This window comes from Hemiscyllium ocellatum, chromosome 18, assembly GCF_020745735.1.
Source record: "Hemiscyllium ocellatum isolate sHemOce1 chromosome 18, sHemOce1.pat.X.cur, whole genome shotgun sequence".
Lineage (NCBI taxonomy): Eukaryota > Metazoa > Chordata > Chondrichthyes > Orectolobiformes > Hemiscylliidae > Hemiscyllium > Hemiscyllium ocellatum.
In genome coordinates, this window is record NC_083418.1 from 79507956 (window position 1) to 79580044 (window position 72089).

The 72089-nt window shown below is 44.0% G+C and overlaps 1 long non-coding RNA gene across 1 annotated transcript; it reads left to right on the forward strand.

Moving 5' to 3' along the window:
* The first annotated feature begins 2400 nt into the window (after positions 1–2400).
* LOC132824281 (uncharacterized) lies at positions 2401–29813 on the forward strand. Its single transcript, XR_009645653.1, has 3 exons — positions 2401–2521; positions 28240–28348; positions 29543–29813. It is a non-coding gene; the product is annotated as an uncharacterized LOC132824281 (long non-coding RNA).
* Positions 29814–72089: the final 42276 nt, after the last annotated feature.

Below are 72089 nucleotides of genomic sequence, written 5' to 3' on the forward strand. Positions count from 1 at the left end.
ACGTACCTTCCCAGCAGCCCCCTGGTCTCTGCTGTCTTCACTCTCGCTGCTGCAAAATGAAACAACCTCTCCCAAAGGGTTGTGAATCTGTGGCATTCCCCACCCTAAAGTGTGGTGGATACTGGGACAGTGAGTACGTTTAAGGAGGAGTGAGGCGGATTCTTAGTTGGTATTGGGTTGAAAGGATATGAGTAGAAGGCAGGAAAATGGGAGTGAGGATCATATCAGCCATGAGCCAATGGCAGAGCAGGCTTGATGGACCGAATGGCCTAATTCTGCTCCTATATCTTACGGCCTTATGAAAGAAAATCAAAGCCATTTTAATCTCGGTCATTCCTGATTGAATTTGTTGCAGTAATGCAGACTTCATGACCATCAGCAGGATATATCGATCTACGTTATTGTCCATTTAAATCTCACTAAGGTTCGGGGGGTCCACAACACTTTGATTGATAAAGAGTTTCTTTCACAAAATTTGAGGCAATTTTCAATTTCAGCAGGAAAATGCAAAGACAATTTATAAATTCTGTTCACTTTGACATGACTGGACCTGAAGGGATTACCTTGATGATCATCCAAAGTGTACATTAACTTTAATAACTGCTGATCCATTGCATTGCTTTTGGAAATAATGGAAAGGACAGACTTCATCAGGAGCATCGAGCTGTAACGTCGAAGCTCCTCCGTAATTTATCAACATGCCTAAACGTCGTCTGAGATAAATATTCGCATTCATGCGTGATACTCCTTGAAACCAAAATATGTTAAGGGTAATTTTAACCTGACCTAGACACCCGGATACCCATACTTCTCACACATCACCACCAGCATAGGGTGGATACCGAACAATGATGGGTCAAAACCCAGGAAGGAGATAGAATGTCATGCGTGATGTCATGGTGCAACGAGAACAATGTCAGCAAAACTAACGGACTGATCATTGACTTCTGGAAGAAAGGAGGAGATCACACTCCCACCAACATCACGGAGAGGAGGTGGAGAGTGTCAAGTTCCCCAGAGTGATGATAACTGATCAACCTGTCCTGGACTTGCCCATATCGATGTGATGGTGAAGAAGGTTCAACAACCCCACGTCCTCCTCAGGAGGCTCAGGAAAGTTGGCTTGTGCAGAAGGACTCTCAACAACGTCTACAGATACAGCACTGAGAGCATACTGTCTGGATGGATACTGAGAGCGTACTGTCCCGGTGGATACTGAGAGCGTACTGTCCCGGTGGATACTGAGAGCGTACTGTCCCGGTGGATACTGAGAGCAGACTGTCTGAGTGGACACTGAGAGCATACTGTCCCGGTGGATACTGAGAGCATACTGTCCAGGTGGACACTGAGAGCGTACTATCTGAGTGGATACTGAGAGCAGACTGTCTGAGTGGACACTGAGAGCATACTGTCCTGGTGGATACTGAGAGCGTACTGTCCCGGTGGATACTGAGAGCGTACTGTCCTGGTGGATACTGAGAGCGTACTGTCCGGGTGGACACTGAGAGCGTACTATCTGAGTGGATACTGAGAGCAGACTGTCTGAGTGGACACTGAGAGCATACTGTCCAGGTGGACACTGAGAGCGTACTATCTGAGTGGATACTGAGAGCATACTGTCCAGATGGACACTGAGAGCATACTGTCCAGGTGGATACTGAGAGCATACTGTCCAGATGGATACTGAGAGCATACTGTCCAGGTGGATACTGAGAGCATACTGTCCAGATGGACACTGAGAGCATACTGTCCGGGTGGATACTGAGAGCATACTGTCCAGGTGGATACTGAGAGCGTACTGTCCGGATGGACACTGAGAGCATACTGTCCGGGTGGATAATGAGAGCGTACTGTCCAGGTCGATACTGAGAGCATACTGTCCGGGTGGATACTGAGAGCGTACTGTCCAGGTGGACACTGAGAGCGTACTGTCCAGGTGGATACTGAGAGCATAATGACCAGGTGGATACTGACAGCATACTGTCCGGGTGGATAATGAGAGCGTACTGTCCGGGTGGACACTGAGAGCATACTGTCCGTATGGATACTGAGAGCATACTGTCCGGGTGGATACAGAGATCATACTGTCCGGGTGGACACTGAGAGCATACTGTCCAGGTGGATACTGAGAGCATACTGTCCAGGTGGACACTGAGAGCATACTGTCCAGGTGGATACTGAGGGTGTACTGTCCAGGTGGATACTGAGAGCGTACTGTCCGGGTGGATACAGAGATCATACTGTCCGGGTGGATACTGAGAGCGTACTGTCCAGGTGGATACTGAGAGAATACTGACCGAGTAAATACTGAGGGCCTATTGTCCAGGTGGACACTGAGAGCATACTGTCCAGGTGGACGCTGAGAGCATACTGACCTAGTAAATACTGAGGAGAAAATGAGGTCTGCAGATGCTGGAGATCAGAGCTGAAAATGTGTTGTTGGAAAAGCGCAGCAGGTCAGGGAGCATCCTAGGAACAGGAAATTCGACGTTTCGGGCATAAGCCCTTCATCAGGAATGAGGTAAGTGTGTCCAGCAGGCTAAGGTAAAAGGTAGGGAGGAGGGACTTGGGGGAGGGGCGATGGGAATGCGATAGGTGGAAGGAGGTCAAGGTTAGGGTGATAGGCCGAAGTGGGGTGGGGGCGGAGAGGTCAGGAAGAAGATTGCAGGTTAGGTAGGCGGTGCTGAGTTCGAGGGAGTTGACTGAGACAAGGTGGGAGGGAGGGGAAATGAGGAAACTGGAGAAATCTGAGTTCATCCCTTGTGGCTGGAGGGTTCCCGGGCGGAAGATGAGGCGCTCTTCCTCCAACCATCGTGTTGTTATGGTCTGGCAATGGAGGAGTCCAAGGACCTGCATGTCCTCGGTGGAGTGGGAGGGGGAGTTAAAGTGTTGAGCCACGGGGTGGTTGGGTTGGTTGGTGCGGGTGTCCCAGAGGTGTTCCCTGAAATGTTCCGCAAATAGGCGGCCTGTCTCCCCAATATAGAGGAGGCCACATCGGGTGCAGCGGATGCAATAGATGATGTGTGTGGAGGTGCAGGTGAATTTGTGGCGGATATGGAAGGATCCCTTGGGGCCTTGGAGAGAAGTAAGGGAGGAGGTGTGGGCGCAAGTTTTGCATTTCTTGTGGTTGCAGGGGAAGGTGCTGGGAGTGGAGGTTGGGTTGGTGGGAGGTGTGGACCTGACGAGGGAGTCACGGAGGGAGTGGTCTTTTCGGAACGCTGATAGGAGAGGGGAGGGAAATATATCCCTAGTGGTGGGGTCCGTTTGGAGGTGGCGGAAATGACGGCAGATGATACGCTGAATATGGAGGTTGGTGGGGTGGTAGGTGAGAACCAGTGGGGTTCTGTCTTGGTGGTGGTTGGAGGAGCGGGGCTCAAGGGCGGAGGAGCGGGAAATGGAGGAGATGCGGTGGAGGGCATCGTCGATCACGTCTGGGGGGAATCTGCTGTCCTTGAAGAAGGAGGCCATCTGGGCTGTACGGTGTTGGAACTGGTCCTCCTGGGAGCAGATGCGGCGGAGACGAAGGAATTGGGAATATGGGATGATGTTTTTACAGGGGGCAGGGTGGGAGGAGGTGTAGTCTAGTAGTAAATACTGTGGGCATACTGTTCAGGTGGACACTGAGAGCATTCTGACCCAGTGGATACTGAGAGCATACTGTCCATTTGTACACTGAGGGCGTACTGTCCCGGTGGATACTGAGGGCGTACTGCCCGTGTGGATACTGAGAGCGTACTATCCGGGTCGATACTCAGAGCATACTGTCCGGGTATACACTGACAGTGTACTGTCCGGGTGGGCACTGAGAGCGTACTGTCCGGGTTGATACTGGGAGCGTACTGTCCAGATGGATACCGGAGCACCCGATGGAAACCCACACAGACACAGGGAGAATGTATCCAATCTCCGCACTGAGAGTTGCCTGAGGCGGGAATTGAACCCAGTTCTCTGGCGCTGTGAGGCAGCAGTGCTAACCACTGTGCCACTGTGCCACCCATAGAGATGCACATGGAAACATACCCTTTGGTCTAACTCGTCCATGCCAACGTTGATTCAACTGAAACTATTGCTTTGTGCTGGGTCAGTTTCTATAAAATTGCCTCTGTGCCATAATGCCATGCTTTTTCCAAAATGCTTCCCTGTGCTTCGATGGAAGGGATGGAGACACCAACAAAGGTTCCCTCTCCTGATTGCCATTCAGAGAGTTCCAATGCCTGTCCGTGAGGGTGGGTATTGGCCGAGGACAGGGTCAGAAAGCTGCTGGTGGATCATTGATTCCAGGACTGGAGTTATCCCGGATGTACAACGTGCAAAGGAAGGTGCTCCGAAATATGGTCAAATGAGAATTTGTTGACGTGCATTGGAACCGATTACAGGGTTTGGATCTGCTGTTGTTCTTGTTCATGTGGGAAGTGGGCCTGGTGGGAACTGGGTAGACCGACGTCAAGAAGCTTGTTAGTGCTAAGGAGTAGGTTTCTGAGATTCTTGCCTTCACACAGCTGCAATGTTTGGCCACAAAAATGGAAGCTCCCTCTTTAATTATATCATTCAAAGTCCTACAGAACTTCATGGTTACTTTCATAAAATGTGAAACAAATAAAATATGGGTTGGTTTTGTGTAATTCTTGATTTGAACACTGTAATTATCAGCATTGTTCAAAGAATGCAGATTACAGCTTAAACTCTGTTGAGGGTTGATGCTGCATTCTGAGTTAATGAGCAATAATTGGATTACAGTGTGATATAACCACTGGAACTGATCGCTTGCTGCAGCCCCTGACACGCAGAAACATCTCCTCAATGAATCAGAGGCCTTTCAGGAACTGGTAGTCTGTTGCCACCCAGGCTTCCAGCTGCCCACTTGGCAGTCGGGTCTGCATCCAGTCACTGCTTAAACGACTTGTTCCAGCTGGCACTTCCTTATCCAACTGCTACAGTCAGTGCTTTGTACCTCAAGACAGCTGCGAGTTGCACATGGGTGATAAATAGACTGTGTCTGTATCGAGTGGATTTATAAAGTAAGTCAGGACCCGATGAGGCAAAGTCATGGGATTTCCTGTTGGTATTAATAACTGGACCCAGTAGAATTAAAGATAATGAGAAGGTTCTTTCAAACAGAAGCACAATGAAACCCAAGACTTTAACAAGAGGAAAAGTGATTGTAAATGTTTAGGGTTGAAAACAATAACTTGCCACTAACAGAATCATAGCTATATTTGTGTTCTGTCTTAATAAGGTGTACCTCCATTTCAGGCCATATGTTTTGTATTGTGCAGTACAGAAAATCAAAAGGTGGCAGCTGTGCCTGATGTTATAGCAACTAATTTGATACCTTCACATTAAGGTACTTTGAGCTTATTTGCACTCTCTCAAATGTAGATCAAGATAGTTTACAAAGATAGGGCCAGATGTTTGTTGCATGGACTCTAGCCAGGGCAGACCATGGAGATGACCAGATTCAGCAGTTTGGTAGCAGAGTGAACAGCTGCATTTGAGAAACTTTGCAGTGTTAGATTCAGATTCGGCATGTTCGTCCATGAATTGTGCAGTTGTCTTGTTGTTGGGGGTAATGGGGCAGTACACAATCTCCAGAGTCACAGCAGTAACAGTTCAAGCCGTGAAGGTTAAAAGGACCCATGTGTCCACTTCTCCCTATTTCCTTTAACCCTGACATTAGGATCATGTTGGTCAGATGTCTGCAGATTGAATTAGCAATGCCTCAAAGGCTGAAACTGACAATCACGTTCTTTGTGAAGTAATTCCTTTGTTATTGCTTGCGCAGCAATATACAAAACTGCTTCAAATGTGGAAGAAAAAAATGTTCTCAAAGTATAAAGAGCAGATTTGATTGATTTAATCTTTCACCTTAGCCTCTGGCTTTAATCAATATTCTACCCCTACCATTTCAGCTTCAGTGTAGTTGGAATGAGTCTCTAGCCGTGCAAATCAAATATCCTGCATTCTAGTCAGTTGTAAATAAAGGTGTGGGGTGTCATGGTGACACAGTGGTTAGTACTGCACCCTCACAGCGCCAGGACCCAGGTTCGATTCCAGCCTCGGGTGACTGCATGGAGTTTGCACATTCTCTGTGTGTCTAAGTGGGGTTCCTCCCACAGTACAAAGACATGTCGGTTAGGGTGGATTGGCTATGCTAAATTACCCATAGTGTCAAGGGATGTATAGGCTAGGCAGGTTAAACTGTGGGGTTTGCAGGGATAGGATGGGGGGTGGGGGTGAAAATCTGGGTGGGATGCTCTGTGGAGAGTTGGTGTGGACTTGTTGGGCTGAATTGCCTGTTTCCACTCTGCAGGGGTTCTGTAAAAAAAAATGAAATGATCTCAAACACATGTATTGTAAGTATTTAAACTCTAAAGATTTGATGAGGTCTCGAGGCAGAGTTCAGCACAATCCTGGTGGGAGGACCTGATTAAAAAGGAACAAGAAATGGAATTTATGTGAGATTTCATCATTCATCACGTGTTTCAACAGAGGAGCAGTCAATAGGGAATCATCATGATTTAGTTAAGGTGGGATGTTTATTGTGGAAGTTTATTTTTATCTGCTACTGTTAGTGCATAAACTGAGTTAATCCCTTTAAGCACTTTATTTTGGCATATTTAATCTGAAATCTGTTACTCATAGTTTGATCCATTTACCAATTTAATTATATAGCTGTGCTTGATTAAGACAGAAATCACTGTGAGTTGGCATTTATTCAGGAAGCAGCAGAACTACATGGAATAAAAAGACTCTGACTTTGGTCACCCCTGGGGGTTGGAGGGACAGGCCTTTGACGGAATGATGAGATTGTTCAGCTTGTCCAATCCCTGAGGTGAATTTGCCTCCGCTGAGTTTTGTACCTGGTGTTTTCTCCCATCATGTAAGAAATTGTTTATGTGGTATTGAAGAATCCAACGGTCATTTATTATAATGAGTTATTATGTACAAGCTAATGTAGTCCCATTTGTCAGCACTTGATTCATATTCCTATAAACCTTTCCTATTCATCTACCCATCCAGATGCCTCTTAAACATTGTATTTGAACCAGCCTCTACCTTCCTCTGGTAGCTCGTTCCATACGTGCACTAACATTAAGCTATTGCATGATTACAGAACAGCATTTTTCCAACAGAGTGTCATGTTTCAAGTGATCCCTGATAAGATGAAGTATGAGTTCTTTCCATCCTCAGATCATATCTGAGTTGGGTTTCTGTGCTGTTTGGCTCTTTGACTCAATATAAATACAATGGTGACAAGAACAGGTCAGAGGCTGGGAATATTGCGGGAAGTAACTCATCTCCTGACTCCTTAAAGCCTGTCCACCATCTACAAGGCAAAAGTCAGGAGTGTGATGGAATACTCCCCACTTGCCCTGGATGGGTACAGCTCCAACTACACTCAAGAAGCTCATCACCATCCAGGACAAAACAGCCACTTGATTGGCACCACATCCACAAACACCCATTCCCTCCACCACCAACGCTCAGTAGCAGCAGTGTGTACTATCCATAAGATGCCCTGCAGAAATTCACCAAAGATCGTCAGACAGCACCTTCCAAACCCATGTCCATTTCCACATAGAAAGTCAAGGGCAACAGACACAATGAAACACCTTAAGGGCGGCACGGTGGCACAGTGGTTAGCACTGCTGCCTCACAGCGCCTGTAGACCCGGGTTCAATTCCCGACTCAGGCGACTGACTGTGTGGAGTTTGCACGTTCTCCCCGTGTCTGCGTGGGTTTCCTCCGGGTGCTCCGGTTTCCTCCCACAGTCCAAAGATGTGCGGGTCAGGTGAATTGGCCAAGCTAAATTGCCCGTAGTGTTAGGTAAGGGGTAAAATGTAGGGGTATGGGTGGGTTGCGCTTCGGCGGGTCGGTGTGGACTTGTTGGGCCGAAGGGCCTGTTTCCACACTGTAAGTCTAATCTAATCAAAACCACCCCTTGCAAGTTCCCCTCCAAGCCACTCACCAACTTGACTTGGAAATCTATCGCAGTTCCTTCCATATCTTTGGGTCATAATCCTAGAATTCCCTCCCTAAGGGCATTGTGGGTCAACCCACAGCAGATAGACTGCAGCGGTTCAAGAAGGCAGCTCACCCCCACCTTCCCAAGGGGTAACAAGGGACAGGCAATAATTGCACAGCCACCAATGCCCACATTCCACAAGTGAAAAAAGGAACTTATTCTTCAGACACATCAGTTCCTGGGCTAACAAATGATTATATTAAATCAGAGCTACATGCTTCCAATAAGGGATCATGTTTCATGTATTCCTGGGTAAAATAGTGTATGAGAGTTTTGTACCCTCAGGTCACATGTTATGTTGTGGTGCACACAACATGCCCATGTACCTTAACTGTACACTGACAGTGAGACGTAACACCAATACAGGTGTTCAAACCTGCCACTTGGTGAAACAGATTTGAAAGAGTATGTTAATATGCAAAGGAAACCAGCTGACTTGTACGATCCTATCAGATGTTACCACTGGACAAGTCAGGTCCCAGAACCAAACCTGGTTTGAGAGTGTTTTTTATTTAACACGGTGATCTTTTAATGAAATATAAGCATTCCAGGCTGCACATTTGGTTTTAACAATAGAACAGATGTTTATTACGCAAATGACAGTGAAATAAAATAAAACAAACCAAACTATCTACATATAACACAACCAAATTTCAAATGATTCGCAAAATAAATCTAATCTAATCTCCAAAACATCAATTTACAATTAATTCAAATACTGAGAACTGTTCCTTTCCTGTCAAATCTGTGGGTTTTAATTCACTGTTTTTTTCTCATTTCTGGTCCAATGAACTGTGAAGCTTTTTTCTTTGCTTCACACAACCGAAAGCTTAGATTTTCTCAGCTTTGAATAATTAACTTCAATCAGCCATTTTTGAGAAGATTTGTAGCTCAGGTTGGTGATAAGTATGTAAGTTAGCTCACTGAGTTGGAAGATTTGATTTCAGATGTTTCGTCACCATACCCGATAACATCATCAGTGAGAGTCTCGGGGAAGCACTGTTGGTTATGTCCCGATTCTCTATTTACAGGTTTTGGTTTTTAAGGTGTGTGATGTCATTTCTGATTTTTTTTCAAGGGAAGATCGATAGGATCTAAGTTGATGTGTTTATTGATGGAGATCTGGTTAGGAAGCCATGCCTCTAAGAATTCCCGTGTGTGTCTTTGTTTCGCCTGTCCTTGGATGTGTGTGGTGTCCCAGTAAAAGTCATTGCAAAATGGAACAAATTAGAGGAAACATACAACACTATTAACAAAGACAACAGACTCTCATTCCCAGACGTGACAGTTGACCGTACAGTTAACAGAGAGCTTCAAGCAAGCATCTACAAAAAACAACACACACGGACCAAATACTTAACTTCAGAAGCAATCATCCCAACACCCACAAACGGAACTGCACCAAGACATCATTTCAATGCGTTACATCATACTGCAGCACCCAAGAACTACAAAAAGCAGAAGAAAAATATCTATAAAAAGGTTTTCAATAAACACAATCTGCTGATTCCTCAGAAACAAACCCAAATAAGCATACACAACGCAACCAAAAGCTATAGCCACATTACCTTACATCAAAGGCACGTCAGAAATGACTTCCAGACTATTCAGGCCCTTGGCATCATGGTAGCCCACAAACCTATCAACATACTTAAACAGCAACTAATGAAACAAAAGGATCCATTAGATACAACCAGCAAAACTAACGTCATTTACACGATATCATACAAAAAAACACTTTATCGGACAAACTAACGGGAAATTTGCCACCAGGATATATGAACACCAACTGACCACCAAATGACATGGCCCACTATCCCTAGTTTCCATACAGACAAAGCAGGACACCACTTTGACTAGAGCAACACACAGATCCTAGGACAGGTGAAACAAAGACACGCAGGAGAATTCCTAGAGGCATGGCATGCTAACCAGAACTTCATCAATAAACACATTGATTTTGACCCTACCTACCTTCCCTTGAAAAAAAGAACCAGAAATGACATCACCCACCTTAAGAAACTAAGACCAAGAAACCAATGGAGAGGCGGGACACACCACTGATGCTTCACTGGAGTCTCTCACTGATGATGTTACCTAGTATGGTGACAAAATGTCTGAAAACAAATCTTCCAGCTCAGCAGGCTAACTTACAGACTTACTAACCTCAAGTTCGCAACAAACACTCCTGGATTGGAGTTTCCCCCTAAAAACCCCATTATTTAGGGGAAATTAATTAATCAGATCACCTCCAAATTCAATTCAAAAGTGTTTAAAAAATAGCAATTTTTGAGAAGATTTGTAGCTCAGGTTGAGGTTCTGGATGTAGGTTTGCTCACTGAGCTGGAAGGTTCATTTCCAGATGTTTCGTCACCCTAGTAGGTAACATCTTCAGTGGGCCTCTGGGCAAAGTACTGCTGATAATTCCTGCTTTCTATTTATATGTTTGGGTTTTTTTGGGTTGGTGATGTCATTTCCTTTGGTGATGTCATTGCCTGTTTGTTTTCTCAAGGGATGGATGAGCCAGTGCTTCCAAATAAACCTAAACTTACTAAAGTACAGCACAGAACAGGCCCTTTGGCCCACGATATTGTGCTGAGATTTAATCCTAATGTAAAATATAATAACTTAACCTACGCACCCCTCAACTCACTGCTATCCATCTGCACGTCCAGCAGTTGCTTAAATGTCCCCAATGACTCTGCTTCCACCTCCACAACTGGCAACGCATTCCATACGTTCACAATTCTCTGCATAAAGAACGTGACGTCTCCTTTTTACCTTCCTCCCAATATCTTCAAACTATGACTCCTTGTACCAGTCAATCCTGCCCTGGGGAAAAGTCTCTGGCTATTGACTCTATCTATTCCTCTCATTATTTTGTATACCTGTTGGACTATAACCTGGCGTTGTGTGATTTTTAACTTTGTACGCCCCAGTCCAACGCCGGCACATCCAAATCACAGTTAATTGTTAAACATCTTCACAAAACGAAACCAACAAAAATGTGCCACAAGTTTGAAATCTGAACTCTAACAAGAACTACATTAAATTTGTGCGTTATACGTCTTCCATCATAATTAGTATCTAGCACAGTTACATGAAGACCTTCTGTGCTTGCAAGAACGAACATTTACTGCTAATAATTTGAAAACAACCCAGTTTGATGATGTTGTCAATTGGGATGAAACATAATACACATGTTTTCCATTGTATATCATAGAATCGAAGGAGCACTTGACCTACAGTGCTCCAGCTAATTCTTTGAAAAATATTATCCATTTGTATTACTCCTTCTGTGCTTCTATCTGATTCATTATTCATTTTATCAATATCACTCTAATTACATTTTGGCCAGACTACATTCAATGCGAACACATTTACAACAATAGCCCTGCAAGAGTTGATCTCACAACCTATTTATAGAACAGTACAGCGCAGAACAGGCCCTTTGACCCTCGATGCTGTGCCGACCTGTGAACTATTCTCAGTTTGTTCCCCTACACTATCCCAAAATTCTCCATGTGCTTATCTATATCCACTGAATCCCTACAGTGTGGAAGCAGGCCATTTGGTCCATCAAGTCCACACCGACCCTCTGAACAACATCCCATCCAGACCCATCCCCTTTCACCCTATCCCTGTAACTGTACATTTCCCATGGCTAATTGCTGAAAATGTGTTGCTAGTTAAAGCGCAGCAGGTCAGGCAGCATCCAAGGAACAGGAAATTCGACCTTTCGGGCATAAGCCCTTCATCAGGAAGGGCTTATGCCCGAAACGTCGAATTTCCTGTTCCTTGGATGCTGCCTGACCTGCTGCGCTTTAACCAGCAAAACATTTTCAGCTTTGATCTCCAGCATCTGCAGACCTCACTTTTTCCCATGGCTAATTGACCTACCCTGCACATCCCTGGGCATTATGGGCAATTTACCATGGCCAATCCACCTAACCTGTACATCTCTGGACTATGGGAGGAAACCCACACAGACACAGGGAGAAAGGGCAAACTCCACACACAGGCGCCCGAGGCTGGAACTGAACTCTGGTCCCTGGTGCTGTGAGGTGTGAATGCTAACCACTGAGCCTGCTTTCTTTTGGAGGATTTGAGTGTTACTGGCAGGACCAATAGTTGCTGCCCAAGCTTACTTGACATTGAATGGAGTGACTTGCTTACTCTGGTGAGAGGGCAGTTACAAGTCAATCACATTGCTGTTGGTGTGGAGTTACACAGAGGCCAGACCAGGTAAAGACAGCGGATTTCCTTCCCAAAGGAAATTGATCATCCCGATGGGTTTTTATGACAATATATAATGGTTACATAATCTTCATTGGACTAATGTTTGAATTTAGACTGATTAATTGAATTCAAACTTCACCATCTGCCTTCTGGGATTTGAATTTATGGTCCCAGAGGATTGGTCTGGGTTACTAGTTTTGCAACAACATCACTCCATCACCAGTTACTAATATTATTCATAAAGGCATAGTCATAGAGATGGAAACAAGCCCCAGTCTATTCAGCCTCTACCCATAGCTCAAACCCTCCAACCCTGGCAACATCATCGTAAATCTTTTCTGAACTCTTTCAAGTTCTGCAACACCTTTTCTATAGCAGGGAAACCAGAACTGAACGCAATCTTCCAAATTCATCTATCCATCTATTCTACGCATTGAATGAATACGGAATTTCAACAAGTGAAGGAGTGGAAATCGAAGTTGAAGGTTTCTCAAGCAATTTGCAGGGTCTTGCCTTCATTAGCTTCTTACATTATTCATAATAGCAGCTAAAATAAGAATGCCTGAAACTAATATTAAGCTCATAGTCCAAACATAAAGCACAATCTATTTCCTTATACAAAGAACAATAAAGAGCAATAATGTTCCAAAGGTATCTGATGAAAATTTGTCAATGGTGATGCTGTGCTTGGTTAGTAGACGTGGTGTTGTGGTTTCCAAGTCGAAACAAGTGGGAATGAACCCAGTCGTCATACTGAGGACTGTGGAGGTATTGCCTTAAACTAAATCTCTTCAATATTACCTGCTCAGAATTCACATGAACCGTGGGTTGCCTGACGTGTACAGGCAATCTCCTGAAACAGGCCAAACCTTACGAAAGGAATAATGTGATGAAGCCAGCTTGGCACTGAATGGAATGTGTGCTGGTGTTTCTTCATATAAGCAAGGCGATGTCAGACAAGTCTTGTTTCAGGTGGATGTGCCTAAACTCTATTACAATCCAGTTCCAGTGAAGTGCCATATACTTGTGATTGCTGTCTTATATAAGACCATAAGATGTAAAAGCAGTCGGCCATTTAGCTCATCAAGTCTGCTTCACCATATATTGGGATCATGGCTGGTCTATTAGTCCTCAAGGAGAAAGTGAGATCTGCAGATGCTGGAGATCAGAGCTGAAAATGTGTTGCTGGAAAAGCGCAGCAGGTCAGACAGCATCCAAGGAACAGGAGAATCGATGTTTCGGGCATAACATCGAAGGGCTTATGCCCGAAACGTCAAATCTCCTGTTCCTGGGATACTGCCTGACCTGCTGCGCTTTTCCAGAAACACATTTTCAGCTATCAGTCCTCAACTCCACTTTCCACCCTTTTCTCCATAACCCTTGATTCTCATGCCAATTAGCAATCTGTCATACATTGTCTGCACTATTTCCCTGTTTAAATAATATTGAGCTTTACTAAAAACATTTAAAAGAGGAGTAGCACTAGGCCGTTTGGCCCTTGACCCTGTTCCACTATTCAATACCATCATAGCTGACTGCATTCTCATTTCTCTCCATAGCCCTTGATGTCTTTAATATTCAAATTATTCATCAATCTCTTTCTTGAGTGCCCTTTGTGACTCCAGCTTCTGTAGCAGCAAATTCTACAAGTTCACTTATTCCTGAGTGAAGAAACATTTCCTCATTTCAGTCCAAAACAGCATGCACAGTATCCTAAGAACTATAGAATAGAACCCCTACAGTATGGAAGCAGGCCATTCAGCCCATTGAATCCACACAGAACAGCATCCCACCCAGATCCAGCTCCTCCTTCCCAATCCCAGTAACCTTGCATGGCCTATGGCTAACCCACCTAGCCTACACATTCCTGAACACTATGGCCAATTCACCTGAAAATCTTTGGACTATGGGAGGAAACCTGAGGGACAGGGAGAATGTGCAAACTCCACACAGACAGTTGCCAGAGGCCGGAATCGAACCTGGGTCTCTGGTGCTGTGAGGCAACAGTGCTAACCACTGAGCCACCAAGTACCATGGCTTAGATTTCTTTGGGATCTCTGGTCAGTATGGATGAATGGGACTGAAGGTTCTGTTCTGTGCTGTACATTTCTCTGGTTCTATGACTCTATGACTTCTAGTTCTAGACTCCCCAGCCAGAGAAAATATCTTCTCTGCATCTAGTCTGTGAGGGTCTGTTAGAATTTTATGAGTTTCAATCAGAAGCCCTGTCATCCTTCTAAACTCTCCTGAATACAGGGCCCTTTATCCTGCCCAACTGGGATGAGACATTGAACTGATGTTCCTGTTGGTTTTCTCTCTTCAAATGAAAGCGTTGATCCCATGGCACAATCTCAGAGGGCAGCAAAGGAGGACAGAAGGTGTTTGCTGGCTGTGGCAGTTCCAGAAGCAACCTTCGACTAAGAGTTACCGACTGGTACCAAAACAATTCTACCTTACCCAGGAATCCTGTGGCTTCACATCTGGTAAGGGTGGGAGAGGACAAACGAGGAAGGGTGGATGGTAAGTTTGTCGATGCTACCAAAATTGGTGGTCTACTGGACAGTGAAGAAGATTACGTGAGATTACAAAGGGATCTTGGTCAATTAGGTCAATGAGCTGAGGAGTGGCAGGTGGAGTGTAATTTGGATAAATGCGAGGTATTGCATTTTGATAAAACAACAGGGACAATATTTATACAATTAATGGTAGGTCCCTTGGTCATTCTGCAGAGCAGAGATTCCTGGGAGTTCAGGTACATAGTTCTTTGAAATTTGTGTCACAGATGGACACGATGGTTAAGAGAAGGTTTAGCATGCTTGCCTTTGTTGCTCAGACCATTGAGTTAGGAGGTGGAATGTCATGTTGAAGCTGTACAGGATGTTGGTGAGGTCTCATTTGGAGTACTGATGACAGTTCTGGTCGCACTGCTATGGGAAGGATATTATTAAATTGGAGAGGGTTCAGAAAAGATTTACCAGGATGTTTCCGAACTGAAGGCTTTGTGTCATAAGGAGAGCCTGGATAGAGTCGTGGAGATGTTCAGCACAGAAACAGACCCTTCAGTCCAACACATCCATGCCGACCAGATATCCTAAGCTAATCTAGTCCCATTTGTCAGCATTTGGCCCATATCCCTTTAAACCCTTCCTATTCATATACCCATCCAGATGCCTCTTAAATGCTGTAATTGTACCAGCCTCCACCACTTCCTCTGGCTGCACATTCCATACACACACCACCCTCTGCATGGAAAAGTTACCCCATGGGTCCTTTTTAAATCTTCCCCTTCCACCCTAAATCTATGCCCCCCTACCCCACCAGGTAAAGGACCTTGTTTATTTATCCTATCCATGTCCCTCATGATTTTATAAACCTCTATAAGGTCACCCCTCAGCCTCCGATGCTCCAGGGAAAACAGCCCCAGTCTATACAACCTCTCCCTTCAGCTCAAATCCTCCAACCCTGGCAAATCCTTGTAAACCTAATCTGAACCCTTTCAAGTTTTACAACGTCCTTCCAATAGGAAGGAGACCAGAACTGCACGCAATATTCCAAACGTGGCCTAACCAATGTCTTGCACAGACATAACATGACCTCACAACTCAAATTCTCAATGCACTGACCAATAACAGCAAGCATACCAAACGCCTTCTTCACACATAGGACTTTTTCACGGGAGTGTAGGAGGTTGAGAGGCGACCCTCCAGAAATGCATATAATCAGGAGGGGGATGAACAAGGTGAATAGCAAATGTCTTTTTCCCAGGTTAGGGCAGTTCAAAACTAGGGGGCATATTTTCAAAATGAGCAGAGAAAGATTTAAAAGGGACCTGAGAGGCAACTTTTTCACTCCAAGTGTATGGAATGAGCTGATAGAGGAAGCGGTGGAGGCTGGTGCAATTACAGCATTTAAAAAATATTTGGATAGGTACATGATTAGGAATGATTTAGAGGGATGGGACCAAACACAGGCAAATGGGACTAGTTTAGTTTGGGAAACTTGGTTGGTAAGGACTAGTTGGTTCGAAGAGTGTGTTTCCGTGCTGTATGACTCTATGAAATTTTTAGTCACAATATTTATCCAATAAATGTTTCCAGTTCATCCTCCATGCCTTCTCCGTTTCTCCTGCTGCGCACTGCTCTGTTGGCAATGGCAATGGTCCAGTACCTCATTCAAGTGGGAGCAGGTAGCTTAACTGTAACATGCATGAATAGGCAATTGCAATTTTCTGATTGGAGATTTAATGTAATTACACTGACAATCAATTCAGGTTTGCAGTAGGTTGTTCCTGTGTGTACTGGAAGTTTACAGTTTGCTGTAACATGGGTTCAATTCCCACACTAGCTGGGGTTATCATGACGGACTCTCCTTCTCAACCTCTCTCGTTGCCTGAGGTATGGTGACCCTCAGGTTAAAACTTCACCAGTCACTTCTCTCTAGAGAGAGAGCAACCCTAAGGGTCTGGTAAGCCTATGGCGATTTTTCCTTGGGCATTGTCCTGTGAGAGTTGGTGGGTGAAGAGTGCCATAGCAGGGTTATAGTGCGGTAGAAGAGAGAGAGAGGATGGCGGGACTTACCCTCGCTAAGTGTGGAAGAGTGCTCTTCCTGTATTACTACACCTTCCACCCTACAGTGGACACTGTCCTGACTGAATGGCTCCATCAGACCAGGCTAGCAGAGTTTGATATGGCGTGCAGTAGGGGTTCAAACAAGTCACGTGTGCTGTGAAAGTCTTTGCACTGGGAGTGGTCCACCATTGCAGAACACCATAGAGTGCGAGAGTGGTGCTGTGAGGGAATGATGCATTCTTAATGAGGGCTGGGACCAGCACAAAATGGTGTGAGACAGGTTACCAGGGCTCATGGAGGGAAATCCTCCATCAAACTCCCCGATATTCCCCAGAATTCAGGAAAAACCAAGCCCCATATTTCCATTGATCTGCAAATATGTTATGTTGCTGACACTAACAAAGTCTCTTTGAGCTGATTTCAGATTCAGCCACAAATCTGGCACAAACCCTTGATATAGTTCCTCCAGAATATCTGAGCTAATGAGATTCTGAAGAAAATGTATAGATGGTGATGCAGGTGGATTGGCCAAATTTTGAGGGTTGAAAGACCAAGACTCTGGGAATCTCTACATTTAGCAAAGGCTATAATTTGCTCTTCCCAGTTTTAATAAAATCAAGAATCAAGCGTAACTTTGAATATTTGTTTTGAGGTTTTATGCAAATATGTAGGCTTGAAAGGACTTGTTTTCCCTATCAACACTTAGCCAACATGCTTTACTACATATTTCCTCTCTAAAAGCTGTCTTTATCAACACTGGATAAAAAATAACATGATGGCAGAGATTCTATTTACATAGCTTGGTGCATTACCATAGACCCTCCTGTCTAATAAACAAGATAAGCAGAACCCCCCCAGTTATTGTTATAAATAAGTTCTGTTTTTACCCTGTTGTATTAATGTTGAACATTTTGTTTGCATACCTTTAGATGATTAATAATTATTCATGCCGTGATTAGTGTTTGAACTTTGGTTTTAACTGCTACCTTTTTCATTTATCTCAGATTCAAACAAAGTTGACAATTTTTGCAGATCAAAGCTTTTGCTTGGTCACCTATTCCTGCTACAGGAACTAGTCAAAAATGACTCTATGACTCTATAAATGATCAGGAAATGCACAGTGTTATTATGAAGAACGGGAGACAATACCCACTGAGTAATAGCCAAGAATCCTTCACATCTTCAGCGGTTTTAATTTTTGTTCATAACTCACTTTTTCTCCAAAAAGGTTTCTTTTGAGACACAGGTAATTGTTTGCTCTTCCACAAGATGACCCTGGGACCTGGGGATCATGTTTAATCTTAAGTTCTGAGAGCTCTCTAGCACAAAAGATGTATTTTTCTGGCTAGTGTTTGACCGTGGCTCATGGGAGCAGCTGTTTGCTACCCTGAAATCCCAGCCCAGTAGAAGTACCTTTCTCAATCCCTCATGTTTTGACCCTCTTCCATGGTCTGGTATTGTTAATGATGAATCATCTCCATACACCCACCTCATTATTGTTCAAATTGTTTGTTCCCCAATGACCTTGCAGTCTCTTCATTTCCCCACTCACCCTGGGATGAATCTGCCATGATCAATCTGGAATGCCCAATGTCTGTCCATCATCTGCCATGACTACACCACTCTCCCTTTGTCATGACACCCTCCAGGACAAAGCAGCCACTTGATTGGTACCACATCCACAAAGATCTACTCCCTCCACCCCTGACACTCAGTAGCAGCAGGGTGTATGATCTACAAGATGCACTATAGAAGCTCACCAGAGGTCATTGGACAGCACCTTCCAAATCCACGACAACTTCCATCTAGAAGGACAAGGACAGCAGATACATGGGAGCGCTACCTCTTGCGAGTTCCCTTCCAAACCCCTCACCATCCTGACTTGGAAATACATCACCATTCCCTCGCTGGGTCAAAATCCTGTAATTCCCTCCCTAAGGATGTTGTGGGTCAACCCACAGCACATGGACTGCAGTGCTTCAAGAAGGCAGCTCACCCCCATCTACTCAAGGGGTTGCTAGGAACGGGTAGCAATGCTGCCCACAGTTCACAAATGAATTTAAAAAGAAGCTTCTCCCTGCCTCAGGATCAGTGTGGAATTCGGGAGTAATTTCCAAGTTCTTCTTCTTTGGTCCAAAATGTTCTCATGTTTCCCCATTCCATATTCTCCATCCTCATCTCAAACCAGCATTAATACAATGTATACATTTCTTTCTGTTGAAGACTTTCCTCTTCTCCCACCTATACAATCTTCACTAACCTATCATTTTCTCCAGCTCAAAAGTCATTCCTTATTTCTCTATTCACTATGTCCCTCTCTCTTTGAGCCTGATGTGCACTCCACTATGCCATTAACATCGACCTTCTGTTATTCTGTCACAAATGACATGCAGTTTGTCTTTGACTTTTCTATCTTCTTGTTGCCACTTGTGCATTTTCATTCTCACTTATGAATTTTGATCTCAGAGAAATGACAATAATTCTTATTCCAAACTGTACACTTACAGGGTTTTTAATAGATGTGTTGTCTCTGAAGGAGCACAAGGTCTCTATTAGAATCTTATTTCTCTGGATGTGGAGTCAGCGATTTCTCTCTGTAACTCTACCCAGAGACTTAAGCAATCAAGCTCATTTGCATCGATCAGTGAACAGACTAGCAAACACAGATGAATCACCATTACACCACAGTGACTAAACTTCCTGTTTCTGCTCATGTTGCCACCTCTCTAGCACTTCCATCACTTATGACTATTGTCTCTTTGGCTTTTCTGTGCTACTGACCTCTCTTCAGACTATGAAAATTTGGATAATATATTACTTCCAATAATGCTTCCCCCCCACCACCACCACCATACAAGCTTGACTATCTGATTCCCTCTTCCTCCATTTTCTGAAAACTCCTGATGTCAGCACTTTCTGTGAAGGTTTTAACATCCCACATGTGTATCCAGGACACCAGCCTCTATCTCTTTACCTCTCTGCCTCCTCTATTATCCCAGCCTTCGTTGCACTTGCCCGGCTGAAATGAAAACTTCAATGAGTCACAATATGTTCCACCTCAATGTTGGCAAACCCAAACAATCTGCAATCAAATCTCTAAATTCAGTTTGGTAAGTGTAAGGAAACTGACTTTTGACAGGTTACAAAACCTGACTTATATTCAAGCACTGCAATTGTACAAATGAATGGATGGAATTGTATTGTGTCCATAAAACTTTAACATTGGGAAATCTTTTTTGAATATACATGCGCTTTCCATAAATACCTGACCTAATCTGTTATGTAGCAAAGATGTGATGTGGAAATGCACCTCTGCATTTTCATACCAAACTACACCCACACATGTCAATTCTTGTCTTCACTAGACACCTACTGGATAAAGGTCAGTTTGTTGGTGTAAAGCAAAAGATAGGGATAAAGCTACAACTCTGAGACCTTTTGATCTTTAATCTTGACATTGGCTTGATTAATGAATCATTTGAAGTATGTTTCAATTAGTCATTGAAATAATTTTTGAGTATTTAAGATAAAGTAAATGTCAACTCTTTATGACATTTCTCATATATATGGGAATATCTGAAATAGTATCTCTGGCATTTGTTTGTGGGAATATCTCATGTCACTTGCTATTGCTTCCCCTGAGGACTATTGTAGTTGCTTAAAAAAGTTGAATGACATATTTTGAAAAACATAAAGTCAAATACTGAAGTTAATCTATTCGTTCTTTCACAGTATTAATCATTTTCTCATACCACACTTTAATAATAGTTTCTCTGTCTTTGCCTTCCTTCAGTTTGCAGAACATTGAACATTCGAAAGTTTTATCTTCCTACCTACAAAACACTGGCAAAGAGTTCCAGGTAGACTGGATGACACGGTTTTTGTTCAGAGTGTGAATTCTTCTGTGGTTAGAATGGCAACAGGACATAGATTTTCCAAAGAACCAGAAACTATGAAATCACTTATTTGTGATTATTTATTGCAATGCTTTGATTCTGGTATCATAGAACATAGAACATTACAGTGCAGTATAGGCCCTTTGACCTTTGATATTGGATCGATCTGTGGAATCAACTCTGAAATCATTTGTTCTTGACATAATTGCAGAACCAAAGCGTTGCAATAAATCGTCCAGATTGTGGTAACTATTAGCAGAGAGAACTATGATAGAAGGTAAAGGCACCATAGTTGAATTTACATTTTATTTAGAATACTTGCGAAATAAGTTTCAAATATTAGAAGGATGTTAATCTGAAGTATCCCTCCTAAAATGTGTACTATTAGACATTGATAAAGTTCTACCAGACCATGGGGCTGCTCTCATTAGAGAGAGAGATGATTGGTGGGGATTAACCTGAGGGCCACTGCGGTTCAGGTGAGGAGGACAAGTTGAGAAGGAAAGTCCCTCATGGTAACCGCAGCTGGTGTGGGAATTGAACCCACGCTGTTGGCATCAACATGCATCACAAGCCACTGAGCTAACTGACCCCACCACAAACTAGTAATGAATAGCGATACCCATTTTGTTAGATCAGAAGTCACATGACACAGGTTATAGTCCAACAGGTTTATTTGAAATCACATATTTTCGGAGCACTACTCTGAAAGCTTGTGATTTCAAATAAACCTCTTGGACTATAAACTGATGTCATATGACTTCTGACCCTGTCCACTCCAGTCCAACACCAGCATCTCCACTCTATTTTACAATACAGTTAACTTATTTCTCAGACTTTGTTTAACTAAATTCAAAGAAAAGAATTAAGTGACTCTAAAAGTGCCCCTCATGGAATCCAGGCTTCCCCAAAACTAGAACCCTGAAGCCCCCACAGTGTGGAAAGAGGCTATTCGGCCCATCATGCCTGCACCAAAGAGCATTCCAGTAAAATCGAACCCCACTTTCCCTGTGACCCTCCATATCCCATGGCTAACCCACCTAACATGCACATCCCTGAATACTCTGGGGCAATTTAGCATGGCCAATTCACCTGACCTGCACATCTTTGGACTGTGGGAGGAAACTGGAACCCCGGAGGAAACCCACGCAGACATGAGAAGAGCGTGCAAACTCTGCACAACAGTTGTCTGAGGCCAGAATCGAACCCAGGTCCCTGGCACTGTGAGAACCACCAGCTGCAACTTTGTGCGACCTCTGACTTTCTGATAAGTCTTACAATTTAATGTTGAGGGTCTGTCAGCTGGCAAAGGGAGCCCTCATTGAACGTTCTGTGTAAGAGAAACAAGGGCCAGAATGGTGTGTCACTCTTCTGTTTAGAGATCAAACTTTCAATTTTATGCTATTTTTGTGCCAATGGATAAAAGTGAAACCCTTTGACTGAAAGCCCTGTTTTGGAATGTGAAGGACTGGCGCCTTGTGCTCCCTGATCAGACAAAGCAGGGGTGGGTACAGATGAAAGACCCAGTCCCATTGATGTCTCCTCCCTGAATATCAAAATAGAGTGCTGTGCTTCACAGCTATGCTGGACAAGCCCCCTGCACCTCTAACTCCCTGCACCTACCAACCATGTTCTCAACTTAGGGTGTATGAGACCCCAACTAATTACCATTTGAGTTAGTTGGCAGATGCACCAAGGCTTTTCCTGGAATGGGGCCTGCTGAACCTTCTGACAGCAATCACCCTTCAGTACTTTAATGTTTATTTGGTCATTTCAAGTTCACTTTTTTTCCCCCATTCAGGAATAGTGGAGTGGTGTGGGAGGGATTGGCCACTCGGGTGAATTTTATCCCTCTGTGGCCAATCAGATCTGTCACACAGCTGTAACTGGAAGTTTCCTGGTTCCGAGTTTGAAGCTGACTACCTTTCCAGTTCACTGATTGCTTCGATTGTAATGAAAACACTGGGGATGAGACAACTGCACAAGTGATGTGGTGAGGCTAGCAAAAAACAAACACTCATTGTTGTTCCTAAAAAGGGAACTTCAAATCAATAATGATCTGAACCATTCAGGGACTCTACAAAAACAAAAACTTGTGTAGGTGAAAACATGTGCTGGCATGCCTGATATTGTCAGAGGTGAAACACCAATGCAGAAAAACTGTTGGGTATTGAACATGAAGAGCTTGGTGAAGGAATCCATGACTACCATTCAATTGGCAGAGAGGGAGTCACATCATCTGGTGTACAATGTCTAAACAGGGCAAGGACTGAAACATCTGTCAATCATCTGTCACATTTGCTGGGACTGTGAACCTTTACTGAGAAAAAAAATCTTGCAGTTTTATGGGAACTTTTGCAACCAGAGGTGTTCCAAACTCCTTAACTGTTAATGAAGTATTGATAGGGGAGTTCACAACTAGAGGGCATAGGCTTGGGGTGACAGGGAAAAGACTTAAAAGGGACCTGAGGGGCAACTTTTCACGCAGAGGGTGGGGGTGTGTGCATGGAATGAGCTGCCAGAGCAAGGGGTGCAAGTTGGTAAAATTGCAACATTTAAAAGACATCTGGATGGATATATGAGTAGGAAGGGTTTAGAGGGATATGGGTCAAATGCTGGCAAATGGGACTAAGTCAATTGGGATGTCTGGTCAGCATAGACGAGTTGGACCAAAGGGTCTGTTTCCATGCTGTATGACTCTATGACTGTAAGATGCAAACCGTATGAGCTGAGAAAACCAGGAATAATATGAAGCAAGCGCTGTTTATAAAATGTGTGGAAGCAGGCCAATCTCCCCATCGAGTCCACACCAACCCTCTGAACATCCCATCCAGAGCCAATTCTTATGCAATCCCTGTCACCCTGCATTTCCCATGGCCAATCTATCTAGCCTGTACATTCATAGACACTAAGAGCAATTTAGCATGGCCAATTCACCTTTCCTACGCATCTTTCAACTATGGGAGGAAACCAGAGCACCCAGAGGAAACCCACTCAGACACGGGGAGAATGTGCAAACTCCATACAGACAGTTGCCTGAGGTGGGAATTGAACCCGGGTCCCTAAGGCTGTTAGGCAGCAATGTTGTAGAGTAAACTGAAAACAGAATTCGTTATTTCTTATCTTCTTGTTGCAGCAAAGCAGAAAATTGGATGTAACGATCTTTTCTGCTGGTTCTGAGGAGTGTTTGTGGGTCTGAAAGTCAACTCTTTTCCAAACATGGAAAATACTAGATAAATATCTATTAGAAGAAAAGTTTTTTTTCTGAAATTATATAATTGCACTGAAGAATTTGAATTTTTTGTTTCTGCCTTGTATTTCTATGAAGTATCTTGGGATAATTATTTTAATGATAAAGGCGGTACATAACTATAAGTTGTTGTTGACATTGCTTGTTCTTGCTGAATAAGACAGCTCCAGCAGTCTCCTGCATTCCCTATATGAATTACTTAGTTGGAGGTCTGCTTACAAAGATTCCTGAATATGTGTGCTTCAGGAGAGAACAACGTGCCTGCAAAAGATTGAATCTTAAATGTTTAAAATGAAAGTATTTGGCATGGAAGATTGACCAGCACGTTCAGTGTGAAATCTACAGCTATAATCAATGCAGGCATGCACATGTGTAATTGTGCGGGTGTGACTGTTCCCATTGATAATTGGTTGATATGAATTCCTTCAGTTCATGTGGTCTTTCACGTATCGATGGCGAAATCCTCAGGCAGAGTGAAAATCTTGCATTTGACATTTATTGTGTAATCCACATGTCAGGCAAGACTTAGAATTGGAACGTCGCACTTCCTGAGGTTCTTAGGTTGGGATAAAAAAAAACCTCAATGCCCTAATTTGAAGATGATCAGAAGGACTCTCTCCAGTGTCCTTGATAATATTTGACGCTTGGTCAATGTTATCGAAAGATCAGAAGTATCGATTTTGCACCACCTTAATATTTGTGAGATTCTTCTGTGTGTGAATTGGTAGTTGAACAACAATTCAAAATATATTTTGTTAACTTCAAAGTTCTTTGGGGTGTCATGAAAAAAGTGTTTGAACCATGTCAGCCTTTGCTTCATTTCAAATCGTTTCCCTATGATAATTCTTCCTTGGAATGCTGAAATGAACTGGAGCCCAGTAATGACAAAAGCTAACATTTAAGTTCAGGAGTGAACTGAAAATATCATTGTGGGAGTATTCCAAGAAAAGGTGCCCATGGTATATTCTTGAATAAGCAAATTTTACTTTTCTTAAAAGCCATAATCCACAAAGACATGAAAATAGGAATTCCAATAAAAATATCAGAAGAGAAATAGTTGTTTGGTTTTTCAATGTTTGAATGTTGAAGTCACTTGTGTTGAAGTTACTCTCTCTGTGACACCAATGAAAATGTTAACTGTTTTCAGTAAAGATAATGAAGGCATGTTTAGTTCTCCAGTAGCTAGCTCACTGGGCAATGTGAGAAGCTTGTCAGGGGAATAATCAAAACATTTCTGCTAGGCCATTGTTTGAACAGAATAGTCATCTACAAAAGTAGGTGAGTTTATACAATGATTAGTAATTATTCAGCCAAGACTCATCAGGGAACAGCCTGATCTTGCCCCTGTAGGACTTACAGAATCATTAATGTACCAGTAGGAGTTAACTTGTTTAAGATTTGATTTGCAAGCAATGGCTTGCTCTCAAGCAGACAGATTTGCAAACAATATTTTTGTGAGTCCCTTCCCTTCTGCTGGGTCTGAATGCTCCGATGTTGTATGACACAGCGTGGCCATCTGTTACCTTGTTTATAGTAGAAGATAGAGGCAGAGAGAATACTAAATATGGGCACCGTAAGCTGATGCTACGGGAATGAAGTGGAACTATTGTGGCTTTGAGGCACCAGAAAGCCCTCCAATCACAGTCATGCCACTGAAGGAATAATAGCTGTGGAATAAATGAATTTGTCACACATAAACCATCTCACAATCATTGCATGCTTGATGCAACCAGTTTTTTAAAAAAATATGTAAACTTTATAATGTGAAGGCAATCAATGGAAATCAGAGAAAACTGGCGATTGAAATATCACACCCTGAGGTTCAGTCTGGCTAAATAGACAAATATATATTCATTTTAGATACAACCAGGGACCAGAAACTTCGCTTGAAATGGCTGTTTAATCTGTCTCCTGATGATGTGGAGTAGGGAGACTGATAACCCTACCTGGTTTGTGTGCAATGTGCTACTTCACCCCTGTAACATACTGACAGTTGTATCATAGTTGCTATTTCTGGGGTGGCTCAGTGGTTAGCACTGCTGTCTCACAGCACCAGGGTCCCGGATTCGATTCCCACCTTGGGTGACTGTCTGTGCGGAGTTTGCACATTCTCCCCGTGTCTGCGTGGGTTTACTCCCACAATCCAAAGATGTGCAGGTCAGGTGAATTGGCCGTGCTCAATTGCCCATAGTATTGGGTGCATTAGTCACAGGTAAATGTAGGGGAATGGGTCTGGGTGGGTTACTCTTTGGAGCGTCGGTGTGGACTTGTTGACCTGAAGGACCTGTTTCCACACTGTAGGGAATCTAACCATAACCCTGGCTATTAAAGGAACTTCTGATTATTTACTGCATTCACCTGAGCAGGTGAGATGGGCTTCTCTCTGTGGGACACTGAGCTAGCAGCTCTGATTCTGTCATCGGATCTCTGCGGTGACCTGCAAAACCCGAGACAGGACTGAGACCCACTGAGCCAACATCCCAAAACATTACACTGAATCCACTAAAAGCTGCAATGTGACCCCAAACTGTGAAATCTTGAGAGGGGTTGACCAAAGCCAATGGTTAAAGAGATGGTTTAGTGAGAAGGCGCTGAGATTGGGAGGTTTACTCACACTGTGATTATTGTACCTTATATTACCGCTTCTATTTTAAAGCAACCATGAAATCATCCTCGACTCATCGGGCAGTTAGGCTTTCAGGTATGTTATGTTAGAATACAATCTCCAGTCACTTTGTGTGTGGTAATACCAGACCAATCACAGCTTCTCAATTTGTCACCGGCATGCTATAGTTCAAAAAATTGTTTAACGATTTAATCCACATGATGCCATCATTTCTGTCACTGTCTAATTGGAGAAAGTGGTGGTGGTGGTGAGCTGCTTTCCTAACCAGGTGTTGTAGCCACAATCCTTTTGGGAGGGAGTTACTGTTTCCTCACCCTCCGTGGATCTGTCCCCTATTTATCTACCATGAAGTATTTCTGAATGGAAAACAGTGGGACTAATATTTGAAATAATAACTCTGATTAGTTCCAAATGCTTTAGGAAAGGGATTGCTGTGAGGAGTTTTTTTTATTTGTTTTTTTGTTGTCACATGTACCCAGGTACAGTGAAAAGTTTTGTTCTGTGTGCAGTACAGACAAATCATACCATATAAAGTGCGCAACAGTAACAGAACAGAGCGTGTTATGGCTGCAGTGAAGGTGAACAAAAAGTGAGGTCAACATTAAATTTGCAATTTGAGAGGTCCGTTCAGAAGTTGAATAACAGTGGGGAAGAAGCTGGTCTCGAACCTGTTGTACATGTGTTTAGGCTTTTGTGTCTCTTGACCTTGTAAAGCTCCCTAAATTTCATCATGATGCTGGTCCACCAGGAAAGTTTGAAGACACAATTCACCCACTCCCCTCTGTGCCCGATCCATTTACTGTTGCAATTCAGGACAGTTATCGACACGAGTCAATATGAACCTCTTCAATCTTTGACTATGTTTGAAAACACCAGCCCCGTGGAATAATGGCTCTTGGATGTGCATGGATGCAGGTGGATCAGGATTCACTAGGTCTGCCCTGCTCTGCCCAGTGACAGATTCCACCAATGCTCAACAAAGTCACTGAAGAAATTGCTCAGCTGCACTTGATGTTTGGAGTGTATGTTCTTTGTGGCTTTGAGGCAATTTCACGAGGTCAGTCTGAACATCTCAGTAGTGTCCTGTATGAAACTGTATAGTGCTCCTACAAGTTGTCAGGCATTTTGCAAAAACCTAGTCACAGCTAGGGATCCCACTGAATCAGATTGAAAGCAACAGAAAGAGAATCACTCAGACATAATTCATGCCGAACTCAAAGTATTCAGCCTGATTAGTCAGTGACAATTACTTGCAAATTGCAGAAAATGTGCATGATCCAATAACTAAACTTAATAGTCCATTATTTTGTACATTACCATTTATGAAATTGCAAACATAACTTTTAAGACTAATGATCTAGTTTGCTGTTTGTCCCAGATTGAATGGCCCACTGATAAACGAGAGCTATTCATGTAGATTTTATTAATAATAAAGGCCAGAACCAAACTGTAATTATAAATGCAAAGCGTTCGTCAATGTTATCCAGCTGCTTAGTGGGAAAGCCTGGCTGGTGCTAACTTGACAAGCCTGGTCTAGCCTCAATAGGAGTTCGGCCGTCATTTCTACCCAGAGACTGAATGTTTTGTGTTCAATCAGACCAAAGGCTGTATTGTCTGTCTCTGTGTTGATGCAGGAGCTGAGCAGAACCATAGGGTGCACAGCTGGCTAAGAGAGCATCGGTACTGCAACAGGAATGTCTGAGATGCCTAAGCCTAGAGGAGATCACTAAAGTGACAAGCATGGTCAGATAAGTTATTTGCATGTGAAATCTCTTCTTAATCTCCACTGTTGTGATTTTCTGTCGATCTTGCCTCACTTTTCTTTTTCCACTTTATTCCCACAGTCTTGCCCTGCTCCCTCTGGCCTCAATTTGGGGAAAGGTGAAATTATGTCAATTTAAAAATTTAATTATAAGAACATTTTTGTCTCCTGCTTCATAGTTTAGATCTTGCTGCACGATGGACCTGAGCTTGAAACATGTCAAATTGATCTTTATTTGTCGACATTATTACAGATATTACCTGCTTTATAAATTAAACTCTGGATGAAAACTGCCTGCCTAAGGCTTAAGCTGTTAATTTTGAGACAAGTGATATTGTCAATTAATGTATAGAATCACTGCTGCTTTAGCGTGCTGGAAAACAAAATAATCACTTTTCACTATTGCAAATAAATAAATAGTCTGCATGACCACAATGCCTCATTTGAAAGTTGATTACGTAGATACATTTTACACACTCCTGAATCCCCTGAGGCACAATAAAGCGTAATAAACCCAGCATGTTTCTCTAACAGAGCTGGCAATAGGGACCACCTGCGGCTTCAGACTGGGTCTAAAGTCTGGGTTGCTCTAAGACTCTGTGTGAAAGCCTCTTTCCCCAATCATAATCAACGACCTGACCACAAGGAGGAGGACTGGAGGGTAGTGTGGGGCAGGGAGCAGGCTTCTTGAAAGGCCCCTCACCTTCAGGCCCTTCCAGCCACAACATCAACCTGGACCTTCCCAGAGGTATCACTGAAACATGGCCCTCTGAACTCTTCAGCAAAGAAACACCAGTTCTCTGTGAACTCGCAGAACCTCTATGTTTGGTGACAGGGCGGGGGGAAGGATGGTCAGGTTTACAGATGAATCCATGACAGCACAAAACTATTTCGGACATTCCTGCGGAGTAGAAAGTTGATTGAAAGAAATAAATGTAACCTGGAATAAATGGTAGAAAGATATGAGATGAAACAAATTTACTTGAACAATGGGATGAAATTGTACATTGGCAAATTTTGCATATAATTGCTGAACTCAATTACTTTGGTTTTAAGATTGATGACAACTGGTCTTGCATGTAGAAATTTGGAGTTGAAATAATTGTGTGTGAAATGTTTAAAACAATGTTAAAGAGGTTAAACGATAAAAGCACATCTCTGCTCTTGTATTCCAGCCCTCTTGAAATGAATGCGAACGTTGGGTTTGTCTTCCTAACAACTGAATCTGCATGTTCACCTTAAGACAATCCTCAACTGGAACTCCCAAATCCCTTTGTGCTTCAGAATTCTAGGCCTTGCCCCATTTAGAAAATAGTCTACACTGCTATTCTTCTGACCAAAGTGCATAACCTCACTTGTTGCCACATTGTATTCAATCTGACATTTCTTTGTCCACTCTCCTAGCCTGTTCTAGTCGTTCTGCACCTCCCCACTTCCCCAACACTATCTGTCTTTCCACCTATCCTTGTGTCATCTGCAAACTTCGAGGAGAAAGTGAGGACCGCAGATGCTGGAGATCAGAGCTGAAAATGTGTTGCTGGAAAAGCGCAGCAGGTCAGGAGCATCCAAAGAGCAGGAGAATCGACGTTTCGGGCATAAGCCCTTCTTCAGGATTTTCAGCTCATCTGCAAACTTAACAACAATCCCCTCTGTTACTTTGTCCAGATCATTAATGTATAACATGAATAGTTGTGATCCCAACACTGACCCCTTTCAAAGCTCCACTAACCACCGGCTGACATCCCGATAAAAGATGCCTTTATCCCCACTCTCTGTCTTCTGCCAGTCAGCCAATCCTTTATCCCATGCCAGTATCTTGTCCCTAACACCATGGGCTCTTATTTTATTGAGCAGCCTCCTGTGTGTCACCTTCTGGAAACCCGAATAGATCACATACACTGGCTCTCCTTTATCTAACTTGCTCATTACCTCCTTGGACTTATTACCTTCCCCAGCATCGTGTCCTTAGTGATGGTCACTGTAGTCACAATTACTCTGAGTCTTTTAAAGTTCTGGTATGTCACTGTTGCCATGATAGCAAGTTCTTTTTTTACTAAAATTAAACAGTGTGTGTATACATAATACTATTTGTGTAGCTTAATATCTCTGTGTTTGTTTGTTATCATTTGCATTCAGTATTTTGTACATAGATACAATAAAAATATTGATAGCACTATCTACTTTTGTGAGTAACTGGTTGTGTGATGGGGAGCGCATTGTGGTTATTTTGGAGTAGCTGGAACTGTGAAGGAGAAAGGTGAATGTTGGGACCACTGTACAGTTATATGCTGCACAGAATTCCCCAGTCATGTACACATGAGGGTGACTTGTGCCTAATACACACTTGAATCTGAGATCTGCTTGAGTCGGCACAGCTCCACCTGGGAGCACAGTGTTGGAAAATTGTGTTTATCACTCTCTGCTGCAAAATGGGCTCAGAGCTGATTTCCACTTGTCCAGATTTTAATTCCATTAGTTCAGAAAATATTGTCAAGATTTTTAATTTCAAACCTAGTAAAAATGACAGTGAAACAAGGAATTGAGTCTTTAAAGAGGCTCATCACTGGTTCTGCAAACATCCACAAGTTCAATAAAAAATCAGGCACAATTCCTCTTCAATCCTCTTGTCATTTATCTCAAGAGGGTTGGAATATAAAAGCACCGTTGTGCTACTGAGACTTTATAAAGCTCTGGTTAGGCCCCATTTGGAGTACTTTGTCCAGTTTTGGTCCCCACACCTCAGGAAGGACATACTGGCACTGGAGCGTGTCCAGCAGAGATTCACACTGATGATCCCTGGAATGGTTGGTCTAACATATGAGGAACGGCTGAGGATCCTGGGATGGTATTCATTGGAGTTTAGAAGATTGAGGGAGACTTCATAGAAACTTACAAGATAACACATGGCTTGGAAAGGGTGGACGCTAGGAAATTGTTTCCGTTAGGTGAGGAGACTAGGACCCATGGACACAGCCTTAGAATTAGAGGAGGTCAATTCAGAACAGAAATGTGGAGACATTTCTTCAGCCAGAGAGTGGTGGGCCTGTGGAATTCATTGCCACAGAGTGCAGTGGAGGCCGGGACGCTAAATGTCTTCAAGGCAAGGCAGAGATTGATAGATTCTTGATGTCACAAGGAATTAAGGGCTACGGGGAGAGTGCAGTTAAGTGGAGTTGAAATGCCCATCAGCCACGATTGAATGGCGGAGTGGACTCGATGGGCCGAATGGCCTTACTTCCAGTCCTATATCTTATGGTCTTAATCAAGACCTGCTCCACACTCTTAGCATTTGGTTTGCTTTTATTGGAGATGGGGTTATGTTGGATTTTGATCCTGATTTGTGCTTGTGCAAGGTGTAGCTCTTGAAAATGAGCTGAATGATGGGATGGCAATTAATGCCATTGGAGAGAATAGGGTTTGGAAAAGCTGTGACTGATTCTTGGACAAACTAACCCTGGCTGGAATGGACATGAGGATTGTGTCTGGTAGGCTTGTGGGGGGGTGTCTAATCTGGGACATCCTTGTGTAGAAATGGAGGGAACAGCTTGGCATTTGACAGAATTGAAGAGATGCTTATTAAGACCTGTTCGTACTGGGAGGTTGGTCGCAGGAATGGGTGGCTCTGGGAAGGGGAGCCAGAACATAGGGACCACAGTGTGAAGTGACGGTGGAATCAACAGGCACTTCTCTGGTTGTCAGCCTGGTCAGTCCTGAAGCCCACCATTACAGGCCACAGATCTCAGTCCAAGCATGATCTCCCCTTAAACATCCTGCCTTTTAGGTTGGTGTATTTGATCTTTGCTGGCTGCCCAGACATGGTGAGTGCCACACCTCTCTGGGGTCAGGGTATGGGGCTTGGGGATTGAGGGGAGCTGGTAGGGGCTAGTGTGCTGAAAATCAAGTCCTGCTATTTTCAGAGTTATAACTTGGAACTGTTACCAAAGGAAACTATGTCCCCAGTTTAGCTGTCAGATAAAGCCAAGCTAAGAACTAACAAATAAATAGATTCTAAACACAGGTTAGGAATGAACTGCTGACTTATAACTCGAATAGTTATGTCTCTAAACATCTTCCAAAAGAAAAATGATACATATGTGCACACACACACACATGCGCACACACATGCAGAGTCAGATACACACACAGTCAGATACACACACACACACTACACTCAGATACACATACATGTGCACACACACAGAGTCAGATACATACACACACACTCAGATACACACACACAGTGTCAGATAGACACACAGAGTCAGATACACACACACACACTTGCGCACACACACAGAGTCAGATACACACACAGTCAGATACACATACACAGATACACACACACGTGCACTCACACACAGAATCAGGTACCTACACACACACACATGCAGAGTCAGATACACACACTCAGATACACACACACAAACACACACACACACACTCAGATACACACACAGTCAGATACACACACACTCAGGTACCCACACATAGTTACGCGCGCACACAGAGTCAGATACACACACACGCAGAGTCAGATATACACACACACTCAGATACACACACACTCAAATACACACATACACAGTGTCAGATACACACACATGCACACACACTCAGATATACACACACAGTCAGATACACACATGCACTCAGATACACACAGACACATGCACTCAGACACACAGACAGGCAGACACATAGATACATACCCAGTCAGATACACACACACACACACACACACACACACACACACACACACACACACACACACACACACACACACACACACACACACACACACACACTAAGCAGCGCAATGGTCCCAGTTCAAAGGGCTTTCCGAGAAGATCATTCTGTTTGCAAACTTGCAAATAAACCACACATTTAAACAAGTTATTTTGTGCTAATTGACTGCAGTTGAGTTCTTAGTCAAATGCATCTGACCTCTAGGAGCAGATTACAGATTAATAATCCAAGTGAAGATCTGCTTGAACCTCCCTCTTCCAAAGCCCATCACTCTGAGGCTGCCAGGAGCTTTAGTTGTGATGACCAAATGCAGTGTAGCTGTGTGTTTTGTGAGACCTGGCATTACCCTGGGGTGGGGGTGGTGGTGCGATGGGTGGTGGTCAGGGATTGTGTAGAGGAACGGGGCAGGAGCTGGCTTTACCTGCTGAAATCATGAATGTGCTCTTAATGGAAGATTGACATGAGACAGCACAGGGATCGGGTACCTCATCAAAAACCAACATGTGCTTGAACATTGCTTGCCCAAGTGATTTCTAAAAAATATTTAGCCCAAGTGACTGGAAGCAGGAAACTCGAGCACTTCAATTATAAAAGTAATAGAGGATAACCCAATGCAGGTGCTTTCTGTCAGAAATCTGCCTAGTCCCAGTTCCTCTTATTTATGGCTGAGCACAAGCCTTAGCAAGAACATATGGTATTGTGGCAGTCCTTTATTAGGAGAACTTCCAGAGGGAAAAACATTTCCTTTATACCAGCATTTCTAATAAGAAAGCGCTGTTAAAATGTGTGTATTGATGATTGTCAATGACATGTCCCATAAGAAATGGTCTCATTACTAAACGTCTTTAACAGCAGGATTTCATTATGTGCAAAAAGCATGTAAAACTGCCCCATTAGGTCTCCAGGGTATCACCTCGTAGTAGGGTATAATATATAAAATCTCCTTTAAAAACCATTTGAGATATTCTCAACAATCTGAAAGTAATCAGCGCAGATCACAGACTCCGAGTCCATGAAACTTGGACTGGTTCATTTGTGATAACACTTGTCAGGTAGCATGAAGATGTATTTGAAATGTAACTTCACTTTGTTGTCGATACTGAACTGTACCAATCAGCAACTGTGCGAAATCTCCTCTGACTGCAGTAGGAATAAATAAAAATGAAGTCAAAGAATTTGTAAGCCTGTATGTGTGAACATGTGAAATAAGATCATGGACTAACGATCACATTCAAGGAACTAAAGTCATGCAGAACAATGCAAATCTTAAACAGGAACAACAATTAACTGGAAACACACAATAAGTTAGTCAGGCTTGAATTCTCTCCCATAAATCAGGAGGCCAAATCACTAAGTGTGTTCAAGAAGGAGATACATTTTTTAGATTTTAAACGCATCAAGAGATATGGGGAGAAAGCAAGAATATGGCTTTGAGATAGAGGATCAGCTATGATCTTACTGAATGGTGGAGCAGATTTGAAGGGCCGAATGGCCTACTACATGAAGAATGTCTGTATCAACATTTTATGTTTTGTTTGTGGGATCTCCTCTATCCATTATTCAGAGGCGACATGAAACAGTTTGTCTTCTTAGCTAGATTTCTGCTAATTTTCACATTGCCTTTCATTGGAGCTTGTTACACTCCTACTGTCATACAGCACAGTCATACCCTTCTCTCCAACCAGTCCATACTGAATATAATCCCAAACTTTACTAGTCCCACCTGTTCTACACAAAGTAGCTAGAGTGATTCCTACATTCCTAAAGTGACTGCACCTCAGATAGATTTAATTGGCTGAAAAAGGGCTTTGTTTTGAGGTTGTGGAAGGTGCTATTGAAATGCAAACTTTTCTTGAAATGTTTCTTCCAGGTGTGAAAAGTAAGATTCAGAAGTACGTACAAATGCAACCATAGGTAACCTGCTTTAACCAGCCAGTTAATCTAACACAAACTTAGAAAGGATGACAGTGGGAAACAGTCGATACAAAAGGAGCACTGCTTTGCTCATGTTTGGAATCAAAGATCATTTAAGGAGCATTATAGGATGCAGAACAGAAAGTGTGGGAGACATTCAGCAGGTTTGGCAGCATCTGTGGAGAGAGAAACAGAGTTAATGCTTCAAGTCCAGTGACCCTTCTGAAGAAAAGCATTTTTTATTTATGCTTCAGATTTTCAGCATCCAGTTCTTTGCTTTATTCCAATTTTGGATAACTTGACATGAAAGAGACATCCTCTTTCTCTTTGCATATCTCCAATACTTCTGGAGGGCTGCTGATCATTGAAATGGAATGATACAATTTGGAATGGATAATGTGTGCACCTGGAAATAAACACAGTAAGTCAAGCAGCATCAGAGGAGCAGGGGAGCTCTGACCTGAGATGTCAATTCCCCTTCTCCGCTGATGCTGCCTGACCTGCTGTGCTTTTCCAGCTCCACTCTTGATCCACTCTGACTCTCCAGCATCTGCAGTTCTCACCATCTCCATGATACAATTTGGAATAAAACAAGGAGGCAGGTTTCCAAAACTACTGCAATGTGAACATGGGTTGGGACCAGAGGTTTCCATTATGGCAGATCTCACTGCAGGTATCTAGTCAACTGAGTTAAACAATCCCAAAAAAGTATATCAGCAGGGTTAACTAGATAATGTTTTATCTGTTCTGAACTGTGCGACAGTTGGTATCACTCTTTGCTTGGGAATTTATATTAAAATCTACATTTTCAAGATACTGCAATGGTTATTTTAAACAACTCACTGAGATCTGGGACAGTGTCAGATGGCCAGGCGAAAGGACAAGTGGTCCTTTTGTTCAGAAAGGAATTGAAGTTAAATCCTTGGAACTGAAATCTAATTCCATGTTGGGAAAATTAATGGAAAACATGATAAAAGGTGCTGTGAGAGAACTCTTTGAATATAGGGAATTACAAAGAGTTCTTGTTCAGAAAATAAAGCTCGTGTTTTAAAAACCTGACCCAGTTATGGAAGAAATAACCAGACTGGCAGATTAACGGTATGTTTTAGGAAGGCATTGTGTCTCTAGATTAACAGGATGCCAGGAGGAATGAAGCTGTCCTGTCTACTGGCAGGTACGGTCCAATCACAAGTGAGTTCAGGCAGCCTTAATCTCAATCCTGGTGGAAATTGGCTTGCTATGTTATTGAATAGATTCCTGATCAGACCGGCAATGTACCCTTACAGCATGATGTCACAAGGTGTATATTCCATTATAGAGTTATTGACCTTACCTTCAGTTAACACTGCAGTAGCAGTAATAGTAAGAACAGAAATCACACTCTGTGTAAGTCTCAGATCTTATAGCAGCCTATGTAATTGATGTTGCTCATAAATGGCTCAACATTCAGACCGCATCATATTTGCAATAGTGTTTTAGCCAACAGCTGCATCAGGACTATCAGTTAGCTCAGTTGGCTGAATGGCTGGTGTGCAGTGCAAGGTGCTGCTGACTGTCTGGGTTCATTACTGTAAAGGATTGTCCATCTCAACTCACCTGAGGTATGATAATCATCAAGTTAGACCACTACGAGTTATCTCTTTCTCTCTACTAAAAGAGCAGCTCATGCGCTAGAAAGACTGTAGTGACTTTACATCAGGGTCTACGGTGAAAACTGCGTAATTCGGCTCTGATCTGTACTAATCCATCCTCACTCAACAATGTTGAATAATTACATTTTTCCAGCACAACCTGATGGATTGCAGTCAGAATCAGAATGCTTCTCCTTTACTATTCGGTCAAAGTGATCTCAATGAGATCAGTTGATAAAGCATAGCTTCCTAGTTCATATAGCTCAGTATTAACACTCTCCCCTGGACCTAAAATTTTAACTTCAAGCCCCATTCAGAAACGTTGATGTTATAAATCAGGCTGACCATTAATATAGGGAGAAATTGAGAACTGCAGATGCTGGAGAGTCAGAGATGAAAACTGTGGTGCTGGGAAAGGACAGCAGGTCGGGCAGCATCTGATGGGCATTTCCGGAATGTCTGAACGAGGAAGGGCTTATGCTCCTGCTCCTTGGCTGCTGCCTGAAATGCTGTGTTTTTCCAGCACCACATTTTTTGACTCTGAGCATTTAATACAGTATTGTGTTGCTGGAAATACTATCTTTCAGGGGAGATTTTAAACCAAAACACTGCCTCTCACTTTTTTAAAAAAATCGTTAATGGGATGAGGGCTAGGCTGACTGGGCCAGTATTAATTGCCTGTCTGTCCCTAATTGCTCAGAGGGCAGTTAGGAGTCAGCCACAGTACTGAGGGTTTGGAGTTGTGTATAGGTCAGGCAGGTTAAGGTGGCCGCTTTCCTTCCCTCAATATGTCAGTGAACTAGAGGGATTTTGCAAAAATCAGCATTAAGTACATTTTCACTGTTTGGTTACTATTTTGAAAAACTTGAATTCAAGTTTTGCCATCTGCTATGGGCAGGTAATTAAATCCCTGTGCCCAGAGCCTCTGATATTACCACCATGTCACTGTAGTTTGCAGCTATCACTGATGGAGAGGCAAACATGGCTGTCATTTTATCTTCACAATGATCCTACAAACTGTTATGAGGTAAAGAAGCAGGTAATTTGTTTCTGGTAGGGTTGGTTGAGGGGTGAGGGTTGCCATGGACACCAGGAAAACTATCTTCACACCTTTAAATTATGACCTGGGATCTTTCACGTACCTCTGAATAGCAGATGGGGTCCTGCATTAATTTCACATCCAAAAGGCAGTCTCAGTGCTGTCTCGCGTTGTACCTTTGGATTATATACACAGTGAGGGCTGGATCCTTGAGCTGTACCATCACCAAACCAACAGGAACATGGAGAAAAACCTCAAAGAGCTCCATAAAAGGATGATGAGCTGAAAGAAAAGCAGTACACTGGTCCATAGACAGTGTTACTAGGAACAGCGGTTGAAATATTTGATCAAAGACATAGGTTTTAAAGATTGTTTTACAAAAGTCGAAGGATATTGTTAGTAGGAACAGTTCAGAGATGCAGAATTAATGAAATGAAGGCATCTGTGTCATGTTCAAGAAATGGAGAGGGTTGTTGTCAGCTTGAGGTAGGTTACTGTGAGAAGGAAATGTCAATTCCCACTCTCCCATTGGAAAGCGATAAATGATGGTGGTTTACTGTGAAGATCACCATATCTGAGGCAAGGTTTAAGGTTGAGATGGTAGGATCTTCATGGAAGCCTCTGCTGGTCCAGGAGTTGAACCATGCTAGTGACAAGATGCTGCATTGCAAGTCAACGAACTGAGCTGACTGACATCACTGCAACTAGGTAAAGGCAAAGCCATTCAGAGATTTAGACATGAGGAGTTAGAAACCAGAATATGTTGGTGAATTCAAAACTTCTGTAGGTTCACAGAAGCAATAATGAGTCTAGATTTAAAAAAAAGAATTTGGACCTTATTGTAGTTGCATTCACTTCTCACTAGTCTCCATGTTATTATTGCCAGGAAGGAGAACTAGCAGAGCTAATTTAGCAGAAGGAACGAAATAACAACCTGACAGAAGTTATCTGTGTTTCGATACAGGACCCTGACCTTTTTGTTTCAAAGGAATATGTTCACATCTTGTACCTTTTCCAAAAAGGAAAGGGCTATGGGAAAAGTCAATAGTGATTGCATTCCAAGGCAATGCTTTGGCCAGTTAGAGTCAACATGGTGGGCTTGAATTTAATCTGTCAACTAAGATTGACAGTAAATAGTTCCGGCTACATCTCCATGCCAACCATAGTCCAACCAATCAGCACCTTCTTCCCATCCATAATATATTGTTATTTCCTTTCTAAAATTGGTTTTCTTGTGTCCAGTTCTGATGATTGCAAGGTGGAAAGCTTTCATTTTGTGTCTCTTTTTAACATATAAAAGTGAGAATTATGTTTTGACTCTTCTTGACGACTGAAGATAAATTGATCTTCTTTTTCTCCAGTAAAATTACAATGTCAATAAACATAGTTATATAGATTATAAATAAAACATTCAGTACATGTGGATATTTCTTGCATAAATAAAAGAAGTTTTTAATTGAAGGAATTAATAATCCGCTTCACACACTTGTCCTTATAATTTTAATAACATCAATTTAATTCCACAACATTTAACAGCGAGGTTAATTAATTACTTACTTAATAACACAGGCTGTAATTAAAGGTGGGGTTTCACTGTTACATGGAAAGTGCCTTTGGTTTAGGTTCATGCGGACAATATAATTCACCACAAAGACCATGTTAAGTGGCTTACTGAACTGGAATCTTTGAACGGAGTGTCACCTCACCAGCTCTCTGCGCTAACGAGTTCCACAGATTCCCTCTCCTCTCAGAGAAGAAGTTTCTTCTCTTCTCTGCCTTAAACGTCCAGCCCCTTATTCTGAAGTTGCACCGTCTGGTCCTTGACTCTGTCAGAGAGGGGACCTTGGCTGAGCAACTCAATTAAAAGATAGTACCGGCAGCAGTGCTGCACTCCCTTGGCATTGCACTGAAATGTCAGCCCAGATTCAGTGTTGGAATCTGTGGAGAAAGCATTAAATCGACAATTTTCTGGTTTCATGTCTAGTCACTGGATAATGGCTGACAAGGTGAACAGGATAACTACAAACATATAACTCACTTAAATATAACTGCAATTATAATCCAGTATTATTTAATTGCAACATTGACAAATATTATACCTAACTTCACTGAGGTTGCTTAACAAATAATATGTTACAAATGAGTAGCTCATTGATTACAATGTAATGAACGCAAGCAACAACAATACTTAAAGTGTTCCACCAAAGTACCATGACGAACAATGTAATTAGACATTATTAACTGGCAATTGTTGTGACATGACTTCTGGCAAACCACTGCAGTAATCTGGTATTAGCTCACACCCTGTTTACTGTGCAATAATTTATTGGTTCCAGCCCCATCTCTCCACAGTGGGAAGAAGTGTGCAGAACCAAACGAGGAGGTGTTAATCCATGTCTCAAATCCCAGGACTGTCTCCGACAGCAAATGAAGTCTTAACCTCGAGATTGCGATGGTTTTGATTGGTAACAGATTGAATGGATAAACCTCTCTGTACAAGACATTGGTGTTTTCTTTGTCAGGAATTGGTAGTCTGAGATTTTCTTGCCACCTTATTTCAGATGTATCAAACCTGTTCATAATATAGTTTATGGGCATAACATTTCACCCTCCGAAGCTGCCTTCCATTATTTTCATGAGATTGTTGTGCATCTGTGAGCAGGTTCCCTAATTATCAGCTTGTCATTTTGTTTAAACCTACTACAGAGACTTTCCCCTGTAAACTGGCATCCTTTCAACACCTCACTGATGACAAAGGAATGTATGTTTTGTAACCACTGCCTTGGGCCGAAGATTCACTGTTGCCTCCCCACATATTCGAGAGGTTAAGTGATGCAGCTTTTGAAAAAAAAAGGAAGTTACTGAATCCTACCAAAATAAATTCTACCAAATAAATTTTCCTTTTTAAGCATTTCCTGCAAGGAAATGGTGGATAAAATTCATAAATGAAAGGAATTATGGTGTATTCCCTCAGCAGGTACCTAGAACGTTGAAGGCATTTCCTGGTGCTAGTTTTTCTACTGCTATGCATGAAGTAACAATTGGTTTTGTTTATGTTGCTGTCATAATGACTGGGCATCTGTAGAAAGTGTAAGAAAGATTCAGAAAAGATTGTGCAAAGTTTTTTTTTCTGTCTGTGATTGTTTATGATTGGATGATCTGGCTGGAGGCTGCCATTAGAAGATTAATAATGATTAAATTCTAATGTACAGCAAAAGCCATAAAACATAGTGCATTGTAAATTGATATGTTGCATGTTGTCAACTCTCACTGGGGGTGGCATCCTGGAAATCAAGCTATTTCAGAGTCATCCCGCAATTTAAGAGTTAATAAAACGAAGTAAAATTCCCAATGTATCCATCCTTCAAGCCCAGTTTGACGGAAAGCATGGACCAGGTTTCTGTACTTAGAAAGAATTGCTAATTATAACAGGCGAACAGCTATGGATCATCAACATAAATGATTAGTTAACACTCAACACTTTCTAAAATTTTCCTAATTACATCGAGATAGGCACAGAAGACTATTGTTGTTCTGGGCAGAGGCAAAGACTGGCCCCTGTTCACACAGCTCACTGAGATGATCCTTTTGGCTTGTCGGGACTTGCTGCTCCTTGATCTTCCTCCTCCAGGTAATGTTCACTTGCAGGAGGCACAGAGTCACTGGTTCACAACTTACAAAGTCTCTGACTAAATGGTTAAAAGCTACAGCTTACAGCAAAAGGTGAGGGAAAATAAATTGACTTTCTTCAGGCTTAGAATGAAGAACATCACAGGAACAGGCCCTTTGGCCCACCAGGACTGTACTGACACAATGTCTTTTTAACTTAAAAAACCATTTGCCTCTTTGTTGTCCATATCCCTCTATTCTCTGCCTATTCATGTATCTGCCAAGGCACCTCTAAACCATTGCTATTGTATCCACCTCTACTAACTCCCCTGGTAGTGCATTTCAGGCATTTACCAACCTCTGTGTAAAAACATGTCTCTCACATTTCTTTTAAACGTACCCCAAATTACCTTCAGCCTATCTCCCCTACTCACTGAAAAAGATTCTATTTATTCCATCCATGTTGCTCATAATCAAGTCACCCCTCAGTCTTTGACACTTAAGGGAAAACAAACCAAGTTTATCCAACCTTCCCTTATGGCTAATACCCTTTAAACCAGGCACCATCCTGTACTCCCTCCAGAGCTTCCACACCCTTCTTACAGTGTGGTGTCCAGAACTGTACCCAATATTCCAACAGTGGCCTGACTGAAGTTCTACAGACCTGCAACATGACATGCCAATTTTTATATTCTATGCCCCGACTAATGAAGTCAATCATACTATCTGTCTTCGGGAACTGTAAACCTGTACGCATGGACCCCTCTGCACGTTGATGGTATTAAGGGTTCCGCCATTTACTGTACACTTCCCTCCTGTATCAGATCTTCCAAAATATATCACCTCATACTTGTCTGGATTGAAATCCACCTGCCGTTTCTCTGCCCAAGTCTCCAGCCTCTTGCTATCCTGCTGTATCCCTCTGGCAATCATCCTTACTATTCACAGCTCCCCAATCTTTGTCATCCACAAACTTACTAATCAGACCACCTTCTTTCTCATCCAAGTCATTTATACAGTTTATATTACAACCAACAGTGGTTCCAGCACTAATCTCTGCAGAACACCACTGGTCACAGATCTTCAATCTGAAAAATACTCTTACACTGTTACTCTCTATCTTCTATAACCAAGCCAGTTCTGTATCCCCCTTACCAGCTCACCATGTACCCACCTTACCAGCTCACCATGTACCCACCTTACAGCTCACCATGTACCCACCTTACAGCTCACCATGTACCACCTTACAGCTCACCATGTACCCACCTTACCAGCTCACCACGTATATTCACCTTCTGTATCACCCTGCCATGAGAGATTTTGTCAAAGATCCTGCTAAAGTTCATGTGAACAACCATCCCTGCCCTCATCAATCATCTTTGTCAATTCCTCGCAAAGTACATTTAGGTTTGTGAAATAAGACCTTCCCCACATATATCCATGCTGCCTAATGCTAATAGGTGCATATTTTTCAATGTGAGTAAATTCTATCAAATAATTTCCCTCTCCATGTCATAAGACTCCCTGATCCGTAATTTCCCAGATTATTGCTGTTGCCCTTAGAGTCATAGGTTCATAGAGTCACACAACACAGAAACAGACCTTTTAATCTAAATTGTCTGTGCCAACCAGGCATCCCAACCTGACCTAGTCCCATTTGCCAGTGTTTGGCCCATATCCTGCTAATCCCCTCTTATTCATGTACCCATCCAGATGCCTTTTAAATGCTGTAATTGTACCAGCCTCCACCATTTTCTCTCATTCCATACGCGCACCACCATCTGTGTGAAAAAGTTGCCTCTTAGGTCTCTTTTATATCTTTCCCCTCTCACCCTAAACCTATGCCCTCTAGTCTTGGACTCCTCCACCCCAGGGAAGAGACTTTGTCTATTTATCCTATCCATGTCCCTCATGATTTTATAAACCTCTATAAGGTCACCCCTCAGCCTCTGACGCTCCAGGGAAAACAGCCCCAGCCTGTTCAGCCTCTCCCTATAGCTCAAACCTCCCAGTCTCGACAACATCCTTGTAAACCTTTTCTGCACCCTCTCGTGTTTAACAACATCTTTTCCGGAGATGGATGACCGGTGAAGGGCTTTTGCCTGAATCATCGATTTTCCTGCTCCTCGGATGCTGCCTGACCTGCTGTGCTTTTCCAGCACCACTCTAGTCTAGACTCTGGTTTCCAGCATCTGCAGCCCTTGTTTTTACCTAGTATTCTAAAAGTGGCCTAATCAATGACCTGTACAGCTGCAACGTGACTTCCCAACATCTATACTCAATGCACTGAACATTCTTAAACAAAGGAACAACATTGGTTATTCTCCTTCCGCTGGGATCTCTCTTGTGACTAAGAAGAATGTAAAGATTTTGTACAAGACCCCAGCAACTTCCTCCCTTGCCTCCCTCAGTTTTCTGGATAGATCCTATCAGGTCCTGGAAATTCATCTACCTCAATGCTTTTCAAAACACCCAACATTGCCTTCTTTTGATATTAACATGCCCTAGAACACCGACATACCCATCCCGAGACTCACAATCCACCATGTCCTTCTTCTCGGTCAATACCCCTCACCAACTTCCTCTGGCTTCACATAATAATTTCCTGCTCTTTCTCTGTGTGGACCCATTCTTTTCCCTAGCTACCCCCTTGCTCCCCCTTATATGTATATAAAATACCTGGAGATTTTCCTTAATCCTGTTTGTCATAAATATTTCAAGGCAGCTATTCGCTCTCCTCATTCCAAGTTGACGATCTCTGTCTGTCTTAAGTTTCCTAAACCTGGTTTTCGACTAAACTCTCTATTTCTCTTGTCATTGAAGGTTTCTGAATCCTCCTTGCCTTATCCTTTCCTTTCACATTAACATACTGGTCCTGAACTGGTCCTGAACTGGTCCTGAACTTCATCAATCTTTAAAAGAGTCCCACAAGACAGATTTGGATTTACTCTTAAACAGCTGCACCCAACCTACATTCCCCAATTCCTGCCTAATATTGCAGGAGTTCGCCTTCCCCCAGCTTAATATTTTCACCTGAGGACTACTCTTGTCCTTATCCATTAGTAACTAAAAACTTACTGAATTATGGTCACTGTTCTCAAAATGCTGAAATTTTGAGCACCTCACTCCCTAGTTGGTTTATTGACATATTGTATTGAAACCCTGCCCTGGGCGCATCTAACAAACTCCCCCCACTCTATCCAATCTCTTGGATCTAAGGGAGTCCCGGTCATATAGAGGAAGTAAAAATCACCACCATAATAACTCAGCTGTTTCAGCATTTTTCCATAACCTGCCCAGATATCCGTTCCTCTATCATTGCTGACTGTTGGGAGGTTTGTAGCTCAGTCCCATCAAAGTGCTTGCACACTTCCTATTCCTGAGCTCTACTCTATAGCCTCACTGGACCAGCCTCCCCCAGGTTCCCTCTCTCAGTACAGTTGTGACATTTTGCCTTACCAGTAACACAACTCCTCCACTTCTTTCATATCCCTCTCTATCTCACCTGAAACCCGAGAACATTAAGCTGTCAGTCTTGTCCCTCTTTCTACCAGGTCTTTGTGAAAGCGACAACATCATAGTTCTGTGTATTAATCCAAGCTTGGAGTGTCTTTATTGTACAGAAAAATGCAGATCCTTCCCTTTTGAATGTCTATTAGCTTCTCATCCAAACATTCACACCCACAAGCTACCAAGGGGCCAATCATATTGTTGTTGGCAGGCAGAGGCCTTTGTCATCCATAAGTCACCATCCTCTAGACCAATCAGCTCATTGTTGCTGGCTTGCACACCTCCCCAGCTCCAACTAGTCTACAGCAACCTCCTCCATTGCTTGAACAAAGAGCTGTGTAAACAATGCTTCCATTGAGTGCCAGGTAACTCGCTTTTAAAAAATGCAGCAACTTTTTCCATAATCGTCTTTTTTATTTAACAGTTCTTTCCCCATTTCAGTCCATAACCAAAAATGCTGACAAATAGTAAGATATGGTCTTAACAGAGTGGCAATAATAATTATGCCACAAAGCATTAACATCCAAAGGCTTGGGATCTTTTATGAATAGACAGCAGAAACAGGCCATTCAATCATTTAAAGTTACTGTACCAAACAGTTCAATCATGGCTGACATTCTAACTCAGGAAAATGCTCTCACCATGGGAACAAACAGGGCAAGCAATATTGGAAAGGAACTTAGTGATTAATAAGAGCAGTTTATATTAATTAATACCAGTGAAGACATCCTGGAGATTATTAAACCTGACAATTTGAATGCCACTTGAACATTTCCAAATCCAGCCTTGTGACTCATTTTCAGATGTCCATTAATCTTTACATATATTACTCGTCAAATATTTTTTGGTGATTCACAACAAGTAATTATTTTCATCCATTGTCACTACATGTACACTGGTGTCATATGTTGAGATGATTGACATCCTGCTCCTGGGAACTGGCTGCACTATGACATATTGTTTATTGTACAAAATGAAAGTGGTGGGTGTGGGAAGATTAAGGCTGCACAGGAGAAATCAGGTACACTCAAATGCCTCAGGGCTTTGTGTGTCAAATTAGCTCTCAACATGATATCAGCCTGGATTTTGAGGTCAGTTTCTATGAGCTGACCCCAAAGAAAGGTGCTTCTTAAGTCTGCCAATCTCCACAGCGTGTGTTTTATACCTGCTCTAATGTTAATTTGATTCTGCTATAGAGCATCTCCAGACACCAACAACAATAAAGTTATCAAACAGGTTAAGCAGTCAAACTACAGAATTCTCACGCTCCACAAATACTGTTCCGAGGAAGGGCCACAGGATCTGAAGTGTTAACTCTGATTTCTCTCCACAGATGCTGGCCAACCTGCTGAGATTTTCCAGCAATTTCTGTTCTTGTTCCCCACAGCATTGCCTGGACCTCTGGATTAACAGCCTGGCCGTGACGCCGGCAGACCACCACCTCTTACCTTTGGTGGTGACTGTATCATTCTTATTGACATAACGCTGAAGTGATCGGTGGAGAGGCGGGAAGAGTTGTTGTGGTGAGAACTTTATCTGTCATTGGCAACGCAATATTGGATAAAGTTACCTGTTGCTTCAAAAAAGAGACAATTTCCCCGCATCATGATTTACTGCAATCTCCTGTCATGGCAAGGAGTGTTTCCTCTCCCCCCACAATCTAAATACAATGTCCCCCTCCCCCCCACAGTCTAAATACAATATCCCCCTCCCCCCCAAAGTCTAAATACAATATCCCTCTCCCCCCCACAGTCTAAATACTATATTCCCTCTCCCCAAACAGTCTAAATACAATATCCCCCTCCCCCCCATAGTCTAAATACAATATCCCCCTACCCTCAAAGTCTAAATACAATATCCCGTTCCCACCCCCGGTCTAAATACAATGTCCCCCTCCCCCCACAGTCTAAATACAATATCCCGTTCCCCCCCCAGTCTAAATACAATATCCCCCTCTCCCCAAACAGTCTAAATACAATATCCCCCTCCCCCCACAGTCTAAATACAATGTCCCCCCCTCCCCCCCACAGTCTAAATACAATATTCCCCTCTCCCCAAGCAGTCTGAATACAATATCCCGCTCCCCCACAGTCTAAATACAATATCCCTCTCCCCCCAAAGTCTAAATACAATGTCCCCCTCCCCCCCACTGTCTAAATACAATATCCCCCTACCCCCACAGTCTAAATACAATAACGCCCTCCCCCCCATTGTCTAAATACAATGCCCCCTCCCCCCATAGTCTAAATGCAATATCTCCCTTCCCCCCACAGTCTAAATACAATATCCCCCTCCCCCCCACAGTCTAAATACAATATCCCCCTCCCCCACACAGTCTAAATACAATATCCCTCTCCCCCCACAGTCTAAATACAATATACCCCTCCCCCCCACAGTCTAAATACAATTTCCTACACCCCCCCACAGTCTAAATACAATATCCCCCTTCCCCCCTCTACAGTCTAAACACAATATCCTCTGTACCCCCTCCATCCCCCCAAACAGGTCAAATATAATATCCCCTGTTCCCACCTACGCTCCCTCCCACCCCCAACAGGCTAAATACAACTCACCAAAACTGTGTCAAAACTTCTCTTTCCCTTCTCACACACCCAATAACAAGTTGCATGTCTTGGCAGAGTTATCAGAGAACATTACAGAGATGATGGACTCTGCTGCAGGAGAAAGATAAATCGACGTGCCACTTATCTTGGGCTGCATGCCTACTTAAAGATTGTCATTGTGATTAGCTTGTGTGGAGTTTCTCTAACCACCCTTTTGCCTGAGAGCTAGTGAGAGCAAAGGGGAAGTGGTGGGCAGGACACTGGAGTGCAGTGTCAATCTCCCTTTTTTTGTGGTACTGTTTTTCAGGTGAGTGGTTTGGTTGGTCATGTACACAGTGTCACCTGTGGCTCAGTGCAGCATCCTTTACTCCTTGTGCATTCAAATCTCACCCCAGGGACTTGAGCTTAAGGCCTAGTCTAATGCTCTGGTGCAGTACAGGATGGGAATGCTACACTGCTCACAACAGTCACTGAGGTGGGTTTGGAGTGTTGGGTAAGTACCTTGATTCAAGTTAGAAAGGAGTGGTGCTGGAAAAGCACAGCAGGTCAGGCAGCATCCGAGGAGCAGGAAAATCAACATTTCAGGCATAAGCCCTTCATCAGGTCTCATCATTCCTGACCTGCTGTGCTTTTCCAGCATCACACTGTTCTCCCCTGATTTCCAGCATCTGCAGTCCTCACTTCCACTTTGGTTCAGATGTCTGATTGATAGACCCTCTGCCTATCTGCCTGAGGAAGGCTGCAGCCTAGAATTAAGGCAGAGCAAACAGGAAACAGCCAATAATAAAGGTGACCTGGGAGGTGGTGAGAGTAGAGTACTGCCGTGATAAGGGCTTGGGCTCTGGCTATTCACAATGTACAAGGATTGAATGAGAGGGTCAAGTGAAATATTTCCAAGTTTCCTGACGACACAAACTGAGTTGAGTGTGTGAGTGCAGAGGGGGATATAACGAAGTTGCAGGGTGCTTTCAACAAGTTGGGTGAATGGACACATGCATGGCAGATGGACAATAACCTGCAGACCTGCCAAATTGTCCACTTTGGTTGGGAAAACTGAATGACAGAGTATTGTTTCACTGGCATTGAGTGGAAACATTGATGTGCACAGTGATTCAGATATCCTTGTACAGCAGTTACTGGAAGCAAGCAGATAGGTCCCAAAGCAGTTGGAAAGGCAAATGGTACAATGGCCTTCATTGCAAGAGAGTTTGAGTACAGGAGCCAGAAAGTCTTAATTCAAAGGTAGAGGTGGGACCAACACCTGGAGCATTGTGTTGGGAGGAATGTTTGGTCTCCTTACCTAAGACAGGATATACTTGTCAGTGAGGGAATGTAATGAAGGTCCACTTGGCTGATACTGGGGGTGGCAGGTTTGACATTTGAGGGGAAATTGGATCAACCAGACCTGTATTCACTGAATGCCAAAGGATCTTTTGAAATATATAGAATTCTGCTAGAGAAATAAAATACAACAATGATGTTTCCTCTGGATGGGTTGGGAAATGTCCACTACAAAGGCTTCTGGTCTCAGGATACAGGTTAGATCACCATGGCATGGTGGCACAGAGGTTAGCACTGCTGCCTCACAGCACCAGGGTCCCAGGTTTGATTCCAGCCTCGGGTGACTGTCTGTGTGGAGTTTGCACGTTCTCCCCGTGCCTGTGTGGGTTTCCTCCCACAGTCCAAAGATGTACAGGTAAGGTGATTTGGCCATGCTAAATTGCCCATGGTGTTAGTCACATTAGTCAGAGAGAAATGGGTCTGGGTGGGTTAGTCTTTGGAGGGGTGGAGTGGGCTGAAGGGTGTGTTTCCATGGTGTAGGGAATCTTATCTACTTCAATTTTGGACGAAGATGAGGAAAACTGTCTTCACTCAGAGGATGGTGAACCTGTGGATTTCTTTAACAAAAATGGAAGTTGCTGGAAAAGCTCAGCAGGTCTGGCATCATCTGTGCAGAGAAATCAGAGTTAGCATTTCAGGTCCAGTGACCCTTTCTCAGAATGGGATTCTTTACTGTAGCAGACTAAGTTAGTGACTATATTTGAAAAAATAAAGAGGTAGCTTTCTAGAGAGAAATGGTGTCCTAGGGGATTGAGAGAGAGCAGGAATGTGACATTGAGGTGGAGGATCAGTCATGACCATGTTAATGGGAGAGAGGACTCAATGGGCTGAATGGTCTACTGCTGCTACTTATACTGTTTCAAGGTTTGCTGGGGGTAGATTTTGTGGCAGTGAGGAGTGATATGATTATGTCTTGAGTTCAGTGATATTTGTATTAATAAGGGCAGAGTGGTGGACTTCAGTAAGGCATTTGACAAGGTTCCCCATGGGAGACTGGTTAGCAAGGTTAGATCACATGGAATACAGGGAGAACTAGCCATTTGGATACAGAACTGGTGTGAAGGTAAAAGACAGAGGGTGGTGATGGAGGGTTGTTTTTCAGACTGGAGGCCAGTGACCAGTGGAGTGCCACAAGGATCGGTGCTGGGTCCTCTACTTTTCGTCATTTATATAAATGATTTGGATGTGAACATAGGAGGTACAGTTAGTAAGTTTGCAGATGACACCAAAATTGGAGGTGCCAAGCGAAGAAGGTTACAATGAGACCTTGATCAGATGGGCCAATGGGCTGAGGAATGGCAGATGGAGTTTAATTTAGATAACACCGAGATACTGCATTTTGGAAAGGCAAATCAGTGCAGGATTTATACACTTAATGGTAAGGTCCTCAGGAGTGTTGCTGAACAAAGAGACCTTGGAGTGCAGGCTCATAGTTACTTAAAAGTAGAGTCACAGGTAGATAGGATAGTGAAGAAGGTGTTCGGTATGCTTTCCTTTATTGGATATTGAGTATAGGAGCTGGGAGGTCACGTTGCGGCTATACCCGACATTGGGGTTAGGCCACATTTGGAATATTATGTGCAATTCTGGTCTCCCGGCTGTCTCCCTGTTGTGAAACTGGAAAGGGTTCAGAAAAAGTATACAAGGATGTTGACAGAGTTGGAGGATTTGAGCTATAGGGAGAGGTTGAATAGGCTGGTACTATTTTCCCTGGAGGCTGAGGGGTGACATTATAGAGATTTATAAAATCATTAGGGGCATGGATAGGGTAAATAGGCAAGGTCTTTTCCTCGGTGTGGGGTCATCCAAAAATAGAGGGTATTGGTTTCGGGTGAGAAGGGATTAGAAGTGAGCTAAGGGGCACTTTTTTCACGCAGACGGTGGTGTGTGTAAGGAATGAGCTGCAGAGGAAGTGGTGGAGGCTGGTACAATTACAACATTTAAAAGGCATATGAATGGGTATATGAATAGGAAGGGTTTGGAGGGATATGGGCCAAATGCTGGCAAATGGGATTAGATTAATTTAGGATATTTGATTGGCATGGCCAAGTTGGACCGCAGGGTCTGTTTCCATGCTGTACAACTCTATGACTCTATGAATATTGGAGAAAATTGTTGGGCACTTTCATTGCGTTGTTGAGGAGAAATGATTCTAGGGGTCAGAGTTTGTGGTCATGGTGATTGGAGAGGTGGCAGGATGGGAAGAGTGAGAGCTGAAAAATGTGTTGCTGGAAAAGCGCAGCAGGTCAAGCAGCATCCAAGGAGCAGGAGAATCGAGGTTTTGGGCATGAGCCCTTCTTCAGGAAACCTGAAGAAGAGCTTATGCCCGAAAACTCGATTCTCGTGCTCCTTGGATGCTGCTTGATCTGCTGTGCTTTTCCAGCAACACATTTTCAGCTCTGATCTCCAACATCTGCAGTCCTCACTTTCTCCTGGGATGAGTGAGATCATGGTGAGGGTGTTGTCAGTGTTCAGTGAGGTGGGGAAGGATTGTTCAGCACAGGGATGGAAGGTGATAATGGACGTGGAAGAAGCTTATTGGGTAAGTGGTTGTTTTATTCTTTCATTGGATTTGCATGTCACTGGCGAGGCTGGTATTAATTGGTCACTGCGAATGGCTCTTGAACTGAGTGGCTTGCTTGACCATTTCAAAGAGTCAACTTCATTGCCCTAGGTCTGGAGTCACATGTACACCAGACCAGGCAAGGATGGTAGATTTCCTTCTCTAAAGGGTATTAGTGAACCAGATGGGTTTTTACAAAAGGAAATGTTCCTTCTTATTCTGAAGCACAAGAAATGCTGTAAAGACATTTACCTTGTGGGTCTGATGCCTCTCTGGATATTTACAAATGTCACATCTTAGTTCAAAAATGGGTATAAGGATAAGTGTGTCTGTGTGTGTGAATGTATTGTTATGAGTATGTGTATGTACATGTGTATGTGCTGAAAATGTGTTGCTGGAAAAGCGCAGCAGGTCAGGCAGCATCCGAGGAGCAGGAGAATCGAGCCCCAAAGAAGGGCTCATGCCCAGAACGTCGACTCTCCTGCTCCTTGGATGCTGCCTGACCTGCTGCGCTTTTCCAGCAACACATTTTCAGCTCTGATCTCCAGCATCTACAGTCCTCACTTTCTCCCTGTATATGTGTATGTGTCAGTGTTTGTGTGTGTGAGTATGTGTGAATGTGTGTTTGTGAGAGAGCGTGTGTGTGAATGAGTATTTGTGTGCGATTGTGTGTGTGTGGTAATTTTCAAAAAGAGGTACAATTTATGTGACACAGATTAGAAACTGTGTTCTTTTACTATTCTTGTTAAAGTTGAGAATATTATAACGAATCCATTTGTTTTATTATTACTGAGGAAATCCTCATGTGGTTTGTTTTTATCCCGGGTGGCTCTGAATAGAAGCAACTTGGATTCATGGTATTTTCATTAAACCTTCACATTTGAAAAGACTTCAGGAATCAAGGTTTTAATTGCTTTGCCTCTTCAATTGATACCACATTATTTTTCTCTGTTGATTCAGTAAAATTAAAAGGGATAAGATTCTCCCAAACAATCTCTAAACAGCAGAGGGGAGAGTGAGCCTTCTGAGGGAAACCTCTGCTTAGAGCATCTGCAGGCCCATAGCTGATATGTTTGACTTTTTACCTGAATTCTTTATTTTTCTAACTCTATACTAAGTTTTTATACCAAGATACTCTGTACCTAAGGTAATGCGGTGTGCGGCGACATTGTTCACTTTTCACGGTATTCTCGTACCCTTGAACTTGAGTACACGTGACAATAAAACCTAATCCTGAACCTAAACTTGAACCTTAACCAAAATTAAACGGGATTGTTGATTTAAATTATTACAGACCTCAGGATAGTGTCCCTTGGCCACCAATGACCTTCCCTCCATCAGAAGGTCAGCAGTGGGGATGTTCACTGATGACTGCACAACGTTCAGCACCATTTGCAACTCCTCAGATACTGAAGCAGTCCATGTTCAAATGCAACAGGATCTGGACAATATCCAGGCTTGGGCTGACAAGTAATAAGTAACATTCGTGCCACACAAATGCCGGACAATGATTACCTGCAGTTGAAAATGCGTTGCTGGTTAAAGCACAGCAGGTCAGGCAGCATCCAAGGAATAGGAAATTCGACGTTTCGGGCATAAGCCCTTCATCAGGTTCCTGATGAAGGGCTTATGCCCGAAACGTCGAATTTCCTATTCCTTGGATGCTGCCTGACCTGCTGTGCTTTAACCAGCAACGCATTTTCAAATGTGATCTCCAGCTTCTGCAGACCTCATTTTTTACCCAATGATTACCTGCAATCTACCCATCACCCCTTGATATTCATTCGTGTTAGAATCACTGAATCCCCCATTATCAGCATTCTAGGGTTTACCATTGACCAGAAACTCAACTGGGCTCACCACACAAACACAGTGTTTACAAGAGCAGGTCAGAGGCTAGGAATACTGCAGCAAGTAACTCACCTCCTGACTCCTTAAAGCCTGTCCACGTCTACAACACCCAAGTCAGGTGTGTGATGGAATACTCCCACTTGACCAGATGGGTGCAGCTCCAACAGCATTCAAGAAGTTTGACACCATCAGAGCAAAGCAGCCCCCGCTTGATTGGCACCACATCCACATGCATCCACTCCCTCCCCCATCGATGGTCAGTAGCAGCAGTGTGTACCATCTACAAGATACACTGCAGAAATTCACCAAAGATCCTCAGTCAGCACCTTCCAAACCCATGACCACTTCCATCTAGAAGCACTAGGATAGCAGGTACAGAGCCACAACACCACCTCCAAGTTCCCCTCAAGTCCCTGACCATTCTGACTTGGAAATATGTCACTGGGTCAAAATCCTGGAATTCCCTCCCTAAGGGCATTGTGGATCTACCAACACCACATGGATTGCAGCAATTCAAGAAGGTAGCTCACCCCCATCTTCTGAAGGGGCAGCTAGGGCATTAAATACTGGGCCCAGCCAGTAATGCCGACATCCATGGGTGAACAAAAAAAAAAGAGTTTCTTCAGTTAACATCTCAATAAATATATTTAAACGCCCCATAAGCCTAACTGTCAATGTTATGTGGTGAGTCCTGGTCAATGGTAACCCTCAGGATGTGGATTGGGAAGAGTCATTGATAGTAACACCATTGAATGTCAGGGATCTTTCTACCCCAACATGATGAGTTAGATATCTCAAAGTTCCCAGTTATCATGGCAACAGAAATAATCACACACTTCATGAAGTTGCCTGAAGGTTTCCATTATAATTCTAATAAAGATTTGATTTTAGTTGAATGCAACCTATTTCAGCAAAAATCTCTCATTGAAAAATAACATTTTCTAGCACACCATTCAGACCATTGACTCATTTGTTTAATTTTTATTACTTCCCTCTGGATTTTTCTATTTGAAAAGTAACTGTCCAGCAAAAATCTGGTTTCCATGTTGGGTGACCCATACTGTCTTGTAAATGTGGCCAAAATAGCAAAAAGCATCTTTAAAATTATTTCACCAGCTGTGGGAGAATCCAATGTAACATCTGTATCACTCAGTCTCTCTTTAAAACCCTTGGCAACATGCCTCACTTTAGCCATACATGTTCCATCTGCAAGACATTTTTAGCACAAATTCACTTACGTGACAAAGTTGGTTGACCTTTATGTTGCATCACTGAATAAGCTTCCAACTCTCTCCATCTTGTCTCTTTTATTAATTTATTGGCAACCAACAATCATTTACATCATGAGAACTTCTACTTCTGCTTCCATTGCAGATTTGCATGTATTCTCCCAGCTAATTTATTCAAGCTATGACGTCCATTTCCACTTTTGTATCTGTTGTTATCATGTTACAATGGTGAGACTTTTCTCTTGCATTGTTCAGATATTCATCAGAATGATTTAATTGGTTTGATTTATTATTGTCACATGTACCAAGATAAGTGAAGAGCATTGTTTTGTGTGCTATCCAGACAAATCATACCTTACATAAGTACACCAGGGTAATGGAACAGAATGCAAAATATAGTGTTACAACTCCAGAGAAGGTGCAGAGAAAGATTGAATTGAATTTATTGTCACGTGTACTGAGACACAGTGAAAAACTTTGTCTTGCAAAAAATACAGGCAGATCACAGAGTTAAGTAACATAGATAGTAAATAATAGGTAAACAGTGGCAAAAACAAAAACACAGGTACAGGCGAATGTTAAGAGTTTGTGAGTCCATTCAGTATTCTAACAACAGTAGGGTTGAAACTGTTTCAAAACCGGCTGGTGCGTGTGTTCAGGCTTCTGTACCTTCTCTCTGATGGGAGAGGTTGTAGAGAAACATTGCCAGGGTGGGATGGATCTTTGAGAATGCTGGCGGCCTTTCCTTGACAGCGGGCCTGGTAGATGGATTCTATAGATGGGAGGTTGGCCTTTGTGATTGTCCAGGCTGAGTTCACCACTCTCTGTAACCGTCTCCAATCTTGAATGTTACAGTTGCCATACCAGGTAGTGATACATCCAGTCAGATTGCTCTCGATGGCAAGCCTGTAAAAGTTGGCAAGGGTTTTCACCGTCATGGCAGATTTCCTCAGCTGCCTGAGGAAAATGTGACGTTGTTGGGCCTTTGTAACCAGTGCGTCCACATGAAGAATTCAAGAAAGCTTATAGTGGATGACCACTCCCAGGAGCTTGACAGTCTCTACTCATTCCACCTCTGTGCTGTTAATGTGTAGGAGGGCATGAGTAACATTCCGCCAAAAGTCAATAATGAGTTCCTTGTTTTTGTCGGCATTGAGAGCTCGGTTGTTCTCAGTGCACCATTTTTCCAGGTCTTCCACCTTCTGTCTGTAGTCTGTTTCATCACCATCTGAGATACGACCGACGATGGTGGTGTCATCAGCGAACTTGTAAATGGCATTGAGTACAGTAGGGGGCTGATATGAGAGGTCTGTCCATAAGTCTGATAACAGCGAAAAAGAAGCTGTTCTTCAATCTTTCAGTACATATTTTCAAACTTTTGTATCTTCTGCTCAATGGAAGAGGGTGTAAGAGAGTATAACCGGGGTGGGAGGGGTCTCTGATGTTGGCTGCTTTCCTGAGACAGCAGGAAATATAGACAGAGTCAGTGGATGGAAGGCTGGCTTTCATGATGGACTGGGCTGTGTTCACAACTCTCTGTAATTTGTTGCAGTCTTGGACAGAGCAGTTGCCATGCCGAGCTGTGATGCACTCGGATAGGATGCTTTCTATGGAGTATCTATAAAAGTTGGTCAGAGTCATTGTGGACATGCTGAATTTGCTTAGCCTCCTGAGGAAGTAGAGGCATTGGTGTGTTTTCCTGACTGTAGCATCGACGTGGATGGACCAGGACAGCGTGTTGGTGATATTTACTCTGAGGAACTTGATGCTCTCGACCATCTCCACCTCAGCCCCATTGATACAGACAGGGGCGTGTCCTCCACTCTGCTTCCTGAAGTTGATGACCAGCTCCTACATTCTGCTGACACTGAGGGAGAGATTGTTGTCTTTACATCACGACACTAAGCTCTCTATCTGTTTCCTGTGCTCCGCCTCAACGTTGTTTGAGATCTGACCCACCATGGTGATTTTATCAGCAAATTTGTAAATGGAGTTAGGGGAGGCAACGGTGCAGACGTATCATTGTTGGACTGTTAAACCAGAGACTCAGATAATATTCCATGGACCCATGTTCGAATCCTGACATGGTAATGGTGGCATGTCAAATCAATAAAAATCTGGGGTTCAGAGTCTAATGCTGACTATAAATCCTTTGTCAGTTGTGGGAAAACTCTAATTGGTTCACTAATGTACTCTAAGGAATGAATCTGCCATCCTTACCTGCTCTGGCCTACATGTGACTCCCGTTCCATAGCAATGTGGTTGACTCTTAAATGCCCTCTGGGGCAATTAGAGATGGACAATAAATGCTGGCCCAACATTTGAATAAGCAAAACAAAACACACACAAACATTTGGGTGATGCCAATCTCTGGTAGAGGAGTCTCTTCTGGACTTACTATCAGAAATTGCACTGTGGTTTCTCACTTTCCACTCTTTCATTTCATTTCAGCTTGCTTCTTTTTGCCAACTTTTTGAAATTTTTAATTCTCTTATGAGATGCAGGTGTCAGTGGCTTGGCCAAGATTTACTGCCCTTTGAGAAGGTGGGGATGAGCTTCCTTCTTGAGCCGCTGCAGTCCGCCTGCTGTGGGTTGACCCACAATGCCTGTTCTGAGGGAATTCCAGAATTTTGACCCAGCAACAGTGAAGGAACAGCGATATATTTCCAAGTCAAGAGAAGAGTGATTTGGGGGGAATATTGCAGGGGGTGGTGTTCCTATGTATCTACTGCCCTTGTCCTTCTCGATGGAAGTTGTCATGGATTTAAAAGGTTCGAGTAAAAAATGAGGTCTGCAGATGCTGGAGATCACAGCTGCAAATGTGTTGCTGGTCAAAGCACAGCAGGTTAGGCAGCATCTCAGGAATAGAGAATTCAACGTTTCGAGCATAAGCCCTTCATCAGGAATAAGAGAGAGAGAGCCAAGCAGGCTGAGATAAAAGGTAGGGAGGAGGGACCAGCAACACATTTGCAGATGGATTTAAAAGGTGCAGTCTGAGGATCTTTGGTGAATTTCTGCAGTGCATCTTGTAGATGGTACACACTGCTGCTACTGAATATTGATGGTGGCGGGAGTGGATGCTTGTGGATGTGGTATCAATCAAGCAGGCTGCTTTGTCCTGGATGGTGTCAAGCTTCTTGAGTATTTTTGGAGCTGTACCAATCCAGGCAAATAGAGAGTATTCCATTGCACTCCTGACTTGTGCCATGTGGATGGTGACAGGCTTTGAGGAGTCAGGAGGTCATAGAGTCATACAGTCATAGAGATGTACAGCATGGAAACAGACCCTTTGGTCCAACCCGTCCATGCCGACCAGATATCCCAACCCAATCTAGTCCCACCTGCCAGCACCCGGCCCATATCCCTCCAAACCCTTCCTATTCATATACCCATCCAGATGCCTCTTAAATGTTGCAATTGTACCAGCCTCCGCCACTTCCTCTGGCAGCTCATTCCATACATGTACCATCCTCTGTGTGAAAAAGTTGCCCCGTAGGTCTCTTTTATATCTTTCCCCTCTCACCTGTGCCCTCTAGTTCTGGACTCCCCGACCCCAGGGAAAAGACTTTGCCTATTTACCCTACCCATGTCCCTCATAATTTTGTAAACCCCTATAAGGTCAGCCTCCGATTCTCCAGGGAAAACAGCCCCAACCTGTTCAGCCTCTCCCTAAAGCTCAAACCCTCCAACCACTAGCTGCAGGATTCCTAGCCTCTGATTGAATCAGAGCATTGACACTCCTGGGCAGACTATTTTAGTGGGACTTGATTACCAGCACATCCCTCCCATTACAGTCAGAACACTGGATATAGACAGAAACTCAATGCAACATACAGGAAAACTCATGCACCAACCATTAATCTTGCAGATCTCCTGATTGCATCAGAGCTTCTGACATCTTCCAAATCCTGAGTGGTCGTTATAACTTTCTGAAAATACTTACTGAATGTTTAACAAACACTCATCCATGCCAGTAGTGTCTCCTACACAAGCCATATGCTGGGTGTGTCTGGAATCTCCATCACATGCCTCCCTGTAATTGGGAACTGACCTGCACAGGAAACTCGTTCTGTCTAACCAGATCACTCACATGGTCACTATCCAGACTTAATCATGTGTATTTGGTTTATCAGAACCCTCCACATCAGACATAGGGATTTTTAAGGTACCAGGAACTGTGTTTACCTAAAAAGTCACAGAATCAGAGGATTGAGTAGGTTCCCTACAATAGGGAAACTGGCCCTTCGGCCCAATAAGTCCACACTGACCTTTTGAAGAGTAACCCACCCAGACCCATTCCCCTATGCTGTGTTTACCTTTGATGAATGCATCTAACACTATGGGCAATTTAGCATTGGAAATTCACCCCAATCTTTGGACTGTGGGAGGAAACTGGAGCACCCGGAGGAAACCCACGCAGACACGGGGAGAATGCGCACAGTCCACACAGTTACCCGAGGCAAGAATTGGACCTGAAGTCCCTGGCACTGTGAGGCAGCAGTGATAACTGCTGAGCCACTGTGCCGCCCACGGTGTTGCTGGACAGAAAGAGGCCATTTGGCCCACTGTGCATGTACTGACGCGACCCCTCACTGTCAATCTCCTGCCTTTTTCCCATATCCCTACACACTATTACCATCCAAAAAACTATCGAATGCCCTCCTGAATGTCCCAGTGCAACCTGTCTCCACCATATTTCCAGGCAATGCACCCCACATCTTAGCTACTCGCTGGAGGTGAATGTTTCTTTCTCACAATGCCCTCGCTTGGTTTCTGCACACTTTAAATCTCTGTCCTCGTGATCTTGTTCCTTTTGCAGGTGGGAACAGCTTCTCTCTATTTCTTTTGACCAGCCCACTCAGGATTTCGAAAACCACTATCAAATTTCCTGCTTCACCCCCAACATCTTCAATCTACCCTCTTCACTGAAGTTTCTCATCCCTGGGACCATTCTTAAATTACAGCATTTAAAAGGCACCTGGATGGGTATAAGAAGAGGAAGGGTTTCTAGGGATATGGGCCTAGCAAATGGGACTAGATTAGGTTAGGATATCAGGTTGGCATGGACAGGTTGGATCGAAGGGTCTTTTTCTGTGCCGTATATCTCCATCACTCTATGATTCTGAAAAGCTCCATTTGATTTTGGGGCTAAACAGGGGCTGTGCTGAGTTTTTACAGCCAGCGAATAGTGACTTTACTCATTGCAGAACTGTGGGAACACGGTGTCAGTAATTCCCATCAAACCAGCTGCACACAATGTTGCATCACTCTATCACACAAGAAGTGATGCCTCCCCCCGCCCCCTAAACTCAGTGTGTACATTTTTCACCTTGAGAGAATCCTGCCACTCTCTCAGCTCTTCAGAGTCTATCACATGCCCAGTCTGCCAGCTCCATTTGGCTAGGGAACAGAATGCCAGGATTATGTGGAACACACACTCTGGGATGTACTGGTCTCTGTCACTGAGGATACAGTCACTGTTACTGAGGGTACAATCACTCTCACTGAGGGTACAGTCACTGTCACTGAAGGTACAGTCACTGTCACAGAGGGTACAGTCACTATCATTGAGGGTACAGTCACTGTCACTGAGGGTACAGTCACTGTCGCTGAGGGTACAATCATTATCACTGAGGGTACAGTCACTGTTACTGAGGATACAGTCACTGTCAAAGAGGGTACAGTCACTGTCATAGAGGGTACAATCATTTTCACTGAGGATACAGTCACTGTTACTGAGGGTACAGTCACTGTCACTGAGGGTACAGTCACTGTCAAAGAGGGTACAGTTACTGTCACAGAGGGTACATCACTGTCACTGAGGGTACAGTCACTGTCACTGAGGGTACAGTCACTGTCACAGAGGGTACATCACTGTCACTGAGGGTACAGTCACTGTCACTGAGGGTACAGTCCCTATCACTGAGGGTACAATCACTGTCACTGAGGGTACAGTCACTGTCACAGAGGGTACAGTCACTGTCACTGAGGGTACGATTGTTACACCCATGATCACTGAGGGTAGTCCTGGTCTCCCAGTGACCATTTGTGTGAGGTTTTGACCTTTGAAACAAAGCATGAACATGAGAGTTCACAGGAATATGGTGTCCTGCAGCTCTCAGGGACCTGACACTGGTCTTAAAGATGTGATACTGACGCTCACAAGTGACTTGGACACAGTTGGAAGGATGTTATACTGTCATCTTCCTGATGACCTGTGCCCCTCAGCGGGGTGTGTGTACCGTCACTAGTGCCCTGTAGCTGGGGGAATCCAGCTGTGTTACTGTATCTTACTGTCTGGGCTGTAGCACTGACCTCCTCACAGGGAACCGGGATGAAGTGTGTGATCTGGTACAAACTGCATCAGGAAGAGAATGGACTGAGGGCCTGGAGATCCTTCACAGGGCTCCGATGAGGGGAAGCAGCCAGATGCATCAAGGTTTAACAGAGCTGTTACTGTGTCTGTGACGGGGATGGAATGGCGAGTCACCCCTTAGTCAGACACATCAACAGGAAGAGAGTTGAGGGATAGGGACCCTGTACAGGGCAGGTAGGATCAGTTTAGAATCATCATTGCCAGCAGACATGGTGATCTGAAGAGCCTATTCCTTACTGTACTGTTCTATGTTCTATATTCTACATTCTATATTTTGTGTTCTATGTTCTTCTGGGAGGAGTATAATTCTTTTCACTTGAATTGCCTTAAATCTATAAAGGAGACAATGATCCAACTGGATTGAAAGTAACAAGCTCCTGACAGAAGATGGTGATTTGAGCTGCTTTGAAACTGGAAGTACTTGGTAAAACTACCTTGCAGGGAGGAGAGTTTTGAATCTGTTAACCTCGCCCTCAGCACTGTGGGAAGTGGAAGGACACTCAGGTCCTTCCCTCTGCCAACTGTTCACTTGGCAACTAATTTGCACTGGCCTCCAGCCACACCCTTCCTGTGAGGACTTCCTGGTTCTCACAGTGGCTGGAGGATTGCATGAAGTCATCTTGAAGGTGTCTGGATTGTTGTCTGGACTTGTACACCCATCAGGTATTGGTGACATATCATTAATGTTCTTACAGCAATGAAAGGTTACAATCAAAGTAAATTTAGTTGAAGGTGGTGGTCAATATTTACATGGAGCAATGTAACCTTTCACCCCGATGGATCCTAAACCTGGCTGTCGTCCCCTGTTTGGGGAACTAGGTTATATTCAGGTTGCACTACATTAGATTAGATTAGATTCCCTACAGTGTGGAAACAGACCCTATGGCCCAACCAGTCCACACCGACCCTCCGAAGAATAACCCACCCAGACCCATTTCCCTCTGATTAATGCCCCCAACACTGTGGGCAGTTTAGCATGGCCAATCCACCTAACCTGCACACCTTTGGATTGTGGGAGGAAACTGGAGCACCCAAAGGAAAGCTACAGATTAGTTTTACACCACTTCAGGTCTACCTCCTCAACCAATGTCCTGTTGTCTGTGATTTGGACACAGCACAAAGCTCTGTGGGGCTGCTCATTCTTCAGGAGAGATTAAAACCATCGAAACTAAGAGTCGGAGTAGACCATTCAGCCCTTTGAGCCTGCACCCCCTTTCAATCAAATCATGGCTCGTCAGCATTTTGACTCCAATCAACTGCAGAGAAATTAAGTGACACATATAAAATGTTTTGGGAAAGTCTCTTGTGTGTCTTGTAAAGGGTGTCAGCGGAAATAGTGGATATGGACCAGTGTTTAATCCTGAAGCCTGTTACTTGAAATGAATTACAGTCACAGCTGGGGTGATGGCAAATGAGGCTTCACAATGATACAAAAAGAATAAACATGATGAACAATTTGATTTTGGTGGAGGAAGCAATTTCAGACAGGACACTAGAAGGATGCTCTGGCTGGGAGAATGATGAAGATGGATTCCTTTGGAGATTTCAAAACAGAGCTGGAGTTCAAAGGAAACTGATGAATTTAGAGGGCCAAGGGGATAGGCAGGAGAATGAGACTAGTACAGACACTACGGGTAAAATGGCCTCCTTCTGTACTGTAACATTTTATGATTATATATGATTCTATAAAATCCCAGTGCCCTCTTCCAATTTATTTACCAGGAACCTTTTTATAATTATTTCATGGGATGAGACATCGCTGACTAGGCCAACATTGAGTACCCATCCTTAATTCCCCACAGGGCAGTTAAGAGTCACCCACATTGCTGTAGGCCAGACCAGGTAAGGATGGCAGTTTCCTTCCCTAAAGGGCATTAGTGACCCAGATGGGTTTTTCTGACAATGGATTCATGGTCATCATTAGCTTCTTAATTCCAAATATTTACTGAATTCACCCCTTGCTGTGTGTAAATTTGGACCCAGGTCTCCGTGACAATATGTGGGTATCTGGATTAACAGTCATCTCAGCCATCCCCTCCCCATTACTGAAATAATCTAACCAGAACATCTTTCAATATACGTGGGTTTCCTCCGGGTGCTCCGGTTTCCTCCCACAGTCCAAAGATGTGCGGGTCAGGTGAATTGGCCATGCTAAGTTGCCATGTAGTGTTAGATAAGGGGTAAATGTAGGGGTATGGGTGGGCTGCGCTTCGGTGGGTCGGTGTGGACTTGTTGGGCCGAAGGGCCTGTTTCCACACTGTAAGTAATCTAATCTAATCTAATCTAATCTAAAAATACTTTCTAAATTCTTTTACGCATCCCAGTCATTAAAGCCTTTGACTGTTGAATTCTTTGTTAAGGAGGTTGATTTGTGCTAAGCTTACATTGGAATACTTATGTTACGACACGATCAGGAAAGTTTAGGGGAGACACTGGTACCTTTGTTCGACAGAACCTCTGACATTGCAGCATTCCCTCAGCACCAGATTGGAGAGCGAGTCTATAACAGACCATCAAGTCAGAGAGTGGGAGGGGATTTCAGTGAGAGAAGGAACCTTCCAATTAAGAGAGCACAATATTCCCAACTGATACAAGTGTTGGTTAAATTTTTTACCACATTCCAGCTTTCCGTTCTTTTTTTCATGTGTATCATTTGCTGTGGAATTGTAACAATCAGCAGATGATAAACTTCTCATTCAGTTAATGTCTGCCCATTGTAAGCAGGTATTAATTTAAAAATCACCAGACCACTAAATATAAGGTATAATGATTCTGAGAAACTAGTTCCCCTGGTGGAGGCATCACAAATAAGAGGGTATAATCTTAAAATTAGACCTACCGGGTTTAGGAGAGAAATTGGAAAGTACATTTTCACACAAAGAATGTCATGGTGTGGAGGTGTTGGTATTGGAATTGGTGTGTGTGTGTGTGTGTGTGTGTGTGTGTGTGTGTGTGTGTGTGTGTGTGTGTGTGTGTGTGTGTGTGTGTGTGTGTGTGTGTGTGTGTGTGTGTGTGGGGGGGGGGTTGGCGAGGTGGGGGGGAGGGAAGCAAAATCATAAGTCACTTGACACCAGGTAATAGTCCAATGGGTATTTTTTTAAATCACAAGCTTTCAAATAAACCTGTTGGACGATAACCTGGTGTCATGTGACTTCTGACTTTTTAACGCAATTGATAGTTGACATCTCACAGTCTGTCCTGTCAAATGGATTAATTAGTCAAATTTCACTGAGGTGGCTTTTTGTGGGATAAATATGTGAAGGGACTTGAAGCTAAGGCAGGCGAAAGGGGCTGATAGGCAAATCAATCATGACTGAATTGATTAACACAGCAAGGTCCGAGGGTCTGACCTGTTTGTTACTGGTCCCATCTGTTTCTGAACTGGACTACCCAAGGAAATGAAAACGTGTCGATTGTGATGTCTGTCACACCCCACAGTAAGTCCCAAAGCACCTACAGCCAATGAAAACTTCTCAAACAGTCGTTAAAAATCACACAACACCAGGTTATAGTCCAGTAGGTTTATTTGAAAGGCACTCACTTTCGGAGCGATTCCCAGGATCCTGCTTCACAACCACCTGATGAAGGAGCAGCGCTCTGAAAGCTAGTGCTTCCAAATAAACCTGTTGGACTATAACCTGGTGTTGTGTGGTTTTCAACGTTGTACACCCCAGTCCAACACTAGCTCCTCCAAATCATCTCAAACAGTAGCCACTGGTCATACAGCAGAAACCTGGCTATCAATTTACACAGTGCATACTCCCTGAAACAACACGATAATCATTGACTGGCTGCGTCTTTTTGGCACTTGACTGGGGACGACGTATCCTGAATAACGGCGAAACAATGCAGAAGCTGGAAATCCAAAACCAATGCAGGGAACATGGAGAAGCTCAGCATATCAGGCAGCGTCTGTGGGGAGAGAAACAGAGTTAACGCTTTGTTTCCGGTGAGTTTTCAAGGAATCATGTTGAACTTGAAACATTACCTCTGTTTTTCTCTCTGCACAGATTCTGCCAGACCTGCTGAGTTTCTCCAATATTCTCGATGCTTTTTTTTTGATGAAGGATATCTACCCTGGTCTTCTTCAAAGTAACACCAAAGGATTTCCTCCGTCTTCCTGAGAGTATTTGATGGGTGCACACTTTGACATGTCCACTCCCTCAGGACAGCACTGAAACTTCACCCTTGGTTTCTGTGCCAAAGGAGACTTCATCTTTGAATTTTCTGAGACACGGTGTGAGACTTACCGCCACAGGTCCAGCTGACACCGGATTTGATTCCTTTTGAAGGAATAGTCACCCTGGCCTCAAACCTGTTGGGGCCATAAGATGAAGAAGCAAAAATAGGCCATTGGGGCTGCTCAGAGAACGTGAGGACTGCAGATGCTGAAGACTCAGAGTCGAGAATGTGGAGCTGGAAAAGACACAGCAGGTCAGGCAGCATCAAGGAGTAGGAGAATCGACGGGTTTGGGGCATAAACCACCATTCAATGAGATCCTGGCTGATCTGATGATTATCAATTCCACTTTCCCACCTTTACCTCATACCCTTTGATTTCATTCCTGATTAAAAATCTATCGATTTTACCCTTGAATACATTTAATGACCCAGCCTCAACAGCCCTCTGTGATAAAGAATTCCATCGATTCATTACCCTCAGAGAGAGGAAATTCCTCCTTGTCTTTGATATTTGATTCTTTACTTTGAGATGATGCCCTGTCATTCTGGACTCTCCCTACGGGGGAAACAACTTTTCCCCATCCAGAGTTTCAAATTCACTAGAATCAGTGTATGTTTCTGCAAGGTCACCTCTCACTCTTCTATATTTCAATGAGTACAAACCCAATCTCTCTTCATAAGACAGTCCCTCCATCCCTGGGACCAGCCTCATAAACTTTCTCTGGACTGCCTCCAATGCCAGTCTATCTTTCCTTCAATAGGGAACCCAAAACTATTTACAGTATTCTAGCTGTGGTCTAACCAGCCTTGCATCTCTTTAGCAAAACCTCCCTACTTATACACGCCACTCCCTTTGAAATAAAGACCAACATTTCATTTGTGTCCCATAGCCTGCTGATCCTGGATGCAAGATTTTTGTGATTCATGGATGAGGATCTCTAAATCCCAGCTTTCTGCAGCCTTTTTTTTCAGTTCACTAATATTCAGCTCCTCTATTCTTCCTGGCAAAATGAAGAACCTCTCATCTTCCCTCATTATATTCCACCTGCCCACTCACCTAACCTGGTCTATAACCCCCTACAGACTCTTGGATCCATCCTCACCACTTGCCTTCCCCGTTATTTTTGTATTATCATATAGCACCATACCTTTCTCACCCAAATCATTGACAAATATTGTAAATAATCGTGGTCCCAGTACTGATCCTTGGCGCACTCCACCAATTGCTGTCCTGAAAATGCCCCCTTTATCCCAACTCTCTGTCTTCTATTCGTTAGCCAATGTTTATCCATGCACTGGAGGAGCAGCATCACATCCTCAGAGAAGGCATTTTACCGCCTTCTGGACTTATCATTCAGTTCAACACTTTATATTGTGAACCAATTCCCATTTCTTCCTTTCAGTTTGTTATAATGCTCCCATCCTTCCCACCCCCATTCCACTTACTGTCAGTCCCAGTCTGGCTGGAGACACAGCATTATTCTGCCATTCTCACATTCCAATCACTTCATCTGAACTATCAACATGTTTCCTCCATCAGCATCTTACACCCACTACCTCCACACCTTCCATCCCAATCTATAGCATAAATGCAGCCCTTTCCACACTTTGTTTCAGCTCTGATGAAGAATTATCTAAACTTGAAATGTAAGCTTGCTCTCTCTCTCTCTCTCCATGGATGCTGCCTGACTTGCTGTGATCTCCAGCGTTTGTAGTTTTCAGTACAGATTCCAGCTTCTGCAGCGATTTGTTCCAACCTTTATCCAAAAAATGTGTGTCCCCCAACACCCATGGGCTCTGATCTTATTAACTAACCTAATGTGCAGCACCTTATCTGAACATCTAAATACATTACATCCACTGCCTGGAAACATTTCTCTCTCTCTCTCTCCACAGATGTAGCCAGAGCTGCTGAGCTTCTCCAGAATTTTCTGTGATTTTTTTTGGGATTTGATTCCATGGTGGATATCATGGGCAGGGAATTCCAGTGAGGAAGGTGGAGTATGATTGGCTTCAAAGTCAAATGTTACTTGAGTGGGAGGTAAAGCTCACTGGACACCCGGATGTGAGGGAAACATGGATTCTTGGAATGTGGGCAATAAAAGCTGGCCCAGCTTGCAGAACCCAAGCCCCATGAGTGATTACAGGAAAAGGACTAGCTACAAGTCAGGATATGGCCAGGAGATTTCTAGATAATATCATATGAGAGTTCAGTCTGGAGTATGATGGAACCATAGATTTGATTGTTAATGAAAACATGTGTAATGATTGGAACCAGGGACATGTGGATCTCATTGACAATGACATTATAATTGATGTTGTTAACCTGGGGTCAACAGGGAGCCCTGGCTGACAGATAGAAATAGGAGATTCAGGAAGTCTCCTCAGTCTAGGGCTTGGCTTTGAGCTGGCTGGTCAGAGCCCATTTACTCTGCCGGTGTAAACAAAGGGTGACTTGATGACGGGCTATCAGCCTGGACAGAGTTATTGCAGCATGATGAGAGCTTCCTCAGTAAAACATGTTCAAGACACTTGCTAATCAGAAAGCGAGAGAGAAGGGAGGGGCGGGAATTGTTCTAGTTATCAGATGACCCTGCTGAGAAATATGCAGGGCCGGTCAGAATCCGATTGGCCCGGTTAAAGTCTCCAGTCCTTGAATAACCAGCCTGTGCCCATTGGGTGGGATTATATCACACCTTACCTGAGTTGGCTCCCTGATGGGATTCTCAAACTTGGTAAATTGTTCACTTTTAGTTTGAATAACCAACTCTCCTGACATTATCCAACCTTCAGTATTGCATCAGGTCCTGATTTGAACAGAACAAAGTGAAGCAAAAGGGAGATTGCTGAGACAGGAGCTGTGTTATTTAGGAGTGAGTGGCTGTGCCTCTCGTTTCTTAGCATTCCCATTGACACAGTGGGTCCAGATCAGGTAGCTGTGTATCAAGTTCATAAAAATACTTGACATTCTTTCGATAGCCTGGTTACCTTTTGTAGTCACGCTCCAGTCCTTCAGTTCAAATACAGGATATTGGTGACAGATTCAAAGTATTTGTGGGCTTTAAGTGCGCCAAGACTGGAATAATTGTGTAACGCACTGGGCTGTATAATAGCAGCAAAATTCCCATATGGAAGCAATCCTGTGACATAAACCAGTAACGGAAGTTAACATTAAACAAAATCTTGGGGTCATGGGGGTGCTGAAAGGCCTTTCTCAGTTTCCTCACTTTAGCTGCTTTTATCTTGCAGTCAGTGGGGTGTAAGGCACTGGTTCACATGCAACTTGCAACATCCCCAGAGTAAACAGAATGGACTCATGAATGCTGGGAGAGGCGAGAGTGCTGGGGGTGGGTGGGGGGTTGGCGGTGAGGTGGGGGTTGGTGGGGAATGCCAGCAGGTCTTCCTGTCAATTAGCCTGAGCAAATCTGGCAAGTCCCTTTATATGTTTGTTGTTCATGACAAAGACTAAAACGAAAAATGAAGAGTTACATTTGTGCAGCGCCTTTCCCAATCGATGGACGTTTCAAACAGTCAATAGAGTACCTTCAGTGTGCTCTCACTGTTGTAATGGAGAAGGTGCAGCTGCCAAATTGTGTCTTTGCAGCTCTCCCGAGCAGCTCTGTGACAATGACTGTTTAATCATTATTTCATGGCATCGATTGACAGATAATGATTAGCCAGGACACTCCTGCTCTTTCTTTCCTTTCTATTCTTTAGAATAAGAATTAGAATGAGTGCAGTGAAACATTTATAAGTCGCCACTTATGGCACCATTTTACATAAAAGATCCCCAGCTACAGCTTCTTCACTGCCAGGTCTGGGAAAAATAGAGAAGTAAAAACGTCTAGCATTGAACTTTTTAGGAATAGATTATAAAATGGTGAAAAAAAAGTTCAGTACAACAGTCTTCCAACCCAAACTACGGTGGCACCTTGACTGCAATCCGCGTAGGGCATGGACTCCAATCCGCATAGGGCCTTGACCCCAATCGTGTGGGGCCTTGATACCATTCCGTGTGGGGCATTGACTCCAATCGCCTGGGGTCGTGACTCCAATCATGTGGGGCATTGACTCCAATCGCATGGGGCCTTAACACCAATCGCGTGCGGCATTGACTCCAATTTACATCGGGCCTTGTCTCCAATCCACGTGGAGCCTTGACTCCAATCGCATGGGGCCATGACTCCAATCCGCGTGGGGCGTTGACTCCAATCGCATGGGGCCATGACTCCAATCCGCGTGGGGCCTTGACTCCAATCCGCGTGGGGCCTTGACTCCAATCCGCGTGGGCCTTGACTCCAGTCGCATGGGGCCTTGACTCCAATCCACCTGAGGCCTTGATTCCAATCTGCATGGGTCCATGACTCCAGTCGTGTGGGGCCTAGACTCCAATCTGCATGGGGCCTTGACTCCAATCCACATGGGGCCTTGACTCCATTCTGAGTGAGGCCTTGACACAAATTGCGTAGGGCCTTGTCTCCAATTCATGTGGGGCCTTGACTCCAATCCTCGTGGGGCCTTGTCTCCAATCCGCGTGGTGCTTTGATTCCAATCGTGTGGGGCCTTGCCTGCAATCGTGTGGGGCCTTTACTCCAATGGCGTGGGGCCTTGACTCCAATCCGCGTGGGGCCTTGACTCCAATCCGCGTGGGGCCTTGACTCCAATCTGCGTAGGGCCTTGACTCCAGTCGCGTTGTGCCTTGTCTCCAATCCGTGTGGGGCCTTGTCTCCAATACGCGTGAGGCCTTGACTCCAATCCGCGTGGGGCCTTGACTCCAATCCACGTGGGGCCTTGACTCCAATCCGCGTGGGGCCTTGACTCCAATCCGCGTGGGGCCTTGACTCTAATCCGCGTGGGGCCTTGACTCCAATCCGCGGGGGGCCTTGACTCCAATCCGCGTAGGGCCTTGTCTCCAATCCACGTAGGGCCTTGACTCCAATCCGCGTGGGGCCTTGACTCTAATCCGCGTGGGGCCTTGACTCCAATCCGCGTGGGGCCTTGACTCCAATCCGCGTAGGACCTTGTCTCCAATCCACGTGGGGCCTTGACTCCAATCCACGTAGGGCCTTGTCTCCAATCCATGTGGGGCCTTGACTCCAATCCGCGTGGGGCCTTGACTCTAATCCGCGTGGGGCCTTGACTCCAATCTGCATGGGGCCATGACTCCAATCCGCATAAGGACTTGTCTCCAATCCACGTGGGGCCTTGACTCCAATCCGCGTAGTGCCTTGTCTCCAATCCGCGTGGGACCTTGACTCCAATCCGCATAGGGCCTTGTCTCCAATCCACGAGGGGCCTTGACTCCAATCCGCGTGGGGCCTTGATTCTAATCCGCGTGGGGCCTTGACTCCAATCTGCATGGGGCCTTGACTCCAGTCGCGTGGGGCCTTGACTCCAATCCACCTGAGGCCTTGATTCCAATCCGCATGGGACCATGACTCCAGTTGCGTGGGGCCTAAACTCCAATCTGCATGGGGTCTTGACTCCAATCCATGTGGGGCCTTGACTCCATTCTGAGTGAGGCCTTGACACAAATTGCGTAGGGCCTTGTCTCCAATTCGTGTGGGGCCTTGACTCCAATCTGCGTGGGGCCTTGACTCCAGTCGCGTGGGGCCTTGACTCCAATCCACATGGGGCCTTGACATCAATCGCATGGTGCTTTGTCTCCAATCTGCATGGGGCCTTTACTCCAATCGTGTGGTGCCTTGTCTCCAATACGCGTGAGGCCTTGACTCCAATCCACATGGGGCCTTGACATCTATCGCGTGGGGCCTTGACTCCAATCCGCGTGGGGCCTTGACTCCAATCGTGTGGGGCCTTGACTCCAGTCGCATGGGGCCTTGACTGCAGTAGCATGGGGCCTTTACTCCAATCGCGTGGTGCCTTGATTCCAATCGTGTGGGGCCTTGCCTGCAATCGCATGGGGCCTTTACTCCAATGGCGTGGGGCCTTGACTCCAATCACCTGGGACCTTGACTCCAATTGGATGGGGCCTTGACACCAGTCGTGAGGGGCCTTGATACCAATACGCGTGGGGCATTGACTCCAATTGCCTGGGGTCGTGACTCCAATCACGTGGGGCATTGACTCCAATCCGCATGTGGCATTGACTCCAATCGCATGGGGCCTTGACACCAATTGCGTGGGGCATTGACTCCATTCCGCGTGGGGCCTTGACTCCAATCTGTGTGGGGCCTTGACACCAATTGCCTAAGGCCTTGACTCCAATCTGCGTGGGGTCTTGACTCCAATCCACATGGGGACTTAACTCCAATCCACATGGGGACTTAACTCCAGTCTGCATGGGGCCTTGACTCCAATCGCCTGGGGTCTTGACTCCAATCTGCGTGAGGCCTTGACTCCAATCCGCGTGAGGCCTTGACTCCATTCCATGTGAAGCCTTGACACCAATTGCATAGGGCCTTTTCTCCAAGCTGTGTGGGGCCTTGTCTCCAATCTGCGTGAGGCCTTGACTCCAATCCGCACGGGGCCTTGATGCCAATCCATGTGGGGCCTTGACACCATTCGCATGGGGCCTTGACTCCAATTGCCTGGGGCTTTGACTCCAATCCATATTGGCTTTGATTCCAATCGCATGGGGCCTTGACACTAATCACGTGGGGCCTTGATTCCAATCCGCATGGACTGAAAATGTGTTGCTGGTCAAAGCACAGCAGGTCAGGCAGCATCCAAGGAACAGGAAATTTGACGTTTCGGGCCAGAGCCCTTCATCAGGATCCATTCCTGATGAAGGGCTCTGGCCCGAAACGTCGAATTTCCTGTTCCTTGGATGCTGCCTGACCTGCTGCGCTTTAACCAGCAACACATTTTCAGCTCTGATCTCCAGCATCTGCAGTCCTCACTTTTTACTCCAATCGCATGGGGCCTTGACTCCAAACCATGTGGGGCGTTGACTCCAGTCTACGTGGGGCGTCTCCTCGGGATTAAAAAGTGAGGACTGCAGATGCTGGAGATCAGAGCTGAAAATGTGTTGCTGGAAAAGCACAGCAGGTCAGGCAGCATCCAAGGAACAGGAAATTCGATGTTTCGAGCATAAGCCCTTCTTCAGGAATGAGGAGAGTGTACCAGGCAGGCTAAGATAAAAGGTAGGGAGGAGGGACTTGGGGGAGGGGCGATGGGGATGTGATAGGTGGAAGGAGGTCAAGG